Below are 72,089 nucleotides of genomic sequence, written 5' to 3' on the forward strand. Positions count from 1 at the left end.
ATCCACTCTTGCATTACTTACAACTTCTCCAATTATAATAGTTATTTATCTTTGCCATTGTTTACCTATTGTCTGTGTGTGTTCTTCTCTCACTACCTACCCAAAAATAATAATTTCACATTTCTTTCTTATTGCATTAGCTATTTTGTTATATTTTAAACCAATAGTTATGTAGTAGCTATTTTCATCCTTCTCTTTTATTAATTTTGCCATTATTCTTAGTATGTCCTTTCCTTTTCTCTCTTCATTAACTATATTATTCAGATTCCTGAAAGTTGAGATGAGAAATCAAATTCATTTGCTTCCACTGCCCATTCTTGCTGACATGTATTTAATACGATATAGTTTCATCTGGTTTGCTTACCTGAATGGATTAAAGACTTATAGATTAATAAATATATCATTATTATTACATTTGCAATGTTTATGAGGCTGCAGTGTTTCCTCATTCAAGAAGGTTTTTGTGGGCTGGGGATATGGCCTAGTGGCAAGAGTGCCTGCTTCATATACATGAGGCCCTGGGTTCGATTCCCCAGCACCACATATACAGAAAATGGCCAGAAGTGGCGATGTGGCTCAAGTGGCAGAGTGCTAGCCTTGAGCGGGAAGAAGCCAGGGACAGTGCTCAGGCCCTGAGTCCAAGCCCCAGGACTGGCCAAAAAAAAAAAAAAAAAAAGAAGGTTTTTGTATACAAATAATGTTCAAATTGTTCATGCTTTATGTAAGTTATTGAGTTTTTTTAATAGTGATCTACTATTTGGTGAATGTGTAAATTTTCATAAATGTCCAATACATATTAGGAAAAAGACATAAGAAAGATTGCTATCTATTAATTAGGTACAAATTCATGTGTTTTGTTTATTTGGTTGTGGCCTCTTTGTTCTTACCTTTATGTCTGTAGGATGACTTTCAGGCTAATAAAGTTGCATTACTTCTTGGCAATGTTTGTATTTGTCTGTCTCTTTGCATTTCCTGTGGCTTCTGCTTTAGGAAAAGGGCTGATGCACATAAAATTTTATCTTATCTTTGCTTCAGATTTTGGCCTTTGCCTTTGCAGCTCTCTTCCTTATGTTGTTTATTTCTCTTTTGTCTTGAGTTCTGACTTGTCAGGTAGCAAGATCACAAGCTCTTGCTTCAATTTGTTTGCAAGTGTTTGGCGCATGCTCAATAATTTTCAGGTTTCCTGCCCTACCTTATTCTAGGTGCATATGTGGTATAATGAACAGGATTGATTTTGCATTGTGATCAAAGTTGGAAGTGTTTGTTATTTAATCTGTGTATTAAATCCATTTACATTTGTTGGCATGGCCAGCATGCTTTATTTAGACTTTGTTGATTATTTTATAAGATACATTAGTTCCAATATATAACTGGTTGTCATATAAAGATGCTTCTTCTTCTTCTTCTTCTTCTTCTTCTTCTTCTTCTTCTTCTTCTTCTTCTTCTTCTTCTTCTTCTTTTTTTACTTAATTTATTTTATTTTATTTTTTTTCTCAAATTTTTATTATCAAACTGACGTACTTCTTCTTCTTCTTCTTCTTCTTCTTCTTCTTCTTCTTCTTCTTCTTCTTCTTCCTTCTTCTTCTTCTTCTTCTTCTTCTTCTTCTTCTTCTTCTTCTTCTTCTTCTTCTTCTTCTTCTTCTTCTTCTTCTTGTGATTCTCCTCCTCCTTTTTCCTTTTCCTCCTCCTCCTTCTGTTGCTCATTATCTTCTCTTCCATCTTCCTCACCTAACCCTTTAATCCAAAGCAAATTTTAGACCAACTCTGCCAATGATGGTTTCTTATTTTCCCAATTATCTATAGATGGAAACTTACGAAGTCCTTTACTTTTGTTATGTTGCAAGGGAAGCTATGGTGATTTTATTGCTTTCTGTGTTTACCTGCCTTTTCATTGTATTTATACATTTTTCACTAGGGTATGTGAAGAGATCCTAATTCAGGCCACTGCTGTTGTGCTAAGGACTTAAAAGCTTCTTTCTGACTTTTCTAAGAACTAAACAAGCTAATCTATGTGAAAATAATGATCACTCCTTATCCTTTAGTTGAAAAAAAACCAATACAATTTGTTTTCTTGCCATTAGGAATAACACGTTTTTCTATCATCTGTCCACATTTTTACGTGGACAGATTCTATCTTGATAGGTAGAAAGGTGGAGGCAGTTGAGGGGAGAATGTTCTATTAGTGGACTTCACCCCAAAGAGCAAAGAAATGAAAGAGCTGCATTCAGAAGACAGATTGATGAAGCAGGAAATGCATAGATTTATTGTACTTCTATTTAGCTTAAATGGGTAAAGTGGAATAGTCCTAGTTCAATGTACCATTATAGTAAAAAAAAAAAACCAAAAACCTAGGTTAAAAAGTCTTCATTAAAAATAAGAGCATTCGGATCTGGGGTGTGGCACAGTTATATAGTGATATAATGCTCTTGACTCTATCACATGGCTATTGAGTTGCCAGAATCTCTCATCTCTCTTTATCTCATATCTCCCACCCCATATATACATATGTGTGTATGTATGTATATATAAATGTGTATATGTATATATGTAAAAAAATCACCATGGAAGATATATATTAGGTGTTGATAATAAGAGGAACTTATTTGTAATTGGATAGTTCCCTTCCTGTGTAGAGCCTCCTTACTTTCTGCATATATCCCAGCTGCCTGGCAGTGTCAGCTGTAGAAAAGCATACCCAGCTGCTCCTTTGCTTTGTGACTTAATCAGGAATGGTTCTTCTTTCTTGGAAAAAAAAGGAATCCCCCCCACCCACCCACTATGCTCAGAGACATTCAGGCAGGAGCTCCTTTGAAATGAGAGGTTGTAATTATTATTATCAGTGGGTCCTGAGAGGGAGCTTGACAGAGAGGGTAGGCATGGCCAGTGACAAGGTACAGATTGCCTGTTATCTGATCGGGGAGGCTGGTGCTTGAGTTCATTTGGAGGAACAAAGCAGGTCTGTGCACTGGTCTTCTGAGCCAATAAACCCCAGCAGGGTGTGAAATGGTCTCAGGATGACCTAAGGCCAAATTTGTTATGAGAATGGGAGTTTTATAAATATCAGAGCAGCAGGGGTGGGGAAGTTGCTCTAATGGAATTAGTAGACATTATTGACAGGACCTGGCTCCGGAAGTATCCCCTCACTCCCCAGAGGAGGTATTTCTGAGTTAAGCCCCTTATTGAAGACTGAGAATGAGAGAAGAGAGGCAAGGAACTACAAAGGAAAGGTGGCCAGATCAAAACCCACGCTCTCAATTTGTGCCTGGGTATATTACACCATGACTGAACATGAGCACAGAAGACCACAGAGGAAAACATCTCTGTTATTTCCTCTCTATAGATGAAGAAAAAGCCACTGGCCCAGTAAGGTAATGAAAACCATAGCTATTATTGACCATTGTAATTTCCACAGCTTTGTGGATTATGTCATATTGGGAGCTTGGTGATTGCCAAAGAAAAGTGCCTATCATTAGCAACACTTGTGTTTGAGCCCCATCTTCACTACCTTTTTTTTTTTTTTTTTTTTTTTTTTTCCTTTGGCCAGTCCTGGGCCTTGGACTCAGGGCCTGAGCACTGTCCCTGGCTTCTTCCCGCTCAAGGCTAGCACTCTGCCACTTGAGCCACAGCACCGCTTCTGGCCGTTTTCTGTATATGTGGTGCTGGGGAATCGAACCTAGGGCCTCGTGTATATGAGGCAGGCACTCTTGCCACTAGGCTATATCCCCAGCCCCTTCACTACCTTTTTTGAGCTATGTGGTGATGGGAAAATCATTTGTTTACTTTCAGCCTGCTAGAGTTCCTCTCCCTCCTCCCACCTCCATGAACTGTAGACAGTAACCCCCACCTCTCCTCCCTCTTGAAGAGTCTGTACCCAAGATGAGTCTGGAAAAGGCATGTTTTAAGCTGCTGTCAAAGGCATTGGGAAAGGAGGTGGTAGGGAATAGAAATTTTTAGAAGAGGAAAACTCAGAAGCAAAGTCATGACTGGGAGGAAATGTAAGGCTGAAGGAGACAGAAGTCCCTGAAGCTCAGACCTCAGTACAGTAGAAGATCATTCTTTCTCTGTCAGTAGAAATAGAAGTGGCAGTAATGGGCACAATCTACAAATTGCACACCATAGACCAGGTACTACGTGGCGAGTCTGCACTTATGAGCCTGTCTTCATCCCTATGATAACTTTAGCTGGCAGGTACTGAGGTCTTCAGTTTAGAGATGAGAACACTGAGCACAAAGAAGCTCAGGGACAGCGCCTAGGCCCTGAGTTCAAGCCTCACAACTGACAAAATAAAAAAAGAATCCAGTGTATATACTACAAAATTAAGAAGAGTGAGTGAAGAGAGAGGAGGGATGGGTGAGAATGTTGAAAGGAGTGACATTGACCAAGTTGTATTATATTCATTTACTGCTTTGTTTAATGGCAATTCCTTTGAACAACGACCTAAAGATAATCATTTAAAATCTGAACAGGGGCTGGGGATATAGCCTAGTGGCAAGAGTGCCTGCCTCGGATACACGAGGCCCTAGGTTCGATTCCCCAGCACCACATATACAGAAAACGGCCAGAAGCAGCGCTCTGGCTCAAGTGGCAGAGTGCTAGCCTTGAGCGGGAAGAAGCCAGGGACAGTGCTCAGGCCCTGAGTCCAAGGCCCAGGACTGGCCAAAAAATAAAAAATAAAAATAAAAAAATAAAAATCTGAACAGCACAATTACCTGTGGAATATTATGTAGTCATTAAAATAAAGCTTCTAAAACCCAGTGACATCTCGAAAAGTCTTATATTAAACTAAATAAAAATATATAAAATGATAGGTAGAAAAATTATGGACCAATTCGCCTCAAAAGTATCAAAGTCATTTAGATAAAGTAAATCTGAGAAAATCTCCTAATTAAAAGGGACATGAAGAAACACAACAATTAACTGTAACGTGGCATCCTGGATGGAATCTTGTCGTAGAGAACAATACCAAAGGAAAAGAGCAAAGCAGCATTTCTGCCTGTGCAAATTCCCTTGTGTATGAAAGTTTAAATAACAATACCTGTCCATATATGTTTATACAATGTGTATTTAAACTGATACATTTTTGAAATACCACATGTCTAAGTCTTCCAGGAAAAAAGAAAAGAACAAGGGAGGGTGGTTATTTAGAAAGCTAAGTGGATCTATTTGTTATAATATTCTACAGCAGAAGTTTGCCCCCTAGTGCTGGGTTAACCTAAAGGGCATGTAATGCACAGATTTAAGTGACCCGAGAGATAAATGACCAGCATAATTTATTTTAAAAAGAAAAAGGTATTTCTCTAACTTATTGCACTGAGGCTGTATTTATATTCTGAATGAATTTGAGCCACAGGAAATTGTCAATATTTGACTTGTTTTTGTGTTTGAAAAATGTAACTGCACTTGGTTCAATCTTCTGTATTTGAGGAATGAGCAGCCTGATGTTTTACTGTTTGGGCATCTCAAGGTCTCCATCTGGCTCTGCTGCCAGCCCATGTTTACTTCAGGCTCCTAATCGGTAGGCCCTCCACCTGAGCGGACAACCTTGCAGAAACACCTGAATGGTGTGGATGCTGACCTCTATCTTGCCAAATGCCACTTCTCACTCCAAACCAGCATCCTCTCTGATAAGACCTGGAGGGTGTGTGTTTTCAGGGGAAGGAGTGGTGGGACAGAGAGTTTGATTGCCTTCCTGCCTTGTAACAGCCCAAGTAAAAGCCGAGCAGATCTTGTGGAAAGTTTTTGACACATAGGAAAATCTCCAGCCCTAGTCGGCTCCCTAGGAATTACTTTGTGCTTCGGGGGACCAGGCATTGTGATTTCCTAAGGGAACTGAAAATTTCAGTCAAGACAGAGGAAATATTAGGGAGTGAGGGTCTGGAAAAAGTATTTAGTTTGTTAAAAGGCTCAGCGCCCTGAATTTGACCTGCATTGCAGAGTCCTTAGTAATAAAGCAGTATTTTATCTCACTTCCTCCCTCCCCCCCCTTCCAATTCCTGATTTCTTTCTTTCTTTTTTATTTTTTTTTTTCTGGAGTAGCAGCCATAGAGCATGGGGTGAAAAGTCGCTGGAAGGACAAGTTGACAGATAGCATTTGGGTCGCTGGGTCACTGACAGGCGTCGTGATCTGGGCTCAGACAGAGCGATTTCCTCGGTGATTTTAATCTTTCGTCTGTTCACACGTCATGCCACCTGGACATAATGCAGAGAAATCTGGAGGCTTAACAAACCCTTCCCCTTGCCCCCAAAAGCTTGCTTGGAAAAAAATAAAGAGAGGAAAAAGAGAGAGACTTAACCCTTTCCCTACTTTGCCCATGAAAAGCAGAAAAGCTGGGAGTGGGGCTGTCCCTGATGGCAATTAACCAGCTCTGGGCTTTGTCTGAGCAAGAGGCCTTGTCTTTATGGAGACTGTAAATAATATAACAAGTTGCCCCTTTTACTGCCTTAGACATGTATAAGTGGCAGCTTTATCCTTTTTCGTTGACCTTCTGTCCAGGTTTTGATTTACTTTCAAATCTCTTGTCATAGATTCTTGAAAAACATTTATTTGGCTGCTTGTGGGAGGAGTGAGCAATGACTGGGAAACAGAGGGAGAGAGAGAGCAGGAGAGAGAGAGAAAGAGAGAGAGATTGAGAGAGAGAGAGAGAGACCACTACCCATGAAAAGAAATATTCATATCTTTCCCCTGACTATGTCTAGATAGTCCTTTTCTCTTATTTCACCATAAGGTTCTGAGATGTTTCTGACCATGAGCAGTTAAGCATTTCAGAGAAATAAATGCTTTGGTTTAACCTGCTGGGATTATATGTAGAGTCCCTGCTCCTCAGCAGGGAGGGACAAAGTAGCCAAAGGGCTTCCAGAAGGATGTGACTTCACATACCTTCCCTTTGGACAGAGAGAAGTAAGAAGGTGTGAGCTCTCACCCTACACTATGTTCCTACCAGAATTCTTCAGAATTCTGCCATGGCTATTGCTGAGGTTTATCATGGCTGTCCACAGTGGACCTTTGGCCTTCACGTCTCTCAAAGTGCCTGTATGAGACCTGAGTTTACACCTCAGCACCAGAAAAAAAAAAAAAAGACTATCTGAATAGGCTGTAGAAGAATAGCAGGGACTGATGTACTCAAGTAAAGAGGAGCAGGGGCTGGGAATATGGCCTAGTGGTAAAGTGCTCGCCTCGTACACATGAAAGCCCTGGGTTCGATTCCTCAGCACCACAATGTAGAAAAAGCCGGAAGTGGTGCTGTGGCTCAAGTGGCAGAGTGCTAGCCTTGAGAAGAAAGAGGCCAGGGACAGTGCTCAGGCCCTGAGTTCAGGCCCCAGGACTGGCAAAAAAAAAAAAAAAAAAAAAAAAAAAGAGGAGCAGACATTCTTAAGAAAGGGGAAATGATTCCACAGAGCACAGACACTATGCCAGCAAGATTGGGAGAAGTGGAAGATGAACTCCTGATCTCTGGCATTGATAAGTTAGTCTTTAATAGTGTGGCTCACCTACACAGGGAAAAGAAAAGCAAGAAAGGAAGTCATGATTGTGGCTTTCATGGCACGGCCTGTGCTAGTGATGTGCCATGATGTAATAGAGATCTATCTTTAATCACCAAATCTCCTCCTCCCTGTACTTCTACCTACCTAAGTTATTGTGTGTGTGTGTGTGTGTGTGTGTGTGTGTGTGTGTGTGTGTGTGTGGCGGGGAAGAGGCAGGAAGTTGAATGAAATTATGTATACAGTAGCTTGCAAACCTAACAAGTGTGATCTTAGAGATCCACAGCCCTTTGTAGCCATGAATTTGGAAGTGTATTCTATCTTTGTAACCATACTTGGGAGGTACTAACAGAAAGCTTAAATGAAAATATCTCCCTACACTTGAAGTTGGCAAGTGGGGCTCGTGGAAATAAATGCTCCTGATGAGGATATTGGCCAAGTGGCCCTCCCTGGTCAGAGGAAAGCATTCTGTGAAAGCCGTGCAGCATGGGCTTGCCATACCTGAGCTCTCCCCAGTCCCGTTCATCAAAAGAAAACTACCATCATTTCCTCAGTCAAGTGACCTCAGCTTGCACAGGTGGTGGCCCTAGGTCTTGGCTTAATTCCAGTTTGGGTAATTCCACTCTGCTTCTCATCATTCTAGTTTTAGCTTTGGGAGCACTGTCCTTCTCTTCCTGTCCTCCCTTTGGAAATTACCACTGCCAGAAGAGAATAAATTTGAAGAGGGGGGAGGTGTTGGAGTGGATTTTTTCCCCTTGCTTTTTTAATGAGGATATTTTTCTTGTTAGACCAACTTCCAGATAGCTTACCTTTGGAATCTAGCCCCAGACCTTTCCTTACTAACCAGGTAAATTAGAGAATGATACATCATAATAGCTCTGTGGAAACCTGACCTCAGGGAAGACTGTGGAAAAGATTGCAAGTGGCCAACTAGATTGCATAGATGGGACATGGCCAGTAGGTTGTAAGACAGTGGAGTCATGAGAACTGGGGAACCCTTTCCTGATGGAAACTCACTACAGTTTTGAAAAGTAAAACATTTGTAGTGTTAACAAGACTCATTGACTCATTGGTTAATTTGGTTTCTGGGTTGCCATCTTGCAATCACTAATAATCTAACCCTTGACTCTCACAAGCTACAAGTAAGTGCATATTTAGCCTGGAGAGAGAACTTAGCAAGCCAGCTGAGGGAAAATCTGCATATGGTCGTGTTCTCTTAGTCCAAGCTGTACTTATAATCCAGGTTACTTTCCCTGCCAAATATTTCAGAGTTGCATTACTCTACCATTTTTCTTGGATAACTTCCTACCCTTCTTCACAATCTCTTATGCCAAAAAGATGCATTCTGGCTGCAGCAGATAGAACATGGGAACTTTGCATGAAAAAATATGGGCATAGTCCTGATTTTACTCCATATCCAACAAATCAACCAGAACTAGTTTTTTAAGTTTTGCTGTTTGTATATCAATGGACACTTTAACAGACTGGAGACTACTAGTCTAATTAAAATTAAAGTTTTAATGACATTTAAATTTTAAAATCCCTGCCCCAGAAGCATAGGAAGATCACTGTAGGATACTATTTATTTGAAATTAGAGTTGATACCTCCATTTATTAAGATGGTACTTTTTGCCACTGATATTTCCTTCCACCAAAAATGGAATACATTATACAATCAATACCCATTGAGAAATCAGATTCCTCTAAATCACATTAGTTCCTGTTAGAACTCTTTTAGTACTATTAGACATATGCATGTTGCAGGGTTTAGAGAGATTTGGAATTAAAAGCATGCTCTGTCATTTTAAATCCCCCTGACCTGGATTCATCATTGTCAGGGATAAATTTACTAATCTGTGAAATGGGAAAATATAACTTATTCATGAGCACAACAGATTAAGTTATGGTGCAGGGTACACAGTAAACAATAACATATATCAAATTTTCAGTTCTCTTCCTCAGCTTTCTCTTTTCCTTCTTCAAGTCTTGCATGACCTCTAAGCTTACTCTAGAAGTTCTAATATCTACTTTTTAAAAAAGATGTTTTCTAAACATTTATTTTTTTAGCAGAAAGAGGTAAATAATGTTGTTTTTTTATCATGGGCCTGGTTAATGAAGGCATTTTCTACAGGCTTCTCATGATTGTGACTCCTGATGGTCCCTGAACTAGAAGAATGAATTCAAGAAGAATAAAGGCCTTGTCATACTTGGAAGTCTAAGAACATGATGTACTCAAGGGTTTGAAGATGCTCATATTCCAAATGAATGACAGGTGAAAAAAACTCTTACCTGCCTTCTCCACAAAGGGAAAATTTTGAGTGACAGCTTTGTCCTCATAATTCAACATTTAGTGAATTTCCCCCAAAAAAATTCATCTGAAAGCATGTGGAGACGTGGTTCAAATATAACAGCTTGAATCATGAATGCTGGGGCTCAACCAAGTGGCAGGGTAGAAGTTGAGTAAGGTTAAGTAGGAAGGCCATTAAGGTAAGGATCTCTTATATTATCTCTGCATCTCAGTTATTTCTTCACCTCAATTCTTGGGGAATACTCAAACTTTTCCTTCCACGATAGTCATCCATGCTTGGTCTAAACATATTTGGTCTTTATCCAGGGATAGGGCCCATTGTGTCTTTGGATAGTAAAGAAAGCTCCTTATTGAGGATTTGCTCTCTAATTGGGTTTTGAACAATCCCAGTCATAACAATGCCAGTGGGATTTACAGTGTACCATAAGTTCAAGCCCTGAGGAAACTCTTGGTAGATGGGGCCATGTAAAGTCAAAAAATTCTATAACTTGAATACTTTCCAGTTCAATTGCATTATTTGAAAAATAAAAGATCCATAGAAGTCAAATTGATTACTTAAAGTAAAAGTCAGCAAACTATGACTCATAAATAAAGTTTGGCTAGCTGCCTCTTTTTGTAAATAAGGTTTTATTGAAATGCACCAATGGCACTAACTCATTTACATATCATCTCTGCTTGCTTTTGTCCTATAAAAGCAGAGTAGAATAGTTGCAGCAGGAACCACATGACCTTCAAAGCCTAAAATGTTTTCCATCTCATGCTTTATGGGAAAAAAATTGCTGACTCTTGATAAAAAACCAGTCAATAAGCAGCAAAGCCAGGAGTGGAATTAAAGTTTTCTGAAACCTGATCCAATAGCCTATCTCTTGTTCCATACCAGATGAGACATAAATATTGTGAAAATGAAAAGCCTAATGCATATAAATACTTGGGGCCAGCAAATAAGATAATTCACTAAACTTGGGATAATTTGGTTGTTTTCTGCTGTTGCCATAATCAATTTCAGAATACTGTTCCATCCTTACCTAAACTTTCACCAAGGTCAGAAGTTTGAGGTGAACTATGTTAGTTCATTAGAGCTCTCTACTTATTCCAGATAAATGTCAGTTTGCTCATCACATATGCTGTTGTTATATATCCTGTTTCTGTGCTATAAAAAAAGAAGAACTGTTTAAGGACCATTCAGCATCTTAATAAGGACTTTCTGAAGATTAAGAAGCAAGGGCATTTAAAGAACAAATCACACCCGACAAATTTCATAGCCTTTTACAATGTAATTTCAAAATTAGCAGATGAAAGGAAGGCAAGGGATCTTATATCTCTGCCTTTTTGTAAAATGCTAGCGACAGGAGCTCTCACAAAATGTTAGTGGCAAAGCTATTTTCTATCAGCCTTTGCCAGTTCCAATGGGCTTCGCAGCTTCCATTGGACAGATGGAAGAGAAATGATGACAGGCAGAGTTGAGGAGTGGGACCGGATGCTGGATGCAGCACCTCTGACCATGTGAAGTGATATCATCATTGGTCCTGAATAGGGCACACTGAAGGTCATGATCATCCGATAGGTGGGTGATGCGAAAATGTATAATAAAATCTCATGGAAGGTCAGGCAAATAATAAAAGGGAGTTAATGAAGGTAGATTTATGGACATGGTCACAGCCAAATGACAATCCCTAGGAATAAATAAATAAATCGAAGAGTTACCACCAAAGCAGTACTTTCAAACATGATCTAGCTAGAACTAACTGAACACCTAAAAGATTGAGTTGGATGCTCAATTTACTATTACAAAAAATTAAGCTGCAGCGTATCCATATTCTAATTATAAAAATGTGAAGAGCATGAGATATTAGCAATTACACAATGCAAGTGAATCACTAGTTCAGTGACTCGCTCATTCAAAGACTATTTTCTAGCCAGGCGGCCGTCCCTCATGCCTGCAATCCTAGCTACTCAGGAGGCTGAGATCTGGTTCGAAGCCAAGTGGGGCAGAAAAGTACCCATGAGACTCTTATCTACAATTAGCCACTCAAAAATGGTAAGTGGCACTGTGGCTCAAAGTGGCGGTAGAGAGCTAGCTTTGAGCAAAAGAACTTAGAGATGATACCCAATAACAACAACCATTTAAAAAAAAACAATATTTTCTGAGGTTCTGTCATCAGTTGCTTTCCTTCCTTCCTTCCTTCTTTCCTCCCTTCTTTTTTCAAAAAACTAATTTCTGCGGGTCTGCCATGAGCTTGTCACTGTTTTACACAAGTACTGAGCATATTGCAAATAACACAAGCATGATTCCCCTGGCCTCCACAGTCTCTCCCTCTCTCTCTCTCTCTCTCTCTCTCTCTCTCTCTCTCTCTCTCTCTCTCTCTCTCTCTGTCTCTCTCCCTCTCTCTCTCTCTCTTTGACACACACAATCACGAGAGGCTATTATGAAGTCAGGTAGAGAAAGGTAATGTGACAGTCAAATGGAAGGACAGACAGTGGAAGAGTGGAGAAAAGGAACCTAATATTAGATGTAAAAAAAGGAGACTCAATATATAGAATGCGATTAGAGAAAGGGTGTTGCAGACAGAGGAGAAGGAATGCATAGGGTCCTGAAATAAGAGCAAATTTGAGGAACACAAGGAGCAGTAGGGGGAACAAAAAGAAATGTCCTGGGAGCTGAGATCGATAGTAGTAAAAGTAACTAGCAACTCATAGGTTTAAGTAAGGGCTTGTATTTTACATTGAGACAAGAACTCTTTTAAGACAAAAATGAACACATTTAAAATATTATGCCAGTTTTCTATGGAGAAGAGACAAGAACGCCAAGTAAAAGGAGAAAAACACATTAAGGAATTATTATACCATGTCATATATGTGGGGCAGCAGAGACTTGAGTGGGCACAAAGAGGGGGTGAGAGAGAGAGTTCAAATTATGACAACATTCTGGAGATATAGTCAGTGGATTTATCACTGATTTTGATGTGGAAAGAGGACCAAAAATGTGAGAAATACCTCAAAAAGTCTTTTGGTTCAAGAACCTCCACTACTCACATTGCTCTTTTCCTCAAATGGGGAAAATCAGGAAAGGAAATGGCTGATGGGATAAAAATCTAAAGTTTACTCATGCTTGTAATCATAGCTACTTAGGAGACTGAGATTTGAGGGTTGTGGTTCAAAGCCAACCCAGGCAGCAAAGTCCATGAGACTCTTATCTCCAATTAACTGCCAGAAAACTGAAATTGGTGCTGTGGTTAAATGGTAGAGTGCCAGCCTTGAGTGAAAGAACTCAGGGACAGCACCTAAGCCCTGAGTTCAAACCCCACCCCCAACTGACCAATCAATCAAGCAATCAATCAGTCTGGAATTCAAATGGTGCCAGTTCTGTTAGTCATAAGACTGCATGCACCCTTTCCCTTGTGACTAAAGGACTTTTTTATTTCATAACTTTCAGAGATAATCATAACATTTATGCTATCCACCATCAGAGACCAGCTATTGTAGGCAAAGAAATCAAGAAAACGACAATGTCAATTCTTTTACCAATAGAGTCCACAAAGAACTCTACCACCCCTCCCCCCCAAAAAAAAACAGAAACAATAACAAAAAAACCTAGCAAGGAACAATTTTGTCTGGGATCATACTATATTTAAAAACATATTTTGAAGGGAGCAGATTTGGGTATGGAAAAAGAAGTGCAAAATGAAGGCTAGTGGAGAAGATGTTAGCTTGCATGTTGCATTTAGAAACTGGAGTAATGTGTGGGATGGACCATATTGGTTTCAAAATGAGAACAAAAATAGTATGATTAGTTGGTGACTGTTATCAATTTGCTCTTCTTTGGATGTTCTGTTTCTTCTTTCTCTATGAGATACAATTCATAGTTTAGGTAACTTTGTAAAGTGTTTCAACTGTCAATGTTTTTAGAAGTTCAAGATTATGGTCACTCCAACTCTATTATCCTCATTTCATTCCATGTGCACAGAACAACCTATGCATGTTAATAGATAAGAAGACTCAGATTCAGGGCATGCAGTTAGGGAGATAGTAAGTTATCAGTAAAATGAGGATGATAAAATTAGGTGCAAGTTGAACACACCTATAATCCTAGCTACTCAGGAGGCCAAAATCTGAGGATCATAGTTCAAATCCAGGCCAGTCAATATGTCTGGGGGACTCTTATCTCCAATTCCCCAGCAAAAGGCTAGAAGTGGAGCTGTGGCTCAAGTGGTAGAGCAACAGGCTTGAGCAAAAAAGCCAAAGAAGAACACAATGTCCTGAGTTCAAGCCCCATTACTGACAATAAAAAAATAATCAGAACCAAGAAAGCCAGAAACTCAGTTCTTGAAGCAGGGAGCTGTCTGGTGAGATATAGAGTATTTGTCAGCTGTGACCGCTAAAAAAAAAATCTCCCTGGGTCATTGTCCCCTGGAGGATAAAATTGCTTCCAAGGGAAAAGCACTGGTCTAAGATAAGGAGCTCCCACAGGTTAATTTCCTCTAGTCCATGAAGCTGCCTGGGCCATGGCTACCCTGACCGCTGCTCATCACTGTAGTTTATGGAACACAGTAGTGGCCACAGTATAAATCCACATCCACGCAATTAAGGGAGCCATGGTTTATATGAACATTAGCATATCCAGCTGCTCGTTTTCCTGTTCCTGATACTTCAGTCCAAGTATGGTGGTTTGGCATAAATAATCCCCAGTCAGCTAAAGGCTGAAAGACATTGTAAATATCCAAGTGCTAAACTACTGTGCCTTTTTGTTTTGTTTTGTTTTATTCAAGTATACTCCATAGAAACCTTGCTTGAAAGGCAAGGGAAAAAAACTCAACCTCAATGCCATTACTTAAATAGGCCCATTAAAAATGAGCTGTGAGTGAAATACAACTTTATTAAACAGATGACATTACATCAGGAATGATGAATCATAAAGTTTCTTTTCGGTATTACAATGGGATACGACCTTTTAAACTTTAATCATTCACCTCATATTCTGAGCCACCGTCAGGTGTGCAGGCTTCTTGCTGATTACATTAACATGAGGCAGCTGGGGAACTGGTGGTGTCAGTTCTTGACAAGCTTCTGCTAGCATGGCTTAACAACAGAGAACACGAACTGGGACAGCCCCAGACCTGTCTGCAAAGAGAAGCATGGCCTCTCCCTGACTGCCAGGGTTCAGGAGTATCCGAGAAAGAATGCATGTCCTATATATCATTGTGCTCCTAGACCCTGACATACAGTCTAGGACATAGTATGGATGCTAAACATTTATTGACTAAATCTCCAAATCCCAAGTGTTGGGATATTGTGGTCTGTTTGTTCCAGTTTAAGAGAACATTATGCAATTTACAGGGACCATGTGAAGAAGACCCAAGGAAATGCATATGGATTTAAAACAATAGTAGCATGGGGCTGGGAATGTGGCTTGGCTGTAGAGTGCTTGCCTAGCCGGCATAAAGCCCTGGCTTTGATTCCTCTGCACCACATATAGCAAAAGCCAGAAGTGGAGCTGTGGCTCAAGTGGTAGAGTGCTAGCCTTGAGCAAAAAGAAGCCAGGGACAGTGCTGAGGCCCTGAGTTCAAGTCCCAGGACTGGCCAAAAACAAACAAAAAACCCCAATAGCATGCTGTTGGTAAGAGCATAGGATTGGCTAATATCCCAATGCTTCTGCTCAGTACATTCACAAGTCATTTAGGCAAACACTCACAAGTCATTTCAGCTCCCCCAGACACACGGTCCTCATAGCTTGATTGTGGGGAGTATTTGACATGATGTATGCAACAAGCTAGGCATGATGGATGATACAGGGTGAGCACCCAACAAAGGTGATTTATAATTATTCACATCATCATGAAGATATCCTATGGGTAAACAGAAAGCTGACATTACTGAATTCTTTAGGAAATGGAAGACCTGTAAACTATCATCTCTCAAATGTCTTTTGGGCTCCAATTAATAAGCACTTGCTATTCTTTGTTCTTTATGGTTGTGAGGAAGTGATGTGGAAGACAATCACTTGCCCCTCAGTAACACGTCTTACAAGCCGATATCAAAAATATTCCAGGGACCGTGTTGAGAAGCTACATCTCAGGATGTCTTTGTAACGGTGATAATCCAACTAGTATGTAAGTGTCTTTTAACTGTAGTTCTTTCTATTAATGTTGTAAATGCCATGATAAGAAAATGTCAAGAGGTTCAAAAAGAATTTTAGAAAATATTTGCAATAGATCTAAGGCAAATAAAAATAGGAGATTTTGAAATAAATCCATAATCTTTTAACTTATGACTATGGAAGGAAAACTATCATTTTTGTCTAAAATGTATTTAGAGCGCTTTTCATGTACAGTATACAAGTTTGTGATCAATCAGCATTTAGTTCTTGAATGGAAGGCACAACATTTTTGCAAGATTTAATCCCAAATTAAGATTCCTTGTATTATTTAGAACATTTGAGCAATGAATTCCACATACACAAAATGAAGTAATATATAATGAATATAGAATTTTATATATACTTATGTAACTCTAACCCCTCTATACATCACCTTTACAATAAAATAAAAAACAAATGAGTAACAAGAAATAAGGAAATATGTGATGTTAAGATTCATTAACTTATTAGAAGATTAAAATATTTTATGTTTACCTTTTTATTGCTGTATCTATCTCTGGCTTTATTCTTTTCTCTATTTTTTCCCTCAAGGTCTATAAATGCTACCATACTTTCCAACACTGTTATTTCTAAAGTTAGAAAAGAACTGTTTCCTCTTAGAAATGCATTTTTTTATATTTTATTATCTGTAAGTAGTTGTATAAAGGGGTTTTAATTCAATAACTCAGTTTATGAGTACATTGTACTATGATCAAAGTTACCCCTTTCAGCTTCCTTCCATAGTCTCCCAATCCTAACTATCCTCTTAAATTTCGTTGTTCCATTTTTGCATTTGTATGTTAAATGTTATGACTACATATTTTGAATAGTAATATTCATCACATATGAATATTATGACCTTCTCTCTCACAAATGCCTTTTGTTACCTGCAAAGAAACCTTTCCCATAATTCCTTTTCATAGATATGATTTCCTGTCCCATTAGTTAGCTCTGAGTTACAAGCTAATCATTATCAGAAAGAAAACACTTTTCATGGTTGCCTTAGAACAGGCATGATTCAAACATTAAACTCAGAGAGTGACTGTATAATCATTGTGCTAGACAAAGTTCTGTGTGCAAGGAAGAAAACAAGAGTGGCTGTGGGGTAAGCCAACAGCTGCCCCAAGATGCCACTTGCCAACTATGACTTCAGTAGTTTCTAAACTTGTCTCCATGTTAGAGTGACCTTTTAAACATTCTGGTCACATACTAAATCAATTTTATCACAATTCCAAGAGTGGGGCAAAGAAATCATACTTTTTGAGGTCTACCAGGTGATTCTAAAGTACAGAGCATTTGAAGGTGACTACATAGCCATTTGGCTAAAGTGAGCCATGGGGATCTTATTGATCTCATGGAATCCTACTGTGCACCTACCAAAATGCTCAGTGATATAGTATTGACTTGATTGCTATTTGCTATTTGATTGCTACATTGCGATTGCTAGCGAAATATGGCAGGATACCAGTATAGAAACTATACAGCCAAATCTGAAAGAACAACTTCTAGAGATTAGCTAAATATTTCAAAGTAGCAAGTACGTTATTCTTTTATGACTTTTTTAGCCCAGGTTTTTATTTCCAAATGATGATTAAGATAGTATGAAACAAGTCTGTACCTCAACTTACACTATGGAGTTGTAGAATCCTAAAGATCATCTAACACCATCACAGAATGCTAGCTCTTTAACGAGAAGGACTTTGTCCAGTTTTTCATGCAGTGTCCTCAGTGCCTAGGAGAATGCCACATGCATATACAGCTCATGTTCATTTTCCCCCTTATCAATCCATGGGTCCCTGTGTTCATCTTCTATATGGAGGCACTAGTACCCTATCTGACTCAAGGGTGGAAGAAACGTCCTCATCCACATGAGTGACTCCTCATCCCAGAGCTTCTGCAGGGAGGGAACTGCTTTACCGTGCACAGTTTCAGGAGACTCCACTGTGGAGGTATCTGTGAAAGTGTCTGTGTGCAAAGTGGACATTCCTCCACAGAAATAGTTGTTATTTCACATAAGGGAAAGCTCCCTTTTCAATTAATGAAAGACAATATTCAGAGAACCTTTCCTCTGAAGTGTGTTTTTCTCTTTCTCCTTCTGCCTCTCTCAAAATGTGAATACGGGGCTCCTCTATAAATAACGATAGTGGCATACTGACATCCAGATTTAAACGCTGCAGCACAGCACCCTGTACAAGGAGAAGGCTGACACAGAGCTTCTATTTTTATATGTTTAGTGATATATCCAAGTGTCACTCAACAACAACAGGAAAGGAGCAACTGAGCTGATATCATTCACTCATATCTTCACCCCTCCCTTGCCTACTACTCAGAGACATCCCTGACAAGCGCGGAATGGCTCCACCTGCTCGCCACCTGTCAATATTTGGGTTTTATAAAAAGACTACAACACATGACTGTTCATTTTCATTAGTACAAGTGTAAATACTCTGACTTTATAATCTATGCTCAGCATTTTGCTAAGCTCAGGAATGCCATGGAAATGCTCTATCTAGATCAAGTTATCGGTGCAAATGCTATTTCAGATCTTCTGAGATGGGAATCAAAATACTGAGGAGCCTTTAATAAGAACTTCTGTCTGGACACAGGACCAATTCCCCCAACTGTAGACAAGGGTGGCCTTACCACTGTCCCTTCTAACTCAGTAGCACAATGCTATAGTCCCTCCTTGTTCTCACGAACCTCCTAAAGACTGAACTGAAATATATTTTCAATAACAATTCAGGTTAAGGGGCTCATCCACTGAAAAGTTCGCCAGTGTGGTTCACCAGTAACAAAGTATGTGTCACAGGTGGGAAGATCAAACTCAGCCCCATACACAAATGACACTCACATCTACCAGCATTTGGGGCAGGAGAAGAAGTGAATGTACACCCTGATAATTCATCAGTTATTGGTGATTAAACATGCAATATGTAATTTACAAGTCTATTTGTCTTACCAATTTGATTGATGTGGTTGGTTGCTATAGCCAGCTATGAAGCCAGACAATCATGGGTTCGAATTCTGGCTCTGTACTTTCCTGAATATGTGATTTTTGAACAACCTATTTTGCTTATGCAACCTGTTTCTTTATTTGTTAACAAATTTGGCAATGTCTAGCTTAGAAATACAAGAGTACATTATTGTACTTAAAACCTACAACAGTGGCTGGCTTATAATAAGTTGTAGACAACACATATAAAGTCCTAATACATACTTAATAGTGTTTATTGTCGCAATAAAACACACACTTGATAAAGTTTCTCTCTGAAACTTTACTTCTATGATTGAATTTCATCAAGGTACCCACATGGAGCCAAGGACTGTTTTCTACTTGTTGTTTCAAGACATAGATATTAAAGAAAAGGCATGACAGCATAATCCAGAATACATGAACCACAGATGAAAATGAAAGTGGAGCAGAGCTGCACCCAGGAAGACAAGCTAAGCCCTTGCTAGAGGATTTCACTTCTTTTTTTCCTGGTGTTTCTGTGCTCTGAGATACCTAGGGCTTGAGCTAGGTGCTTGGGACCTATAGACAAGTGACTTACAGGAAAAATCTTGTTCCTGTGCTAGGGTTAGAGCACTAGGCCTACTCTGGTTCCTTCCTTGTAGTGGTAGTGACCATGGTGGTTGACATAAGAGCAGGAAGGGTTGTGGTACTAACAGTAGCACAGATATAATATTATTTGGACAAGCAAGTTGATCCACATAGAGGCATTCAGCATGGTGTCCATATGAACCCCAGGAGGACTTAAATGTTTGAACATCTCCTCATTCTATGTTCACTCAGCCAGAAAGTAATAAAGAAGAAAACTAAGATGGTGCAAGTTCTTCCTAAATTTAAACCTGGCTACCTTAAGCCTTTGACGAAGACCTAGCTACTTAAATTAAGAGAACAACAAAAAAATGTAAGTTTGGACCATATGTTACAATCCCAAAAGTATACGACTTAGATTTTATTTAACCTTTGATCTTGTACATTATTTTCTCAAATTTAGGGCCAAGGAAATTAAAGTGTAAGAGTATCAGTTAGCTAAACTCACAGTATTAGGTTCAAACTAAAGTCTGTGTGACTTTAAAAGCCTTCACTTAAAGAAACTGTTCTGACATTGTATATGAAGAGAAACAGCCTTTATTTAAGATTTTCTTTTGTCCTATCTTGTCATGTAGGCCTCTCAGCCTCACATTCCAGGTTATGATCTAACCTACAAAACCATGCATATAGTCAGCCTAAAATAGCATAATTAGTACTATCTTATTCAAAACAAAGCTTCAAATAATTCTACTTCACTTTTCCATAAGCTCATTGAACTCAACATCTCAGCGTTACAGGAATTTAGAATTATCTGTAACATAAATAAGTGCTTTAACGCCCAGACAACAGATCGCTTAACTTAGTAGTCTTAACAATGACCTCCCAAACCATCAATACATGTGGCTCTTAGACTGCTCTGGGCAGGATGTCAAGACTCCATACCATCCTTGCAACAATAATCCTGGATGTGTCTACTGAGGCAAATGCTGCTCAGCTGCTACTTCCGGCTGGCCACAAACTCCAGCCTCCCAGGACACATGGTTAACTACCTTTCCATGGAAAAGGCCAGAGATCTCTGGAACAAAAGGGATTACAAAGCACGAAAGCTTTCAACCAAAGAAAAGAGCTGAAAAGGTGCCAACTTGTAGTAGGGTACAGAGGAAAGAGGCCCTTTGATCAGTGTTGCCTCAGAGTATTGAAGAGGAAAGGACTTGGAAGCCCCTGGAAAATCAAGCATCCTGACAGAATCATAAGCTTTAAAAATGCTGTTTTCAAAGAATATTAGATGTTTTCCAATATGTCTGTTATTTCTGTTAACTTTCTAATTTACCCCTAAGCCGGCTGGTCAATCAGGATAGAGTAGAGTGAGTAGGGAACATTCTATGCAATGGATACATGGGCACCATATGACAAAAGTAGGTTCAGTGATGATAATGGGAATGAGAGAATTTGTAGGAAAGGGGAAAGTAATGGGGATTGACTATGGCCAATGGTATTCGATCACTAATTAGAAATCCCCTTGCTAGAAGATAGCCTGATTATCAAAAAATCCTGTGGAACAGACCTTATAACTCAAGGCCCTTCAAGAGATAGGTGAATTTTCACTGTGATACGTGATCTTTGTTTCTGGGAAAACCAAAGCTCAATGAATAAAATTTATTCTAAATAAAGGATAAATCATTTAAAAAAAACAAAACTCTGATCCAACAAACTACTCAGAAAAAGCTGAAAGTTGTTCTGTGGCTCTACTGAGAAAAAGAATCTCAGGGACAAGGTCTAGGCACTGAGTTCAGGCCCCAAGACTTGCACCAAAATCAAAACAACCCTCTGAATAATAACCTATTTTAGGTAAAAGTAAATTTTATTCTATTTGAATGCATATAATGTTAGATAATTTGCTAAGGTAATGTTGGAATGTTTTGTTACAATGTATCCTTTCTTAAATTTTCATTAGTAGGGAAGGTTCAATTATAATTAAGTCACACTATTGTCTTTCTTAAAAAAAAGAACTTATCTCCTAAATAAAATGTAAACAACTATAAGAAAAACAAATTCTACCAAGTCAATTTTCAGGATCACCCTATTACTCAATTAGTAGAACTAGGATGAAAAAAAAATCTTTCTTGTCCTAAAAGGGTGTTCTTAAACAATGAATACTGTGTGGGTTAGATTACTTTGTATAAAATAGGTTTTATTCCCTATATTTTTCACTCATTCCTCCCTCTTTTCTACCCCTTTCCTCTTCCTTGTCCTGTTCGGAGGACTTATTTTCTCAAGCTGTTCTCAGTTAGGCAGTATCTACACAGAGCACTGATGTTTTCACTCTAAGAAGTCTCCACTGATTACACCCAGTCTCTTTCATGCTACAACTACATATTTATCAACCCCAGAGAGCAAAGATGAGGCGGCACCAGTGAGTGAGTGATATGAATTGCTGTCACAGCAGAAATTGTGCTTGGAAGACCTCAAGATAGAAAAAAAAATCTTTAGGTTGTGAAGTGGCTGAGACCACAAAGAGAAAAAAAAATGAGCTCAAAAGAATTTTTAAAAATTAAAAAGAAGAGAGGAGCAGGAAGAAAGCAGTGCCCAACTAGAGCAAACACGGCACTGTGCACAGTTGCCAGTCCTGGGCGGAAATGCCCTCCAGTGGCCAGAAGTGGGTCATAAGTGTAATGAACCAGGCCGCCTGACATCTGGACTCTTCAGTCCAGCCTCAGGTTTCCACCTGGGGATGACAACTTGAGAGCTTCAGAGCTCAAAGATAAGCGGATGATTTTTTCTTTTGCTTCTGGTTTCTTTTGTCAGCCACAGCAGCAGCACTTTCCACTATGTGGGCAGAACCCATACTTCTTGCTCAATAGAAGCAGCCACATGAAACTACAATCTACACTAGAACTCTAAGTTCCTTCCAGGACTACAGAGATTTAAGGGTGTCATTGCTTTAAGCCCAGTCCAATCATAAAACATACATATGTCTTACAAGCAACCAACTCACACCTTTGAATTTGTAAAGATGAAGGTAATACTCATTTCTAATAACCTCTGTCCCCCTAACAACAGGCAGCGGTTTGCAAAGACTTTAGTTTCAAGGAAGCTGGACATGAATGATATACAGCTCGGGCAACCCATGGCTACTGCTTGTGAGACTTCCCAGAGCACTTTTGATCCTGGCAATGGATTACTCTGGTCATTATCAAACACACATATGGCAACCAGATTTTTGTGAATGCCAAGCAGGGGCATATTGATCTAACAATAGGACTGGATATTGGAGAAATGGGACCCATGTTCTTGATGGATTTTTGTAAACAACCTCTACTTGTCCATCTTTCATATCTTTCCCATATCTTTTTCTCAACAAATCCTGGGTGGTGAATAATTGTTGTTGTTCCGTATAGTCAATTTTCCTTCCTCAAGCTTTAACTTGTTCTCCTTCAGTCTCACCCTTTATGTTATTATCTCAGAGACATCATCACCTTCTTTGAACATTGAGTGTAAGAATGTCTAAATGCTTCTTAAATGTTACACTGTGCTCCAAATACCACACCAAATGGCCCTCAATCTAAACAGGAAAACAGAGAAAGGCATACATCAAATCTGCTTCAGTTTCCTGAGAGGAGCAAAGAGCAAATAAGTTAAGAGGCTGTACCAACCCTATATAAGCTTCCTTAGTTTCCTGGCATGTGAGGAGTTAGCAGAAAATGTTTCCATTGTCAGGGAATTTACACAAGGGATCATCGATCACTCTGCAAGAAAAAAAAAACCCAGCCTTATGAATCACTTAAAATTTGAATTGGTCACATCTGAAACTTCTTGTTTCCCTCTTTCAAATCGTCTGTCACCTTTGCTATTTTAGTGGATCTGGGGTAGAGTCTGAAATTCTATTTTTCTAAGAATGTCTTCCTCAGGCAATGGCAGCACAAGTTGTCATGAACCAATCATGCTGTGATTGGCAAAAAAGTAAATATTTAAGGTAGAAGACAGGATAAGGTCAATATGAAAACATGAATGTTCACACGGTTTACTAAAGATGGCCCTTTAAACCAGGACTGTTCCTCTCATGTTTGGAGAGTGGATTAGAGAAATGTGAGATTTAGAGTCAGAGCACCCAATGTGCAAGGACATTTTTGGCATTTGCTATTTAAATGAACTGGGGTTCATCATTTAGGCTTTCTGGTGCTTGCTTTTCCCATGTGTAATAATACCTATCTCTTTTGTTGGCATTAAAATCAAGAGATAATATAAGATGTATCGTTAATAATTTATGAATTCAGGTGACTCATTGGCCTGTTGCAGTCCATTGCAAGAAGTCATTTTAGGCAAAAGGTCTTCCCCAGAGCCCATCAAATCATACCACTAAATCGTGTTTTATAGTGCCAGTTTAATGTGCAAATCTAATTGAGTATACATCAATGTGGAAAAATAAATATCACAATTAGAACTCACTGATTTACACAGGTGATTTTAAGTAAATCCATCATCCAGTAGTCATGGAGTAATTTGGTGTTTGTTTTTATCTTATACATATGTTTCTTGAGTTGTCTCAGGGCCCATAGCTTCAACAAAACTAAGATAAATAGATGAGCATAAATTCTCATGTCTGTTCATTGCTACAGTGTATCTCAGTCATTTTACTATTATGATTTTTTTTCTAAAGGCAGGTTAGAAACATTTCCCGGTCCCAAGAGGAAGAGTTGTGCGCTTGGTGTATAAAATACACAGCTGGTTGGGATTGTAAAGGACCCATGATACTTTTTGCATGACTTCCCAATAACAAAGTATAGCAACTCCACTCCTGAATAACTAGAACAAAGTGATGTCATCTCTTATTTCTAGAAACTCAGAAAAGACATAGTGTTAGCTCAATAACCTGCTCTCTCTTAGCTTAGCACACTCCTTTCCTAGGCAACACTGGGTCCATTTAGTAAGGGCAGTAAATAATCAGCCTTTACACCCCTTTACCCTGGGATGGCACTCTTTTGGGGCAGCTACAACCATATAAAGCAACAAGATCCCCTTAGAGTCACCTTCAGGCCTGGGCAGCTGCAAGACTCCTTATCTACTACTTGGGCAGCCGCCATAAATCCTAGTCTGCCATGATGAAGGCCCTGATCCACATGTCTACACAATAATGAACCCACCTTCAAGACCTCCTAGGCTATATAGGTCACCCCAGGCAATAGACAGCACTTCTTCTCATTTCTCTCTTGTGAGAAGGGTTCTTGCCAGTCCCTTTGCTGGCAATAAACCTTTCCCCTGTTCTTGTACCTGGGTGTCTGCATGGTGTTCTGGCAAAGTCTAATTTATTCTAACACATAGTGTCCTGGATGACTCTGAGGGAAGGTAGATTGGATCCCCTGTTCTACTTGCCACTATTCTGTAACTATCTATGTATGTATCTGTCTATCTATATGTCTGTCTGTCTTTACTCCAAACAATTAAGCCCTATGTAAGTTTTATAGAGGAACTAGAAATACATCTTTTTACATCTCAGAACTATTCATATTTTTACAGGACAAGAATGTCACTCTGTAAGATCAAATCCAGGAATTCATAGCGAGAAGAAAGAGAGTCGGTGAGCATTATTCATCAGATTCGATACATACATCAAGTAGCTAACCAGTAGCATGAGAAAAAGCAAGGAATCATCCACAAGTTAAGTAGAGGAGAAGCTAGGTGATCTAAAACATGGAGTGACAGAGTCATATCAAATATGGGCATCTAAGAAAGCAAGGAAGGGAACTGGAGAAGGGAACTAGAGAAGGAAGCAACCCCAGAGCCACATGACAATTCTGCTTGACTTCTTTCTTCCCTATGGTGCTCTGTGATTCAGGCTAACAACAAACCACCTGCTTTTCCTGCTGGGCATCTTTCAGGCAAGCAACACCTGAGCAATACATTCCCTTGCTATGAACCCAAGTTATTTTACATTTTCTGTCCATTTAAATTTTAGGTTGTTGGGAAGGAGATAGGAAGTAGACGTGTTTCTTTTTACTTTTCAGTTCTATGCCGAGTAGAAATGTAGGTTTAAAAAAAAAAAAAAAGATGGTTGCGCCTCATGCTTAATGCATTTGTGGTGAGAAAAAGTTTCACTGAATTGAAGACCTGGTTGCAATGATCTTGTTCAGCTTTTTGAACTTGTATAGACACACAGTTCCTATCAACGGTATGAACGAGGACACTGCCCCTTCTCAATCCTTTGACTCAAAACTGCCTGTGATTCTGGACAGATCCTAGATAGACTCTTGGGCAAACAGAAGCCCTGGGATTTATACAGAAGTGTGAACCATGGCAGACAAGAACACGTTCTTCTCAGAGAGAGAGGAATTTGCAATGTCTTTGCTTTGGGTTGCTGCAGGCTTCTTAAAAGGCAAAATCTTAACTAGAATTGAGTTTTTCTCTTGCCAATCTGGATATGATAAATATCTACCCTGCCGCTCTGTTTTATTAGACTTCCTGCTGACAGGGAGGGACTCAGCGAGTTGGTGTTGTGAGTGATCTGTTTGTGGCACTTGGCACAACCTGATAGTGTCTCTAGTTGTCTTTATTTATTCTTGCCTACTAGATTTTCATTCCCTTAGATTCAGAAGACATATTTAGGGGGAAAAACAAAAGAATTTGCAATTGTTTTCCAGCAACGTGCCAATTGGCACTTAATTGGGAATTAATGGCGTGCTAACTTCTCACTGCAACCATTCCCAACACAAATTATACTGGGTCTGCTTGCACTCTTGACTCTGACATGCTTTTTATAGGGGCACATGAGTAATTTGATCTGTAAAGGGGGGAGAAGAGTCCACCTCCTGAAGGAAAAGTACTAATTAGCAGCAAAATCTAACTGCTTTTCTCTGGCAGGGTCTCTTTCTTGCTACGTTTGGCTTAATACAAACCCTTGTCATGCTGAGTTTCTGCAATGGATTGTCCAATCCAGCCTGTTTAATTTTAATTCCCTTTAGCAGAGTTGATATTCAATTAGCTCCATCAGTGAAAGGATGCTTTAACACACGTAATAATCTCTTAAAATTGCAGAGTTTTGGCCTTTACAAAACACTGCCACATTTGCTCTTCATAACCACTGCTTTGAACAATTATAAGCCCCATTTTACAGATAAAGAAGCCCACATGCAAGCCAGGAACTGGTAGTTCATGCTTGTAATACTAGTTACCTAGGAGGTTAAGATCTGATGATTATCATTCAGAACCCTCCTGGGCAGGGAAGTCTAGGAGACTCTTATCTCCAATTCACTACCAAAAAGCCAGAAGTGGGGTTTTGGTTCAAGTGCTAGCCTTGAGCAAAACGGCTCTAGGAGAGTTTCTAGTCCCTGAGTTCAAACCCCAATACTGGTATGCACCCACATGCACACACGTGCGCAAACACACACACACACACACACACAGAAGTAAAGGAACAAAGAAAGACAGGAAGTAGAAAGAAAGAAAAGGAAATAAATACAAGTTCAAACAATTAAGGAGCTGTTTGAAGTCACCCGGTAAGAAATAGAGGAGAAAGAAACTTCATGTCTCACAGTTTTAATTCCATTATTTTTTCAATTATACAAAAAAAAAAATAGTGTGATTGAAGCTATTGCCTTGGGCTCATTGCAGCACCTATCTTAATGCTGTTCCTGAACCATTTATTTAATAAGTTACATTTCTCAATATAAAGATTTGCTGAACAACACTACACAACAACTACTAAGTGTTGTTGGAGACAAAGAAAACACAAGATGAGAGTCTGAGCTCTCAAAAAACTTCTCACCTAACCTGTAAAGTTTAGCATAAGGCAGAATCTCAATCCTGGAGCTGGGAACTAGGTACAGTCCATCATTTCAGCTGGACCTAACATATACTAGGCAATATAAGAGATCATGTTGGAAAATAACAAATAGCCATGCGTGTTACCCTTGCATTCTCTGTGGACTTGGTATTTCATTCTTTCATTCTTACAGTAATTAATACAGCTTTTTAGTGCATATTTTGTTTTGTGTCTCCTTCCTGCCCTGGGATATAACACCATAAGGATCGGCTTCTCATTTTGGCCATGGCATCCATCAAGCAATGAACAGTGCTGGCTGCTATTGAATAGATGGCCAAAAGCAGAATAATATCATTTCAAAGTTTGCTTGGTTGGCCAGAAAAGCTAATGATTGAATTTTGCATTTCTTGCTTCCCTGGATTTGAAAGGCATAATGTGAATGTGTAAGCTCCATTACTCTGTCTCAAGAAAGAATGAACCTCATTCAACCCAACAAGAACTTCTGGGTTTGGGGTGCTACTCAGTGGTAGGGGATTTGCCCAGCATGCTTCTGGTCATGTGTTCAAAGCTCAGGACCACAATAAATACAAAAACCCTAAAGCTTCTTATCAACAGTTTCTCCCCAAGGACATTGCTTCAGTTTCAAGAAGCATCAGTGTTTATATAAAGATACAGCAGTCTTTCTATCTTCCTTTTGGTATGAATTTCCAAGACTTCTTACCTCAGAGAGGCAGTTTTCATGTTCCAGATATGCCGCTGTAGATTTAGAACGAGCTTCAGTGGCCCATAAACATAGGTGCCCTATGGAAGAGCCTGGGACACTGGGCCATATTGCAACCTATGACAAAAATATCCTCAAGATTCTCCCTCCAGTGGGGAGGAGGAGTTGGGGAAGAAGGGGGCGGGGAGAAGAGACCCCTGTTTCCCCGCTGTGAGGATATGAGATCTCTAGCTGTGCCCACACTCATTAGCACCCAGTGGGGGTGGGTGGGGTGGAAGCACATGGAAGACTTGGCTCTGAGCCCAGTCTGAAAAGTCCCAAGGGATAGTCTTTAGTAAAGTTCCTGGGAGGGGCTGAGGAAGTTAATTAGGATGTAAAAAATGTGTTGTAAGCACTTCAAATCTGAAATTGTTGGATCATGTTAAATCATATTTTTTTCAAAATTTCATTCTTTTTAAGGAGGGGGATTTTTCTGTTTGTGAAGCTTTCTCTCTCTCTCATACACACACACACACACACACACACACACACACACACACACACACACACTGTGTTTAGTCGGAGCCTCACTGAGAGTAGGGGAAACTCTGGGAGCATTTCTATTTTGCAGGACAGTAATAGGTATAACAGACACTTGGGCTGTCCCATTCCATAGCCACTTCTGTGGTCTGGAATGTTTGCAGCCCCCTAAACATTTAAATGTTTCAAACTACCTCCTGAGGTGGTCACATTCAAAGGTAAGGCTGTTGAGAAGTACTTAGGTCCTGAAGATTCTAACCACATAAAAGAAAGCCTATTTGTCCCTTTGGTCACATGAGGACATGGCTAGAAGGAGCCATCTCTAAAACAGAGGTAGCCTCACCAGATCTTTTAGAGCCTCCGGAACCATGAGCGGAATGCTTACCTTGTTTACAAATTACCCAGTCTAAAGTATTTTGTTACAGTAGCTTTAACAAACTACAATAACTTCATCTGGTATTTTATTTCCTCCTTAATGTGACTTCTGGAATATTGAAAATTATATGTATTTGGCTCACATGTTTATGAGATAACATTTTTCTGGATATTACAGAAACCCCCTTGTGATTTCAATTGATAATTTGAACATTTAGTACCTCAGAATGCAACTGTTATTTGGATCCAGGACCTTTAGAGAAGTAATAAGATAAAATGAGTCATCTGAGTATAAGCCTCAAATCCAGTAGGCTGTGACCCTTACAGAAGAAGAGTTTAGATTGCAGACATACACAGAGAAAACACCATGTGAAAGACATACTAAGAAATCAGCCATCTATGGATGGTAGAACCCAAGGAGGGAAGGCTCAAAAGAAACAGCCTTGCCAATGCTTTACTATGAGACTTCTAGCTTCCCAAAGTGTAAGGAAATAAATTTCTGTTTTCGGTACCACCAGGCCTGTGGTGCTCTGTGTGGCAGGCATAGAGAGCTGATATAAGCACAAAAATTAGTTCTGCAGAAGCAAATGCCAGTAGGACAGCTGCTAATGGTGCTACTTGCTCATTATCTGTCTTTCCCAATAGACTCAAGCTCTGCAAAGGGATTGTTTTTTACTTACCCACACTAGCACAGATCCTGTCACATGCTAGATGATCAATAAACACTTGAGAACTTCATTTAATCTATGTAAACAGCTAATTTGAGTGACTGGGGTTGAAAAAAAGAAAGAGTCCATCTGTTTCTCATTACCATGAATTTATGGCCTGAATGTTTTTCAAATAAATTGTTGCCATTCATTTGACCTGGGTCAACTCAAATATTGTCTTTCAACAGCTGGTATTGGCCAGTTCTTTCCTTTTTAAGCAATTAGTCATTAGTAACTGGGGGGAAGCTTTTTGGAGACTGAATAAAAGATATAGTTATGCAGAAGAATTGATTTTTAAGGAAAGTAAAATCAACCTTATAATTCTTGGCCTTCTCACTAACATTTATCACATAGAAATTCATAGTTTAGTTTTGATTAACTAAATTTAAGGAAAAAGCATTCAAGCCAGAAGAGTCATGCAGGAGGGGTCCAGTCTTCTTTCCATTGCAGGTGATCGACAGTGTGACTTGGACTTTTGTAACAATATGCTTTATACTAGCAGTTATAAACAACAGAAGCTTATTGCTCACAATTTTGAGACTGGAAAGTCTAGAAGCAAGGTCCCTTCCAGTACTGCTTTACTCTGTTTCCTGTCTGCCCTTCTGTGAGTTGCTCTGCCATACTCGCCTCACAATAATGGACAAAATCTTCTGAACAAAATAAATCTGCTCTGCTTTTACATCTTTTATGTCAGGCTTTCTGTCACATCAACAAGGAAGTTGACTAACCTACAAAACTTACACATTTCATAAAATTTAACTCACAGCGAACAACAGACCTAGTGTAAAATGACACATAATAAAACTCCTAGAAGATATGAGAGGAAAATTGTATCTAGTATTTGATGATGAGTTTTTAGACAAAACACTTAATGAGAAAAAGAATCAATAAACTAGACTTTGTAAAATTAATTTTTCTACTCAGGTGCAAATGATACTTTAAAAAAAAATTAAAAATAGAAACTGAAACCACAGAGTGTTAAAAGGAACGCCCAAAATATACCAAATTTTTAAAAGTCAACAATAATAAATATTCCTATTATAAAATAGGCTGAATATTTTAACAGGTGACTTAATAAAAAAGAACATAGGAATAAGGTCCTTATATTTTGAATTCTCAATGTCATTGAGACTTCTAAGAGGAGATACCGAGTAAGAGGCTAGATAAACAGAGTCCACACACAAGTCCTGATCTGGAGACATAAATCTGTGACTCAGCTATACCTAGGTGACAACTGATGACTTAGGTGTACATGGGACAACTGGGGGACTGTCAACAATCCAGGCAAGAAGGCTGAGAACAGAACTGAAAGGAGAAAATACACACAAAAAAGGCAAAATAAGGTTTCTAAACAGAAGCAATCAGAAGAGACTTGTGTGATGATTACTCAGAGAGTATTTCATGAATAAAGATTGTTACTAGCAGATCAACTAAGAGTAAAATCAAGATTTAAAATTTTATTATATTTATTTTATTTTTAAGTGGTTGTACCAAGAGGTTACAGTTTCACAGGTCGGGTTATGAGTACAATGCCTCTTGACCAATGCCACCCTTTCCATCATTCTCCCCTATTTTCCCCTTTCTATCTCTATCAAATTATTTTGAATATTATTTTTAAAAATGTTCAATACCAGTGATTGAACCAAGGGCCTTCCACATGCTAGGCAGCCACCTACCTCTTGAGCCATGGCTCCAACTCCCTTGTTTTATGTATTTTGTTCCTGAGATAAGGTCTTGTTCACTTTGCCTAGGTGAGCATCAAACATTTTATCCTTCTGTCTTCTTCCAAGTAGCTGAGATTACAGGTGTGCATCAGCATACCTCATTTCTTTTCACTTTCATTGCATAATGGGACTAGGACTCAGTGTCATCTCCTTTGCCATATTTCCTTAGCCTGGATCCATTAATATGCATTGTTCCCAGATTCTATCATCACCTTGGAAAGAGCAACAGAAAGAAAAAAACATGGGCTTGGATATTACTACTAGGGGAAAAGTCAATCACAGATACCAGATTCAAAGTTTATCCAGAATTATCACATTTGAGCAATTAGACATTTGAGTATTTGTCATGTATAGCAGCTAACATTATTATACTCATGGAAGAAAGAATGAGTTCCCTCAGTTTACCAGCTTTACAACTCAAAATGCATTTCTTTCTAATACTAGAAGAGTGCAACATTAGTTATTCAGGTTATTTTGTAAAAGCCTATGTGGCAACTCGGTCTTGCTTTAAACTGCTATTTTTATGGGCTCTGCATTCTAAGTTTTAAAAAGCAGTTTAAAACAAACTCAGAACCACACCCATTTTGAAGCTTGGGAGCTGTATACGTAGTAAAGGATTTGCTCCTTCCTGGTCCAGTTAATGCACTTGTCATAACTTCTACACTATCCAGGCATGCTCCATTTACTCCAGTCAAAATAATGTCAAAATTGTATTGAAGAAATTGGATCAATAGACCTTAACCATCCACCCACAAATGGGCATTGTGGACAATTGTGGAAAATCAACTAGTCCAGTTGCCTGAAAAAGTATCATTGGCAAACAAATTATTTTATCAGTCATCTTTAGTTCTACTTGGAAATAACATGGCTTCGATTTACAAAGGATATGGTTCTATTAAGCTATAGTGACCAACATCTCAAAATCTGAGTGATACATTATATCACAAATTTGTCTGAAGGTAGATGTTAGAAGCATATGTTCTAAGTGTACTTTTAATAAAAAAGTGATATGCATTCCAGTCTGGTTGAAATACGAGTGCATAGAGTGATAATAGCAATGTTACAAGTATACAGGGAGGAATTTGAAATAAGGTACCATGTTACATATGAGATGTCTTAGTGTTATTATAGGTGTATTTAGAATTGTTATGAATTATAAAAAACTAGGGTAACCACTATTTTTTCTTTAAAATATACAATTTATATATTAGAGGGAAAATATAATTATATCAATTAAATATTCCATTAAAAGCCTAATAGGCAGAACAAAAAGGAAAAAGAGTCAAAGAACAACCAATTTATTGAGTGTAAGCTATAGTTGGTAGTATACAATGTACATGGTTCATACTATTTTAACTATATATTATTTTGCAAGAATATAAATCGCTTAACTACACCTTTTTCTTGTGATGACAAGATATATAGAGATCCAGTTCGATTAAAAGGAACTGGTGTCAACTAAGCATCTACCAATGGATGAGCACATGAAAAACATGTGATATATAAAGTAGAATATTACAAAGCTTTAAAAAAAGGGGGGAAAACAGCCAATGTGTTACAATACAGACTAACTTCGTCATTATGCTAAATGGAATAATCCAGTCAGGAAAGGTTGAAATCATATACTTAAGATGATTGAAATGATACATATTTATTATATACATATATATATACACACATACATAGTAATAATAAATTAAAAGAGAAAAACCTGTAGTTATGCTAAGTTAATGCCCATCAAGGCTGATTCCAGAGAACGAAGACATTCAGAGATGAAAAAGAGCATTACATGATGGTGAAGCAATTAATTCTCCAAGAAGATATTCCATCTAAAACATGGCACATACCTAACTACACAGTGTCAAAACACAGGAAGTAAAATTTCATGGAGAGAAGTAGAAAATTTCCCTATCGTGGCTGGAGATTTCAACACTCCTGTCAACGATTGATAAATCTAGGGGGTAGAAAGCGGTGGTATCTAGATGACCTGACTAACACTATCAATCAACTGGACTTAACTGACATCCATTAAAAAAACAACAACACTCTCCAACAACAATAGTATACACCTTAATCTTAAGCACACATCAGTATTCACTGAGTTACCACATTCTGGACCATAAAACACATCTTAACTAATTTAAAAATAGATAAATTAGATGAAACTCTTACAACAAATAAGAATTAAGTCAGAAAAATGTAAAAAGGTAGCTACAAAATACTACAAAATAAAGCTATACTATTGTAAATGAAATCTCAAGACATCTTCAAAAGAAGGAAGTTCATTCAATGTAAGAAAATATACTTGCAAATCTCTCAAAGCAGTTAATTTTATATTTACAAAATAATTCTAGCTTTCACAAATTAGAGAATGTAGAGTATTACAAGGCCAGCCCAAGATGACCTTGAACTTGTTATCCTCTTGCTTCCCTCTCCCCAGTGGTAGGATTAAAGGCTTATCCCACTATGCATAGTTAAAATATATATTTTTTTGCCAGTCTTGGGCTTGAACCCAGGGACTGAGCACTGTTCTTAGCTTCTTTTTGTTCAAGGCTAGCACTCTACCACTTGAGCCACCATGCCACTTCTGGCTTTTTCTGTATATGTGGTGTTGAGGGATTGAACCCAGGGCTTCATGCATGTGAGGCAAGCACGGTACCACTAGGTCACATTACCAGCCCCTAGTTAAAATATTTTGAACTAAATAAAAATAAAGATAAACTATCAAATTTTGTAGAAAGTAGTGCTTAGAGGGCAATATATAACATCAAATACATTTGTATGAGGAAAAAATTAAAATATAAAATCAATGCTGTAAATTTCTTAGTACTCACAAACTGACATGTGAATTGAAACCCCTTTGTATACTTATTAGTAAGAAAGGAATAGAAAGGAGAAAAGAAAGAATAATAGCTTGAGCTCCAAAGAAGACAAAGTAAATGATGGCAATAAGGACAGAAATCAACAAAGTTGAAAATATAAAAGTAATAAAGAAAATCAATAAATATAGGGGCTGATTCTTGGAAAAGATCAATAAAATGGGCAAGCTTCCCCTCAAGGTAAGTAAGATAAAGAAAGAGGACACTAATTAAAATGACAGGATTGTCACTGCTTATTTCATGGGTATTAAAAGCATACAAATGTAGGAACAAATCTATGACAAAAATTGTGTCACCTAGAAGAAATAGATCTTTTCCATGAAGGATAAAAGCTATTGAATCATAGGAGAAATATTTAATATAAATATACTTACATCTTAACATCTACATGTTTAACTTAATTATTGCTACACCTACCAAACAAGAAAATATCAGGCACAGTTGGTTTCACTGATTAAAGCTTGATCAACATTGAAGAAATGTTATCACTTGGAAAGTTAAATACAATCATGTATAAGAGAACAATATATGTATCACAACATAAAGGGATTTATTCTGGCTATATAAACCTGTTGAAATACTATAAAATTGGTGCAAATTACTATATCAAATGTCTAAAGAAAAGAAAATCACCAACCTATCCGTGATATGAAAAAATAAATAAATAAAAAGTAACCAACTCCCAGTAAATCACGAGGAGCGAACATTGTCCTAATCTGACCATGAGTTTCTAAAGGCCTAAGGCCAGGAGAATATTAGTGAGTATTTTTAACATTCTTTTAAGATTAGGGACAAGGCAAGAGTTTTTGATTTTCATATCTTCTTCTCAACATTATACTACAAGAACCAGTTAGTACAATGTGCAAAAGGGAAATAGAGTAGGCAGGTTTTTAAAAACTTTTTTTTTTAACTAGAGGTTAAACTCAGGTCCCCATACCTACTTGGCAAATGCTCTACCAATTGAGCTGTGCTCCTCATCTTTTGGGTTCTAGTTTATTTCTCAGATTTTCCCAATTTTTTCCCCAATTTTTGCCTGTACTAGCCTCTGCCACAATCCTCTTGTCTTGACTTCCTAGTAGTTAAGAGTCACAGACAAGTAATAGAATCATTGTAATTCATAGAATACCTGATTGTCTATATAGAAAATGCTAAAAAGGAATAACATAATCATCCCTATTAGGGAGAATAAAAATAAAGGATGAGAGAGAGGGGAGGGGATGACAGAAAAGAAGTAGAAAAGAAGGAATGGAGGGAAGGAGGGAGGGAGGGAGAGAGCAAGGAAGGGAAGGAAAGAAAACAACTGGTGGAGAAAGTACACAAAAGTCTTAGGATACAAGATAAATATACAACACTTCGGGCTTTACTCTATACCATCAATAAGTAGTTTGAATTTGAAAATTTTTAAAGTAAAATACACCAAAACATGAAATAATAAACATCAATCTAACAAAATATGTAAGCAAAAATGTAGAAAAAAATTAATCACTTCTCAGGAATTGTAGGTAGAAAGATCAGAGTTCAAGGCAGGCAAGCAAAATGTCAAGAATCTATATGAGAAGGAAGCTAAAGCAAAAGGACTGAAGATGTGGAGGCATGTCTTAAGAGGTGGCGTGCTTGAAAGCACGAAGTTGCTTTCACAGTTGCCTTCAGGCTTGAAAGCCCTGAGTTCCATTCCTGCTATCACAGAAAGAAAGAAAAAAGTGAATTCCCCTCAACTTGATCTATGGATCAAATACAATTCCACTTATAAGCTCATCCAATCTTGTTTTGATATCTAAAGTTTGAATGGAAGAAAAATGACCAAGAATAACCAACAAAAGATGGAAGAAGAAATTTAAAGAAGAAAATTATAAGGTTTCAAGATGTTCTATAAAGCTATGGGAGACAAAAGAGTGTAATATTGGAGAATGAACAGACCACACAAATAAATCAGTAGAACAAAATAGATTATACAGGAATTTCTACAATAAAGCCAACTGACATTTTTAATTTTTTCCTTAAGCTGTCAAATATACACAGCATAAAACTTACCATGAAATTCTTTCAAGTATATAATTCAGAGGCAAAAGCTACATTCATATTGTTACATAAGCATCCCCACTAGCTCCACAATTTTCTCAGCACCCATAACTTAAACTCTCTACACACTAAAAAGTAATTATCAGCACTTCTTCTTAGACCTGGCAACCACTAGTCTTCATTTCTGCTTTTGAATATGATCACTTTCAGCAAATATATATATATGGAATCATAATCACGTTTTGCCTTTTTTGTATCTGGTTTATTTCATGTAGCAAAGAACCCTCAAGTTTCATCCATGTTGTAGGTTACATCAGAATCTCTTCCTTTAAAAAGACAAAAACTCCTGGAATATTTAAAAGCATTGCATTAACTGGAGAGATTGCTTTGGAAAGCTTCGTCACATTGGCAGTATTAACTCTTCCAGTCCATAAAAGCAATGCCATTTATTTGTGTCATCTTCATGGTTGTTTTTTGCAATTTTTTGTAGTTTTCACTGTACAAGCCATTTATTTTCATTATTAGGCATATTCTTATCTTATTCTATTTTTTGCTTAAATAAAATTACTGTTTTTCCTTATTACTGTATATCAGCAGAACTATTTCATGTTGATTTTTTTAATCTAACAATTTTGCTACACTTATTTACTAGTTCTAAGTCTATTGATTTTTGACAAAAGTGCTCTGGTAGTCAATGGATAATGTATAGGGTTTTTTCAATAAATTCCATTGGAAATATTATGTTTTATGTAATTAATTATAAATTAATTAACTGAACACATTTATAATTCGTCAAAATTTAACCTGACATAATCCTAGGTCCAAGCTTAAAATGCAAAACTATGAGGCATCCAATAAAATGGGATAAAAATGTGACATTTAATTTGGTATTAGGATTTGAGGTATCACATAAACTGCACAATCCAAAAAAAAATGCTCTGTTGATCTTCATTAAAATTACATTTTTATTTTCTGTAAAAGTGTCAAGAGATTGAAAATGACAGAGTGATTCCCACAGAATTAAATAAAATATTTGTAAAACACATATCTCACAAAATATGGAAACAATTCTTAAAATTTAACAGCTTAAAAGAAAACCCTAAATAATCTTGTTTTTAAATGAAGAAATGCATAAGTGGATACATCACCAAGGAATATATACTGTTGGATAGCAAATATGCATATTAACAGATTATAAATATTATTTGTCCATATAGGAAAGGCAAATAACATAACTAATTATAGTGGCACACTCTATGAGAATGGCTAAAATTACATAATTTTTTTAAAAAGACCCTGACAGCTGATGCCAATGGCTTTCCTTGTAATCCTAGCTACTGAGACTGCTGAGATCTGAAGATCCTGGCTCAAAGCCAGCCCAAACAGGAAAGTCCATGACATTCATATCCAATTAGCTACCTAAAAAATCTGGAGGTGAAGCTGTGGGTCACGTAGCAGAGAATTAGTCCTTTGCAAGTAAGCTTAGGAAGAGCACCGAGGCTCAGGTTCTGAGTTTAAGCCTCAGGACTGGTGTACACACACTTGCGCATGCATGCATACACACACGTGGGCATTCAAAACAGTGCTTCTTCTTTGAAAGATAGTCAACTTCTCACAAACTTAAGCATGCTTTTGTATGTTCCCAGAAACATGCTCCTTGGTATTTACCTAGTATGTAAAATCTTTGATACAGGTGGTTATGACAGCTATGATCACCCCAAACCAGAAACAATTGAGGAGGATTTCAGCAGCTGAATGGATACATAAAACTCTGGTAATCTGTGCAGTGGAATACTACTCAGAACCACAAAGAGATGGACTATCAAGTAATGTAAGCTGTGGATGAGCCTTCAATGTGTTTAGCTAAGTGAACCAAGTCATCCTCAAGCAACTACACACTGTGTATTTCTATTCACATGACATTCTATAGAGAGTAAACTTGTAAACATGATAAATAGATTTCTGGGAATTTGATGGGAAGAGGTTGAATATATGAAGTCCCGAGGATATTTTGGTGAAACTATTCTGTATGATACCTCAGTAATAGATGCAAGATAGGAGGCATTATCAAAGCCCTAAGAGTGTTAAAGTGTGAATAGTGGCCTCAAAAGTATGCAATGATTCATTCTAAGGGATTGGGGAACTTTGAAACAGACTGCTGGATGCAATAATTTTACTGTATTGTTAAGTATGTAAAACACATGTAACAAAAACAATGGAAAGAAAGGTGCTGACCTAAATAATTTTGGAAAAGTAGACTTGGAAGGTAAAAGGCAGAAAGAATGGGACAAAACCACTCTATGCTCCTTGGGACATTTCCTATGGGGCAGGAATGAGTCAAAATTCTGAAACTATTACTCATGTGCACTAAAATTGAACAATAAAACCAATAGTTTTGACTGGTGGGTGCCAGTTTTCAAATTATTGGAAAGGAAGGGAACAGATGAGCAAGAGGAGAAAGCAGGAATAATTCCTGTGATAATGGGTTTGAGCCAGAAATATTGGTATGGATTGAGGTTTCGTTTCATGGATACAGGTGTCTAATTGAGAACTATCTGTGAATATGTGTAGGTACACTGATTTGTGTACACATCAACATTCTCTTTCTCTCTTAACTCTGTTGGCCTGGCAACAGTGTGCTTGTGGTAAGTAACAGATCATATCTTAGTTTCTAATACCACTCTCAAAAATCAATAAATAGCAACTCAGACCAGGGCTTTTAGTGGATATAAGGGATTTAAGAAAACTATTGAACAAAACAGTGAATGGGAAATGAATAAGAATTCTAGTTTCAAGAGGTGGAATGGAACTCCCTGTGTTCTGAGTATGGGTGGCATGTAGTGGTTTGAAAGGAAAATGAAAAGAGTCAGTTCCTAGTGGAGAAACATAAGAAGCACCATTCCATCTGGTTAATAGAGGCCAGTGCCAATAATGATAACTCTAAACAGTGCTAAGTCCTCTTGAATATACATGCGCTTGAGTATGATATATGATATATGATATGATATGATATGATATATGATATATGATACTACAATATGATATATATGATGATAGGGTATAATGTAGGATGTGATATGGTGTGTGTGACTTTACATGAAGTAAATGGCATTCTTCTTCATTCTCTTCTCAAAATCATACAATGAAAAACATCAAAAAGTCCAGGAGAGAAATACTCTAAACTACTTGACTGATTCTTATCAAAACTCTCAAGGATATCAATCATCAATCAGTAAATGAATCTGAGAAATGATCATAACCAACAGGAAACTAAGGAGTCATTTCTAAATGTAATGTACCCTGAATGGGGAAGTGGACCATAAAAACAGTATTAGATGAAAACAGGAAATTTGGATAGTGTTCGAACCTTAGTTGATCCAATGGACCAATATCAATTCCTTAGCTGTGACAGATGCTCCACCTTAAACTAATAGATGACAATAGTGGAGAAGAAACAGGATATGTGGCATATGGGAAGTTTACTGATATAGTGAGATGGTTATTTTCTTCCTATAAGTCTAAAACCATTACAAAATTAAAAATAGGGTATGTGTGAGGAAGAGGAGGGAAAAGACAGAAAGAGAAAGAGAGAGAGAGGAGAAAATCTGGGTGCCAGGGCAAGTGTAACCATTTCCCTTTATGCATATTTTATTTGCTCCTCCAAATTTTCTCTCATTCATTTCTAGGCTGTTTTGTGTCCTTAGCTTGATTCCAGACACTAGGCAAACAAAAAGAAGCAGAGGAGAGTCCATATTTCTTTGGGTCTGGCTCACTTCACTTAGTATAACTTTTTCCAAGTCCTTCCATTTCCTTACAAATGGAACAATGTCATTCTTTCTGATAGAGGCATAAAATTCCATTGTGTATATGTACCACATTTTCCTGATCCATTCATCTATGGAGGGGCATCTGGGTTGGTTCCAGATTCTCGCTATGACAAATTGTGCTGCGATGAACATTGTTGTGCTGGTGGCATTACTGTGATTTTGTTTGTGGTCTTTTGGATAGATACCCAAAAGTGGGGCTGCTGGGTCATAGGGGAGTTCTATATTTAGCCTTCTGAGGAATCTCCATACTGCTTGCCAGAGTGGCTGAACCAGTTTACATTCCCACCAACAATGAAGTAGGGTTCCCTTTTGGCCACATCCCCTCCAACAATTGTTATTATTAGTTTTCTTGATATATGACATTCTTGCTGGGGTGAGATGGAATCTCAATGTTGTTTTGATTTGCATTTCCTTTATGGCCAGTGATGTAGAGCATTTTTTCATATGTCTATTGGCCATTCTCATTTCCTCATCAGAGAAGTTTCTTTGTAAGTCTTTAGCCCACTTGTTGAGGGGGCTATTGGTTCTTTGCGGTTTTGTTTTGGAAGAAGGTAATTTTTTTAGTTCTGCATATATTTTAGAGATGAGGCCTTTGTCTGTTGAATGTCCGGTAAAGATCTTCTCCCAGTCTGTGGGCTTTCTGTTTGTCTTGAGAGCTATGTCCTTTGCCGTGCAGAAGCTCTGGAGTTTGATGCAGTCCCATTTGTCCAACCTTTCTTTGATTTGTAGCCTTTCAGGGTCTTTGTTAAGGAAGTTCTGTCCTGTGCCAAGGAGCCCAAGTGTTTCTCCTACTCCTTCCTTTAGTATTTTCAGGGTGCCTGTTTTGATTTCAAGGTCTTTAATCCATTTGGAATTGATTTTGGTGCAGGGTGATATATAAGGATCTATGGCCTCCTTATTGGGAATAATTAGTACAGGTTTAGGCAAGCCATAGCAGAGCATCACAAGGCCCAATAGCTATACCCTTAGGAACACATAAGATGATGCTAAGTGAAATGAACTCCATGTTATGGAAACAATTGATATATCACAGTTGTAACTACTTTCAACGTCCTATGTGTATGTGTAGTTTCTACTATTGATGATGTTCTTGTATCACCTTCCTATGGTTGTACCTACACTATCTCTGTAATCTTATCTGAGTATATTGGAAACCGTGTTTACTGGTATTGGAAGTAGGAAATTCAAAGGGAATACCAAATTTGAGAGACACAGGGTAAGAAAAAGAGAAATAACTACAAAAGCAATACTTGCAAAACTGTTTGGTGTAAGTGAACTGAACACCTGGGGGGGAGGGAAAGGGGGGAGGGTGGGGGGCATGAGGGACAAGGCAACTAAGAGTATAAGAAATGTATCCAATGCCCAACGTATGATTCTGTAACCTCTCTGTACATCAGTTTGATAATAAAAATTTGAGGAAAAAAAAAAAAAAGAAGCAGAGGAGAATGTAGACGGACACTAGAGAGTTTACTTTCAGGGTATCTACCTACTTTCAGGGTATCTACCTACGGGACTCTGGTCAGTAAATACCACTCCATCAAGTCCTCTCTTTAGTTGTGTGTGTGTGTGTCTGTGTGTGTGTGTGTGTGTGTGTGTGTGTGTGTGTGTGTGTGGTGGTTTAACTCTAACATTTATGATGCTGAAAAAAAGGAAAGAGTCCATGAGAAACACCTTTTAACTTCAATGAGTCTTGAGATTTATTTTCATCTTCAAACCTGAAGTCATATGTCCTATCTCAAAGTCTGTGGCGGAGTTTTCAAGGAAATAACATAAACAAGGAAGAAATCATAGGATTAACAGCCAAACACAAATACCACTCTATTATGCTCTTCTGATATAGCAGGTGTTGCTGGTAGTGTGGTCTGAAAGTCACCAAATGCTGGATGTCCTACAATGTTACGAAGTATTTCAGAAAACTGGCTGAACTAACAATGAAAGCAAACACAGCTGAGGAATGGAATGGAAGTTGCATCCTAGTTGCCTCTCAGGAATGAGGAAGAAAATCAGCCTTTGCCAGGGAAATGGACTTTCATCAGTATGGAAACAGGTTATATGATTCAAGCAATAAGAAGTCAAAGGTTAAAATGTACCTACTGGTTCAGCCTTTCAAAGAAGTTTGATTTTTATCCAAGAAGATTGACTATATTTTATATTCATGTTATAAAGTACATTTTATTTGATTTATTTAGCCACCATAAGATGCATATTTTCAAAAATCCTCTGAAGGTGGGGCACAATATCAGAGATATCTCAGGATCCATTAAGTTTACCCTAATATTGAATAGACAAACTGGTGGCCTTCAGGCTGAGTAAAAACCAGAAGGTCCAGAAAGAAGGGTAGATCACACACAGAGCAGAGAGAGAGAGTAGCTCCAACATTTATGAAAGATGATTGAGGTGGAACAAAGTACAATTCTACATTGAGCTTTTTTGTCTGGTGCCTCTGATTAGTGAAGCATTTCATGTAAAACAGATCTAGGACTCTTAGGGGTTCTGACAGGTGAACAGATGAGGATTTTGATATTTGAGCTTCAGTATGGAAATGCTGCATTGAAAGAGAGGCTTGATTCCACCTGGGACCAAAAATAACCAACAAGAGCATGCCAGTCACCTTGCAGCCCAGTGTCGAGTGCTCTTCAACATATAGGTGCCCTCATTTGCCTTCGTAGCACATAAAGTTTCTCACTATTGAGCTTCTCAAATACCAAGCTCCTCGGTATATCATTTTTCCATTTGCAGTAACTTGAGACAGACAACTTTTTGTCACACCCAGAGGGTTTCTTTTTACTTCAATTATATAATAGGTTTCCTGGCATTTTTGTCCCCAAATGTAGGTTAAAAAGTGCTTGCTAAAATTAACTTCTCTTATTCTGCACTCACGGGGCTTTCTGGGGAAGGGTTGTCCACTTAAAATAGCTTCTAAGGGAACTATTCAGGACACTTGTAACTTTAGGTTTTATTAAATGACACAAGCTGATGGTTTCGGTTTTCCCTGACATGTAGCTGGATCTCATTTGATCAGGACAAATACATAAATATAAAGGAAACCTATCCCATGTGTTGCTCGGGAGGTAATGGCACTCCATTCCCAGGCTATGCTGCCATTTTGGCAGTCTGGATCAGGGGCGAATGCTGTGCCTAAGATTGTGGGAAAGTCTGAAGATGAATGAATATGACAACTTGGTGGAGACAGCTTGACTGGGGCTAAAGGGCATTCAAGGAATTTTGACCTCTCTCCTGGTGGCCAGCTGTGTGTCTGTCTCTTGGAAAAAAAATAAAAACAGAAAGCAAGCACAAATCACAGAAATGTCCTGCCCTATCATAAGAGCTAGATGTTTGAAATATGCAAGTTCCCAATGATATACGTCCTCACGCAGAGGTGAAACGCGGGTTATACTTGCAGAATGAATCTGGAGGATTGAGTTGGCAGTGCTTGTGCTCTCATGAGGCACTTGTGTAGAAATGGTGACCTCTCCAGCTCATTCCCCACTTCGTTGCCATGCACCTTGACTTAGCAAACCTTGCTGTATTATTACCATGACTTCTTGAGCTTGGGTGGCTGATTGAGGTGGCCTCTGTGATTGCTGCCTCATACCAGACATCCGTGTGTTTCCTCAGCCAATGGAAAGGGCCCAGCACTGGAAATAAGTTTCCTTTAATGGAATGCTCTGCCCATTGACTTTGTTTTCCACTCTTTATTGGCTTCTGTGGCCCATTCATTGATCAGGCACCACAGTGGCAATACTGTTCCTTTCTAGATACCTCTGAGCAGGGGACTCTCAAATGATCTGAGCTGGAGAGACCGTACTAGTTTCCAGCAGCACCTATGGTCCTTCACTTGTGAGGTCAGGGAACACATGAAAGGTTTGATGGTATATGTGAGGACGCTCTGTGCTCCATTCACTCTTGGCAGCATTTCACACTCTCCTGCCCAACCCTGAAAATAATGACCACAGCCTTGCTACTGCCAGTCCTCTTAGGGATCATCAAGTATTGATTTTTTTTCTTATTATTTTTAGGGCTCACCACAAGACCTTATTTCCATTCGTTATCCCTATTCTCATATCTTCATATCCCACTCCTCGTCATGCCCAAGTTAAATTCTATACTTACTGTTTTAGTCATGTCATTATCTATACTTTTGTCTCCATTCTCTCTATTAATATCATCATCATCATCATTACCACCATCATCGGAAACCTATTTAAATGCAACTCCCTGCCTCTTCTGCCTCCGTACCTCCCCAGGAAAGTGCCCCCAGACTTGTGCTTCATTCTTCACTTAAAGTCATGAACAGGATTTCTAAGGGACTATTAAAGTCATCCAGCCACTCTCTTTCCTCAGGATTGTAACCTTTCTTTTCTATCATCAGTCTTCAATTCTGCCTTCCTCCTTTTCATTCTTAGATGAAGACTTGACTTCATATTAAACTACATACACACAGATATCCATAGTCTGTATATATAAACATGATATGAAAAGTGTTTAGAAGAGAGATCATCCACACTCTTCTACCATCATATTTTGCTGTCTACCACCACCTACATTAACACATGCTGTTTTCTATCTTGTTACTAGGAATGCACAGCTCATGTCATGTCCAAACTCAGCTTCCTGGCCTAAATATAAGTCAGAAGCAGGCCCCCTTCTCCTTTATCACTTAAGAACAATATTCTAGCAATGTCTCTTCCCTCTGCTGCATCACTAAATTTCTTCTACTCTGGACCATTCTTAACATCTTGTAAATATGCAAATAATCTCTTAAAACATTGTCTTAGATTTAAATAAACTTAGAATGTCCTTTCTCTGAATCCTCTGTACCTCTCTTGCTTCTCCTTGTAACTAACGCCTGTCTTACAGGAATGTCCTTTTAGGGAGATTTATATTCTCGCTATCTCCAGCTCTGGGTTCCTAGTATCCCTTTAATACTTGCCAATCAGTCCCTCACCCAAGACTTCACTGAAATCGCTCCTGACAAGGTCACCAATGATGTTGCTACAACAAAGCCCATGTCTCAGTTCTGATCTTACTCATCCTATCAGGAGCACTTGACAAAATTGATCCTTTCCTCCCACTGAAAAACTTCCACACTCTTCTCTCCACCTTTCTTTATCTGCCTGGCTGCTCCCTCCCTGCCTGTGCTGCGCTTCCTCCTGATTCTTCAGTGTTCCAGAGCTCAGTTCACAGATCTCCCTATTCTCTATCTGGACTCCCTCTCCAAGTGATTTCATATAGCCATGAAGTGTGGCTTCTGGAACCATTCTATGCCAATAATCTCCAGGCTTATGATTTTAAGCCTTGGTGGTTTCCTGGAAACCTAGACTCCTAAATTCAATTGTCCCCCTAACATAACCACTGAGAAACTTTTGTTTTGTCAGTTGTGGGGCTTGAACTCTGGGCCTGGGCAATGTCCCTGACCTCTTTAGCTCAAGGCTAGCACTCTACTGTCAGGGTCTTTAGCCATCCCCCCGCCCCGCACGCTCCCCCAACCTGTGGAAGGAACGGGGAAGGCACGCCCCGACTGGACGAGCCAAGAAAGGAAAGGGTCAGCAGACCATCCACACCCAGCCCTCCCTCACCAGCGCGTGGGAGGCTGCATCCCACACCAGGCCGTTCTTGTTCCAGGGGCAGATACCCTTGAGGCATGCAAACTCCCTTGTGCTTGCTCCCAGGCCTGGCCGGGTCGGTTCTCCTCTCCATCTCGTTCCTCCGGCCGGCTCCGGTGGGCTCTGCACCAGTCCTCCAGGCAGCCGGGTTCAGCTTTCCACTCTGCTCCTCCAGTCCATCTGGTTCTACTCCACTCTGCTTCACACCTCTGCTCTCTCCTCCTCCTGCTCTTCTCTTCTTCCTTAAACAGACTTCTTTGTTCTAAAGCTTAGTGTGAGATTGCCCCATCTTTTCGGGGATACCCTTACCTTGGGTCGTCTAAAACTTAAATCTATGCTTCCTCATGCCCCACTTTGGGCGCCATTGTCAGGGTCTTTAGCACACGTTCCCCACCCCACCCCCACCCCCCACGCACTCCCTCGACCCGCGGAAGGAACGGGGAAGGCACAGATGAGCCAAGAAAGGCAGACCGCCCGCAACAGCCCTCCCTCACCAGGGGACAATCAGACGGCCTGGGAGACAAGTCGGCGCAAGATCTCATTTATTGGGGAAGTACTTGCCACTAATATAAGGCACAGGAGCCAATCAGGTCTAAGATCGGCAGGAAGGGGAGGGGTGTGCACCTATCTAGGGACTGTAAGGGGAGGCATGAGCTGTCCATCAAGGGCGGAAGGGCCGGGGTGTCACAGCCCACAGAAGCGCCTCTGGGTTATAACTAAAGACACTTGTAGCAGCTGTGCATTGTTGTTAGGCGCTGCCATCTTAGCCACATGTGGCCCCAAGACTGAGAAACAGGCGGGGCCAGCTAGTTGACTTCCAGGTGTGGCCCACACTCTGCCACTTGAAGCACAGCACCACTTCTGGTTTTCTGGTGGTTAATTGAAGATAAAACGCTCATAAACTTTGCTGACCAGGCTGGCTTTGAAATACAACCCTCAGATCTCTACCTCTTGAGTAGCCAGGGTTACAGGCATGAGGCACAGCCATCTGGCACAGAGAAATTTTTTTTATCACTTTCATTACCACTAAACTTTTATGAAAAGTCCATTTCAGTTTTCTAATCATTTAGTACCAATTAGCACCATCTAATCTGTCGACTCTATCTCTAGAGTATATCTGGAATATGACCATCTTCATCTCTTGCACTACAAACATCTACTCTAAGCAACCATTATGGCTTTCTCTCCAAGTGCAGGGTAATGGCAATAGTATGATGATTTTTCAGACTTACTTTGTTTCTATCACTCCTGTGAGAAAAACTCGCCAGCAGCTTCCTGCAGTTATTCAGAATAAAATTTGAAGTCCTTATATTACCAGTAAGCTCCTATATTATATGACCTTCAACCACCTCTTTGACTTCCTCTCCTACTTCTTTCACTCATCCCCACCAAACAGGACTGCTTACAGTTCTCATTCGTCACCTCCTTCACATATCTGCTTAAATGTCACTATCAGTGTGAACACTTAGAAATAGCCACCACTACCGTGAGTACTTCCTTTCTCATAGTGGTGCTTTACTTTCTTTCTTTGAATCTATCATCACCTGCCAGATGTTTGTTTTTGTATTTATTTTCATTCAATTAGAATATAAGCTCCATGAATATATAGATTTTTCTGTTTACCTTACTGCTCTATTCCTGATGGCTAGAATATTTGGGGTACTTAGTAAATACTCAGAAAAGTTTTACAGAAAGAATTAATGGTCAAATTATGACAACAAAAAATACAACACGGTAATATTTCTATTTGTCCTAACAAAATTAAAAAGACACAGAAAATGAAATTTTGTGTCATCTTTGAGTATGTATAGACTGAAGTATAATTTTGTTTTATTTGTTTATTTTTGTCAGTCCTGGGGCTTGAATTTGGGGGCTGGGCACTGTCCTTGAGCTTCTGCTCAAAGCTAACACTCTACCACTTGGGCCATGATGCCACTTCTGGCCTTGTCTGTTCATGTGGTACTGAGGAATCAAACCCAGGGCTTCATGCACACTGGGTAAGCACTCTACTACTAAGCTACATTCCCAGCCCCATCAAGCATAATTTAAAAAAAGCCTTATTGACAGAGAGTGAGGGAACCCAGTGAGATGTAAACATAGGAAATAGAATGCTGACATTGAGGATTAGAACTGCTGCATTTTGGCCTAGAGAGAAAAAGAAGGATAGGGTAAAATCAGGAGAGGGAGAGAGAAAAAGTAGAAGAGGAACGAGAAAGGGAGAGAGAAAGGAGAAAGATAGGACAGGAGAGATCAAAAGGAAGATAGGTAGATTATAGACAGTAAAAGAACAGGAAAATTATGAACTAGAAAGTCATTTAGATAATGGACAATAGTAATGAGAACTCAAGGCCTGGGAACGAATTAAGGAAAGAGAAGTAGAAAAGAATGGAAGCTTGTAAGGCAGAAATTTTTCTCTGATAACCCGCCTTACATTAATTTAAGATAATACTCCATTAATCTTCATAGCAGAATCTTTAATTGCAAAATCTTTCATCAGCCTTGTTATTTGCTGCACCTGTCATTGGAGACACTCAGTGGTTTTGTTGTGTTGTTGTCATTTCTCACGCTAATTAGAGGGCTGTGGCATGTTCTCCTTTCCTGTGCTTAGGTTTAAACAGAAAGCTGTCAATGAAACTCCTGCAAGCAGACTTCACTTAACATTTGGGGCAGATTTCAAAGGATAGGTTGTTAAAACCATGAATTAAATATCCTACAATTGTAGCACCCTCCCCAATACCCTTTAACAATCCTATAATCCATCCTGCATCTGCTGCACACTCGTTAAACTCCAAATATATGTGTTTAACATTCAATTGGGTGCTTAATGATCTTACCTTAACTGGGCCTATTAAATTTAAAGAGATGTGCATAATTGAGTTATTGCACATTAATTATAAATACCTATTGGCTATTAAAATCCCATTCTAAGGGTTAACACCTATTGATAGATCTAGCTAAACTTTGCCCAGTTTGTGTTTTTTTTCTTGGCAAAAAAAGACTCCTTGGTAAAGAAATGTTGGAATCTATCTCCTACTAGTGTCGTTAGGTTGAATTGAACTATAAATCCTAATTCTAACCAGATAGTTTGCTAAGTACCTCTTAAAGAGTTATCAGAAAAAATCAGTACTAATATCCCACAGTTTTATTATATTTACTACATTTCTTTCACTAAGAATCATTGTCTGTAAACTTCTAGAAAGCCTGGCATATGTACAAAAAGTGTATTCAAATTTCATTTTTAATGGGCACAAAGATCAGGCATGTCTTTCCTTTTCTTGTCAAACTGACATAGGTCCTAGAAGGTCAAGTGGACATATTGTAGGTATTTTGCTTTAGAAAGACAGGAAGTGGGTCTACAAGGAGTGAGCATGTGTCCTTAATTAACTTTCATGTCTTTCCTTCTATGGCCTTCTAGTCCTCTCTGGCTGCCAGGCCTAGGAGTGATTCTCCATTCCTTTAGGAATCATGAGAAGGGGGAAAATGATGGGAAGGGTGTCATTGATCAAGTAGCATTGCACTCATAAATGGATATGTTGAATTGAAACCCCATTAGATGACTAAAGACAATAAAAATAAATTAAAAAAAATACTAACTTCAGTTCCAATTTAACCATGGTCTTAAGGTTTTTTGTGGTTTTTTTTTTTACATTTTTCCAACACTTTTGAATGAATTTACACATTTACATCACAAATTAGGTTCCAGTTGACAAACAGAACCAGGCTTCGGATAGTACAACTCAGCTAGATACTTCTGCCCACCATGAGGTTCCATTCTTCTCATTGCTCTCGCTCACACTTACAGTGGCAGTTGAAGGTGAGTGCTTAAAGCATAAGTGGATTAATTCTTTTTCCACCTCTAAGATATTATCCATTTCAAACACTTCAGAGAGGATAGAGGATAAGAGTGCTTGCCTAGTATGTACCTAGCTTTGGGTTCAATCCCTAGAGTGACAAAAACATACAAGCAAATATTTTGGAATCATCTTCTGTGCTGAATCTTTAATTTACCCCCTGAGGACAATGCCAATGAGTTTGGATGCCATGGGATGAAGGCATTGTTGTGCACTGGTCCCTCCCTCCTCTCTTGCCTGTGCCTGAGCTCTACAGCTCCTCTGGGCCTTCCTTTTCTCAATAATAAAACATGACTAATAACAAGAACCGGCAGCCTTCCAAGTGGCTCTCTTTGTAGAAAATCCCTGAACACATTCAATTCAAATTTAAACAGCCACATTTGAAACAAAGAGAGAGATGTAACAAATGGCCCCCTACTCTGTTTTCTAATTGTCTCCAGAGACAGGTCATGTCTATGTGAATCTTTTTCAGCCCTGTCACATCAATGCACTGACAGATTCTGTCCTTTCCCATCAGCTTTGGAACTGTTCTTCTTGGGCATGGTATAAAGTTGAGCAGCAATGATCTGGGAATTCAACCAAGCCTATAGGGTGCAGCTCTGAAACCCAGAGACATTTTATACAAGTTTGGCTCAATGTGAACTTGCAACTGGAATCTCCCAGCTCATATCCAAATACTGTTTCTTCTCAATGGCTCTGTCAATTGTGGTTTTTAGGTTTCAACTTCTCTTATGTCTCTACTTGTGACCAAAAGGAAGTCATCCAGTTACCATCTCTGTGTCCTTCCTGGTCTTTTCAGTGGTCAAATGAAGAGAACGGTAGCTATCCAGCTTGCCTTATAGAGTTCTCCTGTGATCCAATGAAAAGCTGTACACAGAAATACTTTGAAAGGGTGTGATGGTTACTCTAGATTGCTAATTTGGTTGGATTGAGAATCACTTCAATTAGTAAAACACTTCTTTGGAGAGTTTGAGGGTGTTCCCACAGATGAATAACTCACAGGGGAAGACTCTATCCTGAATGTGGGTTGCATTATTCCATAACCTAGGTGCCCAGATGGACAAAAAGGGAGGAAAGATGAAGCTAGCAGATATATTCTCTTTCTGTTTCTTGGCCACCATGAGGTGAGCAGCTGAACAGCCTCCTCCTCCATGCTCCACAGCAGGATGTTCTGCCTTAGCCTCAGGCCCACCATCATAAAGCCAGCCTACCATGGACTGGATGCTCTGAAAGCGTGAGGCAAAATAAATCCTTCTTCTCTTAAATTGTGTATGCCAACTATTCTGTCACAATGACAAAGAAACTGGTTAGCGCAAACAGGCAACAAACATCATATGGATTTAAAAGGATTTTATTATTTACTCTGGGGAAAAAAAAAAACTAATGAGGGCCTTGTGTACACAGGCCCAAAGCTATGAATTTTACATGGAAAGTATCTAAATTAAAGAAAGACAAACACTTCAGTGGGCTTCAAAGAATAAGAAGGAATCCTAATTTGAATATTTACAGGATTTTTTTCTATTAAGAAGTCTTGACACTGTAATGTAGTGAAAAAAATAAAGAGCACAGAACTGGGAGACAGAGACAGAATGGGCTTTAATCCCAGGTCTTTCATTCTCTAGCTCTGTGACTTCAAGCAAATGACTGAACCTCTTTGGAGCCTTTCATGGCCCCAGGTCCATACTGGCTCTAAAGTTCACCAGAGTTTTATACCTCTCCTCTGCTACTACGTCAAGCAAGATGCTACCTATATATAATTTAACTCATAAGATGGACCTGGAATCCTACTCAGATGAGAATATATGCGCAGGACTGAGAAGATAGCTTGTATTGAAGGACTAAGATACCCACACACACCACAAGTACTTACCCTGGTAACTACTTACTGCATGTCTGTGTTATGTGGCAATCCTGTCATGGCCTCTGTATCATGAAGTCTACTACATCTGGCCAGTGTCCTCATTGTCTTCCAAAGTCTCAGGTATGTATTTCCTCTGGGCCTTGACTCCTGCTGCTTAATACACTTGGAACCGTCTCATCATCTTGATTTAATTTCATTCACGTCCCACATCCTGCACTGAGTTTCACCTGCTGAACTCCTACTTTCCTAATACTTCTCAGACAGAATTTCTATTATTCTCTAGATATGGGTTACCTTGGAACTTTTAGTTCAGGCACTGTGTCTAGTGGTATTCATCTCTTTTTGGAGCTTTTACTGTCTCATAAATCTCATTTTAATTGAACAGATGAATTTCAACCTCCACTTGAAATTGTCCTTAGTTTGTGCATTATTTGATCTTGTTTATCACTTTCAGAAAGTTCAATTTGATTTTATACCGTATGCTTCTCCTCTTGAGTAGAAAGATAAATAATAAACTTATTAGAAATGAAAGTAAGGCAGATTGTTCCAAAACTGGGAATAAAAACCAATTGCTAAAAGCCCCTGACAAAGATTTGTTCTGAAATAAACTTAACCATCACTCAAATATTTTTAGAGGAATAACATCTCACGATTCTAGGATACTTTATTTATTTATTTATTTATTTTCTTGTTGTACTTGCATTGAACTTGGGGCCTTGGGCTTACTAGGTAGGCATTTTGTCAGTGAGCCACACTTCTTCCCCATGGACATTTCTCTTTCAAAATCCCAGAAAAATAGAAATGATTTTACATAGAAAAAGTTGAATTAGTAAGACTCTTCTTTTCCCATGGATGATTTCCGCACAATTTCTTATGGACATGGCATGACGTTTTTGCACATTAAGTGCATAGTTTCAATTCTCTATTCAGGTTTCTGCAGATATATGTCAGAGATCAGATGACAGTTTCAAGCAGGGTTTTCCTTACAGGTGAAATCTCTCCCTGAGAGTTTTTCACAGGTCCTGAGTCTAGCCCTCTAGCTTAAAGTCTGAAAACTCAATTTTAGCAGTCTACTTAAAAGTCATCCAGTCCTTGGACTCAATGAGAGAAAGAAATCTATATTTGTCAAATCCACATATTAGAATATCAATCCATCTAGAGTGGGAGATAGGTATGGAAATATCATCTAAATTGCAAATTCAACCATAATACTCCTCTGCTTAATATTTCAATAGCTTCTTTCTGCCTACAGGATAAAATTCAAATTGCTAATAGGGTAACTCCTGATATAACCTCTTTCCTCCTTATTTCCTTTCAAGACTTCCTTTATATCTAGTGTTCTAAATTTTTCCCAAACAATGCTCTCAAGAATCACAATGTCTTTGCACAGCCCATGCTTTTTATATCTGCTTTGACTATGCCCTCTACCTCTTTTAAACATAATGCCAACCTTGATTTACCACCTTAACCCTCTACTGGAACTTCTAATCTTCAAGAAAAAGGATACATTCAGATCTCCCTTTATCTAACAAGGCTTCCGTGACCCTTCCCCACTGCAGACTGGGAAAGGTGCAGCTTCTCTCTGTGAGGCCAATAGATAATGATAGGCATGTGTTTATAATGGATCAGGCACCAATGGCTCGCACCTATATACTACCTACTCAGGAGGGTGAGCTTTGAGAATCAAAGTTCAAATCCAGGGTGAGTAGAAAAGTCTGTGATTCTTTTGCTAACAATTTACCACTAAAAAGCCAGAAGTGACTCAAAGAGAGCCTAACCTTGGGGAAAACATCTAAGAGACAGTGTACAGGCTTTGAGATCAAGCCCCAGTACTGGCACACACACAAAATTGAAAGCTAATGCTTACTTTGCTCCATAGGCAACTATCTGAGAGCCCCTTGAGAAAAGTAACCACTCATCTTACCCCAAGCAAAAGAAATGCCAGAGTCTCTGTGAAATAAGAGTATTATAAATATTTGGTTAATCAGTGAGTGAACAAATTTTCTCAAGACTCCTTTATGTAGTCAGGCAACCTAGCAGCCGATCAGAGCATTGCTTAATGAGAACAAATTTGGGATGACAGTTGCTAGATCTTTGGAACATTTCTTTCTACCAAGTTAATAACCTGTTAATATGCCCTTGTCTCCACTATTGCATTTGCTAGCATCCTACTGCCCTTGTTCTCTCCTAAAAAAATGTTATATAAACCACCATCCATTTTCCTCTATGGCTTTCTTCATTCTAGTCTCTGCACATAATTATTACAGACAGGTCACTCCATTGGTTATTATTTTATGAGCTCTCATTTGTGGGTTGCAGTGGCATTTTTGTAGTGAGGCCCCATGCTGGTCATCCTGATTAAAATGAGAAACACTTTGGTCTTTTATCTAGATGGTGAGTTATCTTGGTTCCCCTAGATAGAGATTGGGAAGTATCTAAGTCCCATCATCACCACATCATTATCACCCCTTGAGAGTCAGTTACATCTGCCAATAGATAGTTCCACCTGTTAGTGTTGAAGTTTATTAGCTTCATTCCAGAATCTGACTTCTGCCAGATCTATCCCCTATTTCTGGCGGTAAATGAAAGTTACTATGTGTTCGCATATAAGGCATACCTTTGCAAAGGTTTCAGATTTTGCATAGCTTTGGGGCCCTGTTAGTGGGGAAGGCATAGCTCTGCAGAGCTCCTTCCTAAATTTCTATACCTCAGAGCAACTTAGCTCAGGAGGTCTAATACAGATCCCGAGGAAAGATCCTGCGGCCTCAGATGCTGCTGATGGCTTGGCACCATGGAGAATTTCCCAGTTTGCTTTGCAAAGCCTGCCCAATTTTGGCTAGCCATACTGCTCAGATAGCCTTCCTAGGGAAGCTGGCTGTGCTTCTTCTGATCGTTTATTTTAAACACAGTGTCTTCTCCTCGTTCCTTGATGACTATTGTGTGGTTTAATTGCTACCCTCTGCCTAGCGGTTGCCAGCATGATGTGCGGTGAGACCAACACACACAATGCAGTGTGTGTTTGGAGGGACTGACAAGCCCAGCTTCTAAACCGGATTCTCAAAGGGAGAGACCAATGAAACCCATTGTCGAGAAAGTGATAATTTCTGCGCCATGCAATTATACCCTTTAAAAAAATACACCTCGGGTGCACTATCCTGCCAACAGTTTACTGACGACGAGGAAACAAAACCAGCAGTTGATGCTAGAATGGTTATAGAAACCCTGTAATCATCTTAAAAATAGATTTATATAGAGAACCTGCTTGTTATGAGGGTAGTTTTGCACTGTATTTCAAAAGGAAAAAAAAATCCTCTTTACAACTTTAGCCATTTCCATTTCTAAGGCAACATCATAGATATTTGGGTTTGGAGAAGTGTGGGGGAGATAAAGAAGAGAAGGAGGAGGAATAAGATGAGCAGCTGGGGATTTTCTTTGTCACATGCGTATCCTCAACTCACCCACCCACAAACACTCCCACACTCACCACACCCCTATCATTACTGGAGCCTCTTCCCATTGATCACACCCACCCAGAAGGCACAAAAGCAAACCTTGTCATCACAACTGCCCACTCACAAATAACCACTACCTAAGTTCTACTTTCAAAGTTTCATTTCGTCTGTCCACATTCAATATTCCTCAACACTCTCGGGCTGCCCCACCCCCACCACCACACAAATGAACCTAGAGGTGACAGGTCTTCCTTATAGGGCTCACCCATGAAGCATATTGCTGTGCCTATGAAGGTACCCAACTCCTTTCCCTCCAAGTTGCAAATTAAAGTGTTAAGAAGCCTGAATAGACAGCAGAGCAGATGCAATACTTGATTAGATGATGCTACAGTGTTCCTGTTGACCAAAGCCCTGGGTGATGGGGAAAAGGCTGGCTTCTCAGTTGAACTACCATTTGCTGATCTTGTCCATTTGAATGAGTGGCGGCCAATTCATTTTATGAGAGCCATATGAACATAGTTAGGAGACCAAACTCTGGATAAACAATTTGCATTTGAATCCAACATCTTCCATTTGCTTGGAACTTTATTCTTCTATATCTCAGCCAGTCATGTGTTAAAGTGGAAATTTAAATAGGATTTATGACATGAGTTGTTGTGAGGTTTTACTAGTTAATGTATGTAAAATATGCAGAAGAATGTTGAGCCCAAAGTGCTGTTTAATATTTGCTATTGTTTTATTGTGATTGTGGATGTCAAGATTCAGAGGATTAAGCCCAGTGGCTTGGAATTATTTAGACTATGTAGAGTTTCACAAATACCCACAGAATGTTATGGGAAATTATTGGAGAATTGTATAGAATTTCTTGGGGGAAAAATAGAATAGATGACTTCGCAAATGCACTTTTTCTGAAGAATACAACAGCATTTCATTTTACTGGTTAATATAACAGGATCAAGAGCTTCTGTATAGAAGCAATTGCCTGAGGTAGAAGATGTAGTACCTGATCAGAAGATTGTACAGATGGAAGAGAGAGCAACAGGAGACAACTATTTATAATTAGAGAAATGGCATGAAGGGAAATGATCATGCAAGTTAAAAATAAAAACAAAGTCAACAAAATAATAGCACCTCTAAGGAGCATCTCATATTATAATGTTGACACTCTTTGGCTCATTTTTCCCTCAAAATTTAGTTTACTGTGCCTTCAGTTAAAATGACTTGCCATCTAAATGTAGTGTGTATTTGGTAGATTCCTTTTTCATTTCATTTTATTTTTTGTGCCAGTAGTGGGACTTGAACTCAGAACCTGGATGACAACCCTTCACTTTTTTGCTTGCCACTTTTGTCCTTTTTTTTCTAGTTAGTTAGAGATAAGGGTCTCACAGACTTTCCTGCCTAGGCTCACTTTGAGCGACAACCCCCAGATCTCAGTCTCTAGCTACCCCTGTAGCTAGAATTACAGGTGTGAACCACCTGTCCCCAACAATGTACTCCTTATCAGCAGAGATCTTACCTTCTTCAATTTGCTTGGTACCTAGCACTTAGTAGTTGAGTTAGATGATTTCTCTCATATAGCCCCTTGGAGAGGAAGGAAGGAAAGAAGGAAGGAAGGAAGGAAGAAGGAAGGAAGGAAGGAAGGAAGGAAGGAAGGAAGGAAGGAATCATTTATTTTGTGGGCTGATCTGTGACTTGCCTAAAGCCCACCAGAAGGATGCTGTATGGGATTTTGTTCCAGCTATGACAAATACTGGCTATAAAACATTAGTAAGGTACCTAAGATTGTTGTTATGGCACTGAAAATCTCTTACAAGAGTCATGTGAAGCCGGGCACCAGTGGCTCATGCTTGTAATCCTAGCTATCCAGGAGGCTGAGATCTGAGAATCATGGTTCAAAGCCAGACTGGGCAGGAAAGTCCATGAAACTCATCTCCAATTAACCACCAGAAAACTGGAAGTGGCACTGTTGCTCAAGCAGTAGAGTGCTAGCCTTGAGCTGAAGAGTTTAGTGACAGCACCCAGGCCCATAGCTCAAGTCCCATGACTGACCAAAACAACAACAACAAGAAGTCATGTGAGAATTATGCACAAATAGGACAGAGAAGCCAGGTGTTACTGGCTCACTCCTGTGTAAACCTAGCTACTCAGGAGGCTGAAATCTGAGGATAGCTGTTCAAATCCGTCAAAAACAAGCCAAAAATGAAGCTGTGGCTCAAGTGGTAGAGCACTACCCTTGAGCACAAAATCTCAGTGAAAGCACCCAAGCTCTGAGTTGAAACCCCAGGACTGGCACTGTCCACACACGAAAAGAATGGGTGATATCATTTGTTAACCGCAAATACATGTGCAGATAGTAGAGAAACAAAAGTTACATCAAGGGATTGCTTAGAACTTTACCCATGGTTCTTTAATCTAGGTGTTGCGTTCATTTTAGAAACCATATTCACATAAAAGCAGACACTCTGGAAGCAGGACCAAGTTGAAAGATGGAGAGAGAAAGAGGAAGAAGGAAGGTAAGGGAGGAATGAGGAAGAGTTTGCAGAAAAGCCAGAGAAAGCAATTTCACCTTTGACTGCTATTGCTTGCTGATGGTGAGAATAAACAACATTCTGGAAATCATTCTTGAGAAATGGACAGCTTGTCCTTGATTTTTTTTTTCCCCAAGTTTTTTTAAAGGGTCTGGGCTGGTATTTGGAGTGACTTTTCAATTAGCCAGCCCTCCTGAAGTCTGGATCTGGGTTGGGAGAAGCTTGCCAGGGCAGTGGCTTTTATCTTATTCAGTCATAAGGAACATGGAAATCAATTTTTCCCAATCTCGGTTATAGCTGGAAATCCATTCTTTTTAAGTCAGCAGGAGGATTAATCTATTGAATGGTTTTCGGGATTTTGCTGACATATAAACATTTTAAGAATACATTACATTTTTTTCTCTTTCCCTAGCACTATTTTTTAAATGAAGCCAACTTACAGTGCCATTGGGGAAAGAAAGATGCCTACATATTTCCTCCCCAGGAGGGTACAAACCCATTTTTTCCCAAAGCCTGAGGCACAGGCTTAAATTCGCATTGGTTAATGCCATCATTTCCTACCACTGTCCCAAGTCATAGGGAGGCCCTTTTTTCATCTAGCCATTTCTGACTCCAAATAATTCAATTGACAGGATTCCCCCATGCTAGAAAGTGCCCCCTTTGCAAATGATAAGGAACCACTTAATGATCTGATTGTCTTAATGTAGATAACATTGAGGGGGCTTAGAGAAACCCAGCCAGTAGTAGTCCTGGTTTGTATGATGCTTAGAGAAAGGAGTTTCTTAAACGTGAGTTGCAAAATGGCTGAGGACTTAGGAGTTATTTCAGAGTCTAGAGGGGATCCAAGCAATGAGTAAGCATCAAAAGTAAAGAGAGCAGGTTCCTTATATACCTATTCCTGCATTCAAATTGACTTCTATGCTGCTAAACTACAAGAAAATAAATATAATATTCATATAACAGATGTAATAAAATATTACAAATAAAGCAATCACTAATTGAGAAAATAACACATTAGAAAAAGAATATAATAATGAATAATCCATACTACCGATTATACTAAACACACAAAAATAAAAATACATTAAACACAGTGTGATTTTTCTATGTATTTACTCTGGTGATAGGCCCAAAGTTACATGTATTAATAAGTGAAGCCAAGTGCAGTCAGCTAAATCTATAAATGGCCATTACATTCAAAAATACAATTAATATAGACATGATAGTGGTGAAAATAGCACTATTCAAAGGACATAAACCACAAAAATACGATGTCATGTGACATAGTAAGAGTGGGCCATATAGTTCACCTCTGTAGTCATACATTCTCATCCCTGTAGTCATAGAGTGATAGGCAGTCATTTGCCAAAGCTGAAAAAGTGAATACAGAATTAGACATTCTAGGAAGTTAGGGAATTGCAAGCTTCAGAACCAGTCCATAGCATAGGCTCTCATAGGGCCTTGGGGGAGCTCCAATGAAATGTCATCTGATTGATAAAATTTTGAACAACCATTTGGATAATCAATAATCATATCTGCTATGCCTTCCATTCCCCTTTCTATCAAGTGGCACTGGAGTGGCTTGGTAATTTGGAAGAGTCAAGAAATTGACTTAGAAATATGTTTAACTCAGATGAACTTAGATTTAGTGGGATAGACCTATGTAATTTATAGTCACTTCCACAGATAGTTAATGCATTGCTAACCACCACAGTGTGAGAATGGCTTCCAGGAATACTGCTACAGCTTTTCTATGCTTGACCTACTTGTTAATGAAATGAAGATACAGACTCATGCCTTAGGAGTGAATAAAGGAATGACTTGTCCTCTACACCCAGAAAGGTGGGCAATAGAAAGAGAGACACGTTCGAAACGTACAGAGTCAGAAGTTATTCTATATATTAGACTCCAGCAAGCACACATCTAAAATGACAAGTAAAAGAACCAATTCTCATCCAAACACTTAAGATGGAAATATACCTATGTAAGGAAAAGGCTTAATGTTTGTGTAAAATATACCATAAAAGCTCACCATTGAATTTATACATTTTTTACTTATTTATTGTAAAAGTGAAGTACAGAGAGGTTACAGTTTCATACGTTAGGCCTTGGGTACATTTCTTTTTTTTTAATAAGTTAAATATACATTTATTTATATTCCCTTTATATTTTCTGATTTATTTTATTGTTGATTTAGAGGTGGTATAGAGTGGGGATACCTTTACATACATCAGGTAATAAGTACATTCCCTTTCTTTTTTTAAAATTTATCATTGCTTTTTTCACTGTTGAATTTTTTATTTTTTAATTTTTTTCTTATTTATTGTCAAAGTGATATATAGAGAGAGGTTACAGTTTCATACGTTAGTCCGTGGGTACATTTCTTGTACTGTTTGTTACCTCCTCCCTCATTCCCCCTCCCCCTCTCCCTCTTCCCCCATGAGTTGTTCAGTTGGTTTACACTAAATGGTTTTGCAAGTATTGCTTTTGTAGTCATTTGTCTTTTTATCCTGTGTCTCTCAATTTTGATATTACCTTTCACTTTCCTAGTTCTAATACCAGTATATACAGTTTCCAATGTACTCAGATAAGATACAGTGATAGTGCGGGTACAACCAGAGGAAGGGCATATAAGAGGATCATCAACAATAGAAACTACTGCTTCACATGGCATGTTGAAAGTAATTACAACAGTGATATAACAGTTGTTTCCATAACATGGAGTTCATTTCACTTAGCATCATCTTATGTGTTCATAAGGGCATAGCTATTAGGCTCTTGTGATCCTTTGCTGTGACTAGCCTAAACCTGTGCTAATTATTTCCTATGAGGGAGACCATAGAGTCCATGTTTCTTTGGGTCTGGCTCATTTCACTTAGTATAATTTTTTCCAAGTCCTTCCATTTCCTTACGAATGGGGCAATGTCATTCTTTCTGATAGAGGCATAAAATTCCATTGTGTATATGTACCAAATTTTCCTGATCCATTTGTCTACTGAGGGGCATCTGGGTTGGTTCCATATTTTAGCTATGACAGAACCAACAGCCCCCTCAACAAGTGGGCTAAAGACTCAAAAAGAGACTTCTCTGATGAGGAAATGAGAATGGCCAAGAGACATTTGAAAAAGTGCTCTACATCACTGGCCATAAAATAAATGCAAATGAAAACATTGAGATGCCACCTCACCCCAGTAAGAAGGTCCTTTATCAAGAAAACTAACAATAATAAATGTTGGAGGGTATGTGGCCAAAAGGGAACCCTACGTCATTATTGGTGGGAATGTAAACTGGTTCAGCCACTCTGGAAAGCGGTATGGAGATTCCTCAGAATGCTAAACATAGAGCTTCCCTATGACCCAACAGCCCCACTTTTGGGCATCTACCCCAAAGACCACAAACATGAATTTATATTTTTAAACACATAAACCTGTAGCAAAGCTGTCAACAGTATGTGCTGTGTATTGTGCATTTGGTGACAAGAAAGAGCATGTCCTACCACCAGAAGAAAAAATAAAATTCTGATTCAACATGGTGGAATAAATAATAAATTATCATTTCTCTTCTCTAGAAAGAAAGTATTATAAAAATTGATTTCATAGAAATCAGAGTTTACAAACAAATTAAGAAAAAAATCAAAAGACATGTATCTATCAGTTAATAAACACATTTTCTTTCTGCACTTTGTTTTGAGGGTGGCATTTTAATTGTTTTGTTTGTTCATTCTAAATATAGTTTTATTTTTATATCTAAAGCCCTAATTATAACTTTGCATAATTTAGACAGTCTCACAAATTTTGAAGATGTCTGGCTCCACAAAACCTGCATCCATTCCTAGGAAAAGAGAAATTTGCCTACCCAAATTTTTTGGTATAAATTCAGTGTAATTTATCAAATTATCATATATTTTAAGATTAGTACATTTTTTATTTATATTTTTGCTGTCATGGGGCTTGAAATCAGGGCTTGAGCTCTGTGTTTGAGATTTTTTTTTTTTGCTCAAGGCTAGCACTCTACCACTTGAGCCACAGCTCCACTTCTGGCTTTTTGGCGGTTAACTGGACTTTCTTGCCTGGACTGGCTTCAAACCATGATCCTCAGATCTCAGCCTCCTGAGTAACTAGGATTACAGATGTGAGCCACTGTTCGGGGCTAGTACAATTTTTAAGTGGCTCAGAAGCCACACATGAAGTCAGAAAAATTTGAGAACATTCTAAATTCAATAACTTGGAAGTTGGTCTCTTCTGTGTCATAAAGGCTTTGTCCAAGTGCTCACAGCCTTTTCTATCATCCTCTATTACATTGGACCATTTTTCTTCAGAATTATAAGTAAAGCACTAAAAATAAGATATGCAGAGTATATCAGTAAATATGACTGAATGATTCTTGAAGAGATATGTTTGCCAATCTATATATATAGAATAGATGATAGATAGATAGATAGATAGATAGATAGATAGATAGATGGATTTTTAAGGGAGATCATCATCACCAAATACACAGATGATGTTATTATGTAGGAAACAAAAATATCAACAGCATAGATTTTCCCACAGAGAGTATTTCACCTAGTTGACAACTATAAAGTTAGTAACTTTGTGGGCTTGAATCATTGCTTTTATTTTTAGCATTAAACAAATAGTAATTCACTGTAGGTCTAGTTTATTTTCCCCCATGTGTTCTTACAAGGGTCAGAATAGGTTGTGTGAGCTGATAAATTGTGTTGATTTATTGGCAAGCTTGCATCAAATAACATGCAAATGATATGCAAAATGACATCCACATTCACATCAGTGACTCAGCCACTTATGGTAATAGCACTCCAACCCTGCTCTGCCTCTGATTGTGGCTGTGTTGTTGTTTCATAAGTATCGATTGCTCTTGACTTTTGCTGATGCAGCCAGACATGTTTGTCAAGAGATAGGCCAAAGAGGCCCATCTCTTTAGTTTAATCTGCCCTTCATTCACCTCCTACATCTTATGGTAGGACTTACACCTTTGAGTTTGAGTCTTTCGTATATCATCAACCACAGTATTGCAAGAGCTTCATTCCCTGGGTCACTGTTGCTCTCCAAAGTAGAGTGGATATTACTTACATTATCTGGATTGAAGTTTAATGGCTCCCATATTGGGGTCCTCACAGCTAACAAGCAGAGACCACGAGATATAGTCAGTTCATCCTTGTCACTTCCAGAAAGACCTATAGTGTAATAGTGTTTTGCTGGCATCTGGAAGTCAACATTCGGTCTTTCCTCTGAGCACTGATCATGTGAGGCAGCAATGTTCTCTCAGCAAGTAGATGGGCCCAGATCAGCCTCTTTCCATGATAAACACGTCTGGATGTGACAATCATTTCTTTCCCTGGGAAAGGAATGATGATGTGATTTCCAGGGCCTTGCTCTGGATGTATGAGTAGCAAACCCATGATCTATCATCCACCATAAACTGTCTTCGTGTAGGTATTAATTTCGTCTCATGTAATATATAGAAGCGATTTGTTGGCTGGCAAGCAGAAAGCATGTGTTTAAGCAGGCCAAACTATTTGGGCCTCTCCTACACATTTCCTTGTACTTGAATGTGTATACTGTGCATATTGATGGCTACTTCATATTGCAGGCTATTTTCTAAAACACTTTTTCATAGTCTTCATTACCACGCAGTGGTTGTAGTGAAGAAGTGGAAGATAGCTATGAATGTGCACACCAGGTATTTTCAGACACTTTAATTCCTGAAGCAATCATGAGAATAAAGAATTATAGAGTAGAAAGGTTTATTTTGGCCTTATTTAATGGATTTTGAATATATGTTAATTTCTGTGAGCTATTTATTAACCTGACTTTGGGCTCTTAAAGTACATGTCCAAACCTTGTGAAGCCCAAAACATTTAATGTGTGCTTCAAGAAGCAGGTTGGAAACAAAGCAAGAGGCTGTTTTGTTTTGTTTTTTAATTCATGGAATCTTCCTTCATCTACTTGAGCCAAAGGGAACATAACAGATTCATGCACGTAGTTTTAAATGTTCTTGTAGCTACATTCAATATATTTAATAATGTATTTTATTTAATTCATCACACTAAAAATAGTTTGTTTCAACAAGTATTCAATATAAAAATGAATTTTTATCACACTGCAGTGGAATGAGACCAGCTTATATTTGTTGTTCTTACTTAAAAAAACTTAAAGACATTTATTATTAACTTATAAGCCACTAGTGAGCTATATCTTTTATATTTCTCCAAGAAAAGAGAAAATTGAAGTTTTAGGCTAAGCTAGGAGAACTTTCTCTATTGAAGCTGTTCTTGTCAAGAAGATGTCAGTAGCCTCATGTGGCTACTGAGTACTTGAAGTGTTTCTAGTCTGAACTGAGATCTGATGTAAGCATGAAATATATACAAAGCAGATTTGTCACACTTAGTATCAAAATTCAGCCTCACCTCTATTTATGCCCTTTCCACCATGTATCTGGCACTCTTAACATCTCGTCACAGGCAAGTTCCCTGGATTTTTGTCCACATGTATGAGAAAACTCAAGCAGTCCTTTTAAAGTATAATGTATTTTCTGTGGGACACAGTTTGTATCATATCTTTAAGGAACTCCTGGGACTTCAGTCCATTTATGGGACTTGAAGCAAAACGGGTCAGAGGGGTGACAATCAATAATTTTGTCTTACATGGCAACTGCCACCAAGGAATCCATTAAGATTCCCAGGCAATGCAGTTAACCATCTCAGAGACAAGATGGCCAAGACCACTAGAGGTAGAAAGAATGTTGTCACTGGGGTTGGGAGGTGTATGATCGAAAGTCTTTTCACGGGCAAAGAAGTTCATCAGAATTTAGGGCCTCAACATTCCCAGCTTCATCAGAGTGATCTGATAAGTTTCCATGTCAAACTACAGGACCCCATTCTTTCCTAATCACTACAATAGTAGACACCCTGGAAGATTGGGAGTTCATCTTGGTATTATAATCTGCCAATCACCAGATGAGATTCTGGGTTTGATTTTCAGCAGTTTCAGTTCTGTGGCTGTAGGAAATAAGGGTTTGTTTCAGTGCAGACGTAGAGTCTTTCTGATCATTTGTGTGGTGTTTGAGCCGGGAATTCAGATCCCTGAGCTCATCTTTTCCTTTCATCAGCTTGCCTAGCAACATTAAGAGCAACCAGCCAACTCTGTTATTTTAATCAAATTTCCCCACAGGTTTGAATGTATTATATATGTAGTCATCAGCTTTATGCTTCTTATCAGTGGTTGATTAGGAGAGTATGATGCAGGTATTTCTCTCATCTGTATTGCCAGATCTTGCCATGACTATCAGTGCTATCTTTGTTAATGGAAATGGTGCCCTTGACACTTTAAAATAAGATTAGAGAGCCATTTCCAAAAACCTTAGAATGCAGAAAATCCATCCTTACAATTCTGTCACTCAAGGACCACTCCAAACACGTATTGATGCTGAATCAACTGTATGGGTCTCCTTTAGGTTAACATATAAAATTAATTATGCACTTTCCTTATTCATCTTTAAAACCTTTATACGTTACTATTGACAAATATTTTCAATGACCTTTGCATTATTTGAAAAAGAAGTAAAGAAAATTATCTCATTTACAACATCAAAAATGAAATAGATGAAAATAATTTTAAATAGGGAGATTAATCTGTACTCTGACCACTATAAAGCATAGGCGAAAAAAGTGAAAATATATACGTATAAGGAAAGTTATCACATTATTATTGTTCAACAGCAGCAGTAATGTTGTCAAAATGTACATACAATCCAAAAGAATTGGAGAGTCAGTGCAAATAAGGACAAATAGTTTGTACCTCACCATACATGAGCTCTAAAAATGTCATAGAAGCAAAGAGTGGGACTCTGATTATAAGAGACAAGATAAAGGCTGGGGAGATGATTATACAGCGAGTACAAATAATCACTTAAGATAAGTTCTGAGGTTCTAATGTATATAGGATGGATTGAAGAAAGAACAATTGGGTTGTATACTTGAAATTTGTTATGACATTAGATCTTAAGTGCTCACATATGCACACACAGAGATGTGCACATATACATCATATGTAAAGTAGAACATGTGTTAAGTAACTTGATTGTGCTACTTAATTACAATGCATACATGTACAAATCCCCATGTTAACATATTTTAAATTCATATAAGTATATTTGTCTATTATACCTCAATGAAACTAAAGAAAAAAATGGACTTTGATAAGTAATAAAGCTAAATACTGATTTACAGTATGGAAAGTACATTTCTTTTACATAAATAAAATTAGGACTGTTCATGTCCTTTTGTTTATTGTTTCACTTATTTATTTTTGAGGCAGGGCCTTATTATGTAGCCTAGGGTGGCCTGGAACTTGTGATTCTTTTGCCTCAACCTCCAACGTGCTGAAATTACACGTATGTTCCATTATGCCTGACTGAAAAGTATATTTTGCAATGTAACAGTCAGTTTTTAGAAAAAGAGGAAAAAAAAGAAAATTGGAGTTGGAGAACATGGCTCAATGCCACTAGAAGGGTCAAAGCCATACATTATGCTGCACCTACCTGGCATTGTGCTTCAGTGGTCTCTTGCTTCCAGTAAACCTCCTCACTGTACCAGATCAATCAAGCTGACTGCTTTGGCCAATTTTACAAGGCATAGTGTTGCAATTGGTCCAAGAAGATGTCAGTCATGATGATGTACAGTCAATTATGTAACTCTCCACCTTGAGTTAACATTTCAATATGTAACCTCTTTTCCTCCCCCGGATTACTTCATCACCATTATTTTTTGCCTTCTCAAATGCAAAGAAAAAAAAAGGAACTTTTCAGGCAACATCCCTGTAATTTACCATGGCAGTGGAGTGCTCGTGGGAAAGTTTATAAATGGCAAAACACGTGGATGCTGATTTGGTGCTCATTGAATACTTTCTATAGGCAAAAGTTAACTCATTGTGTTATGCTTAAGAGCAAGTAGTTGTGGTCACACGTGTAAACCTTCTATATACGCAGATAGCCAGCCAAATCTGAAGAGTTCATGGATTCTTGAAAAAAAGGCATCCTGGGCTGGGGATATAGCCTAGTGGCAAGAGTGCCTGCCTCGGATACATCAGGCCCTAGGTTCGATTCCCCAGCACCACATATACAGAAAACGGCCAGAAGCGGTGCTGTGGCTCAAGTGGCAGAGTGCTAGCCTTGAGCGGGAAGAAGCCAGGGACAGTGCTCAGGCCCTGAGTCCAAGGCCCAGGACTGGCCAAAAAAAAAAAGAAAAGAAAAAAAGAAAAAAAGGCATCCTGAATGAAAGGTCAGCAATAACCTACTGAGAGGAAAAATTCTAAAATAGTAGAGATGAGAAAAGCTTGACTGGGCTGGGCAGAGAAGAGAAAAGAACATGGAAACAGGAATCTAGTCAACTTTGTAAAAGTTTGGTTCTTAAAAGGAGAATAGGTTTTGAAAAGGGAATAGGCATTTTAGATTTTCCTAAGTTCTTATCACAATGTAAGACGGGATTTTAGGGGAGAAAGTGTGAGGAAGCACATTTGATATCTGTTACATTGGATCCTTGCCACATCTCCCTTCCCTAAACCAATGGCTCCTGTTACATGCCAGATAGCCAAATCTATGTCAAACCAATGCCAAACTTGCCTGTATTTGAGTTGCCAGTGTGTCTCAGAGGCTACCCCTGAGGCAAATAAAATGAAAACTTGTGAAAAAAATCAAGAGTTTTTGGACTTTAAGACTCTTATTGACTTCTTCGGGGACACTAAAGAATGAAAACTCAGGGGTAGAAAGATCACCACCCAAGATGTGGATCTTTTCTTTCTTTATAGCATCTCATCAAGTGCTTGTCCAGCCTTTGAGACATGAACTCAGTATCAGAACCCATCATGTGGTAGATAGTTATACATTTGCACGTGAAGAATTCCTTACTGAATGCCCACTATATGTCTAAAAGCACTTTACAGCCATCATTTTAAGATAATTGAAGTTATCTCTTTCCACATCTATGATCAATGGAACAATGCTTCTCCTCAAAGATGTCTACATTACAATACCCCAAATCAGTGAATATATTATATTGTATATCAAGAGAGAGTAAGGTTTTGTTAAGCAACCGACTTTGATATCAGAAGATTACCTTGCATTATTCTCATGGATTCAATATAATTACTTGAATTTAGGTAAAAGAAGCCATAAGCTAAAGGTATGGCTCTAATTGTGGATTAATTGCCTAACAAGTGCAAGGCCTTGAATTCAAAGCCTAGTATTAACAGAAAAGGAAGAAACAATTAGATGAGTAAATATTTGAGTGGTATGATGTTACAGAGACTCAACTGGCCACCACTGTCTTTGGCCTTGAAGTTGGAAGGAAGCCAAAGACAGAGTGTAGGAAACCTGTGAAAGTTGAGAGTAACAAGTGAACTGAATCTTCTATAGAGTTGCTAAAGGGATCTTTGTACTGACACTGTGACTTTAGCACAATCGTGTCACACTGCTACCTTCAGAGAAATAAGTTCTGTGCTGTTTCAAGCCACTAAGTATAGTAACTTATTAAAACAGCAGCAGTAAGAAATGAATTCATCATCAGAACTCCTTGGGAATATCAGTCAGAGGCTACTTCATGGATTTTCCCCAGGGTAAGCACTCAGTATTTTATCAGTTAAATCTGGTTTACATACCAAGTAAGTGTAAATGATAGGGACATTTGGCTTGATTTGATGTGGTTAGTATTAGATGCCATACTTGACACGAGTAGGAAGATTGGTTTTGCAAAATGGCCACTTTCAGGAACACTATATATATATCCTCTTGGATGCTATCATTGTCTCTGGTATTTTAGAACTTCCCTTTAGAGGTTGAAGGAAAAAAAAACAGCATAAGTTCATAGTAGCTTTTTACTTCCCCAAACCTCATTTTGAATCGGAGGTATTTTGCTGTACCTTAACCATTCTCATTGTGATTCACTTAGTGTAGAAAGAATTTTGACTATTGAAAAAACTGAACTATACCTCTAAGAAAGATGCCCTGTTGACACCACTTAAATCACTCCAGACAAGGTACCCTAAATGTTGCCTAGAGACCCCCTCCAGAAGACACAGCACAGCTCTGTTATTGAGGACTATGTCACTAACTAAGGGCAGCACAGGGAATATGCTATCAAGGGGAGAATCCATTCCATATGGTTGCTCAATGTTTCTTACAAACACAACAATAAAGACATCATTTTAAATCAAATAAAATGTACTTTTGCAGGAGCAATGGAAGCAGTGTTTCCCTTTGGTACTTGAAAATAGGGGAAGATATTTTAAAACACACACACACACACACACACACACACACACACACACACACTTGTCTTTGCTTCTCATACACTTTCTTCATTCTGTCCTGAAGATTCTAGTCATGAGAGGGAAACAAAAAGAACTGAGTCAGTATATTACTTAAATAATCCTGTTTCAATTATATGTAGGGAGATGAGTTCCTAGAAAGAGACTGAGGGGACTCTCCTTGTTTATTTATTTTTTTTTATTTTTTGCCTGTCCTGGGGGTTGAACTCAGGGCCTGGGCTCTGTTCTTGAGCCTCTCTGTGCTCAAGGCTAGCACTCTACCACTTGAGCCACAGTGCCACTTCCTCTCATTGTTTATATCATAGATTTTATGTGCTACTTTTTTCCATAAGTGGTGATCCCTACACAGTAACCAGTCTAATAACTCTCAACATTCCATCACTAATAAACTTGGTAATAGATTTCTCCTCTCAACATTTCAGAGCTTTGGCCAGGCTGCCAATGAAAGTGAAATGTACTGTGTGTCGCCTATTTCTCATTCTCCTTTTTTTTCCTTGTTCTGTTTTAAGTTATAGCCACTGGAAAGGCTTGATAAGTTTCTCTCTTATCTCACTAAGACATCTGAGACTGATCCATAGTAACTGAATAATCAATTAATTCTCCTGTGGAGTTCCATTTACATAATGAAAATGCAATGCACTGATATTTTATACAAGTCATTTTTGGTAGTCTAGACTGATAATATATTGTGTATTGATTGAGAGGGAAAAGCCTAATGGATCTTCTGTTGTTGAAGCTGCAAAATTACAATTAAAGCAAAATGACAGAAGCAAGCATCTACTGGATTCATATCTATATATCTCTCTTTAATAGAGGATTCTAAATGTCTGGATCTGATTAAGGCTTTGTTCTTATTTGAGTGGAAGGGGCACATAATATGTGGCCATTCATGCTCATCGCTATGACCAAACTCAATCATGTACTGTGTGCACTCATCCCCAATAGTCAATGTAGGTCTTGATAAGTCTGAACGACCAGTGCATCTGTGCCTTGAATCACACTTTCTTTGATGATGGGGCAACTTGGAGAAGGGGGGTGGGGTGGGGTGAATTTGAGTAGAGCTTAGGCACACAGAAAGAAATCAAGATTCCTAATATCTGCATCATGCTGTGGATAAAATGAGAACTGATTCTGGATATTGTCCTTCAACCTTCCTTTATATGGAGAATGCAATCATGATTAATGATTTGTGTTGTAGACCTAACTCAAAAAGCACTAGAGTGCAGTGGTTATGTTTACAGGCTTTGAAGGGCGGGCTGTCTAGATTCCACCTTCATCATCCAAGAACTATGAGATGCAGCATAGCTTTCTTGGTTGCTTTAAATTTCAGTTTCTATTGCTATCCAAAGACACAACGTTCACTACATAGTGGTGACATTAGAATTAAATGAGGTCTTATTGATAGATTTCCTCCCAAATAAGTCCTGCTATAGAGCAAATGCTCAACAAAGTCAGCTGTGCCTTACTATCCTATCTATAGAGAAGTACATCGCGGTCCTGGCCCTCTAGGTCAGATAGGTTCCAATCTACTGGGGAGAGCTAATGTCTAGTCAACAGGATACTTCCAAGGAAGAAAGGTGAAGTAGGGAGTAGCCATACATTCAAACCTGGGTTTCGATTCTGTGGTTTGTTTGTGTTAGAAATGTAATCACCAATGCAACAGTGTTGTGTTGGATATAGGATCTATTGAGAGGTGATTAGGCCGTGAGAGCTTTGTCCTCATGAGTGGATAGATACTGGAATGCTGAGAGTGGTTCCTTATAGAGAGACAAATTCATCTCTGTGTGTGTGTCTTTCTCTCTCTCTTTCTGTCTCCTTGCCTCCTTCCTCACTCCCTTGCTCTCTTTTGTCCTTCTTTCTTTCTACCAGAGGATGCCTCGGCCATGTTGTTATACACAAGGCCATGGCCAGATGCTAGTCCCTTGAGCTTAGGCTTCGCAGTTTCCACATTTCTCAGCCAGCAAATTCCATTCATTATGAATTACCCAGTCTGCCTTGTTCTCTTGTAACAGGGAAAAACAAAGATAGGAAGAGTATCATTTCTATTTTTTCTGCTTTTCACAATGATCATGCATTACTTTTTATATTCCTTACAAAGGAGAGAGAAACCATCAACTAAAGGTGGATATATACCATCTATATGTGTGTATATTTATGATACACATACATACTCACACATATACAATCTAAAATGTGTACACTGGTGCTGAGTTTCATTTCTATTACATTTTACAGTAGTTCTCATCTAGAAACATGTATTTTCCACGTTTACTTTCAGATCTCTGTGCATAGCAACTTCTGCCAGATTTTACAATGTCTTCAGAGCTAGACTCCTTTGGAAATTCAGTATTAAGTCCAGTAAGTTTCCTTTTCCTTACACTGAAATATTTTTAATGCAAGTGTTTTCTCAGTCCCATTTTCTTTCTCTCATCACAACCCAAAGCTCACAGGTAAGAAGCAGACAAAAGTTACATGTGCTCATTTGATTTCCAGAGAGGTTAGTGACTTCAGAAGGAGGCTCCGTAACTCTAAGGTGCTAATAAAGACACTCATTCCAGCTGTCCCTTTTTCTCCTGCATTTGGCCCAGGCTTCCTTGGAGACTATTAAGCCATGAAAACCCAGAAAATACTTTTAGAACAGAAGCAGTGTAGCACGGACTAGGGAGTAAAAAATGCCTAAGTGCATAAAACCTAGAATTACTAAAACCCAGAATTACATACAACCACTCATGGTATACAGAAAATCATCCAGTTTGGCCTTTTCTTTCACTTGGGTCTAGATTCTGACTTCAAAAAAATTGTTTTGATGTATGAAGAAGGAAAAGGAAGCTATAGAAAGTTTGTTTCTTGATGGCTCATCAATTACTTTTCCCAACTATGGTGTATGAATTCAAGTTATACATAGTTGAGTTAAAATTAACATTGATAGCAGGCATAATTACATTCATTTCCAAGAAAAATAATTCCCCTGTGCAAAAATAACAGGCTACACCAGAGCATACACCTTACAGAAACAGATTTTTGGATTGCCCAATTTAAAAATAATGGATTTTATTTTTTACATTATTTATTATTGTCTTTGTACTCTAATTACCAGTAATGACACTGTTACAGAATATGTATTTTTTAATATTGGTATCAGAGCAGGAGAAAATTAACAACACTAATGAAATCTTCTGATCTTGGGCCAACAAACGCTGAGGATTTTATTTAAAACAAATCTTACTTAAGTCCCTGTGAAAGTCTCATTTGTAAATGTGTACAATGGGAAACTGAGGTACAAAGAATAGCAATGATACCTTAAAAATGTTGAACCAATTGGGTGCTCTTTAATAATCAAAGTTTATTTCAGGAACCCTAGAGTGTTGCCAAAGTACCAGAGCTATCCAAAAGATACCTTGCATCTACCCCGCAATGACAACCCAACAAGATGGTCCCTAGAGTGATAGTAATGTTGAATG

Source organism: Perognathus longimembris, chromosome 11 (genome assembly GCF_023159225.1).
Source record: "Perognathus longimembris pacificus isolate PPM17 chromosome 11, ASM2315922v1, whole genome shotgun sequence".
Lineage (NCBI taxonomy): Eukaryota > Metazoa > Chordata > Mammalia > Rodentia > Heteromyidae > Perognathus > Perognathus longimembris.